The sequence below is a fragment of the Sorex araneus genome, chromosome 1 (genome assembly GCF_027595985.1).
Source record: "Sorex araneus isolate mSorAra2 chromosome 1, mSorAra2.pri, whole genome shotgun sequence".
Classification (NCBI taxonomy): Eukaryota; Metazoa; Chordata; class Mammalia; order Eulipotyphla; family Soricidae; genus Sorex; species Sorex araneus.
The window spans coordinates 19,853,850-19,925,938 of record NC_073302.1 but is presented as its reverse complement, the minus strand read 5'-3'; the positions used below and the strand labels follow the sequence as shown (position 1 = coordinate 19,925,938).

General features: G+C 42.2%; 1 protein-coding gene across 1 annotated transcript; it reads right to left on the bottom strand.

Moving 5' to 3' along the window:
* Positions 1-37,091: 37,091 nt before the first annotated feature.
* TNFSF15 (TNF superfamily member 15) lies at positions 37,092-55,174 on the bottom strand. Its single transcript, XM_012935602.2, has 4 exons — positions 54,959-55,174; positions 51,002-51,164; positions 40,135-40,170; positions 37,092-37,546 (listed from the first exon to the last, which is right to left on the bottom strand). Exons 1-4 carry the CDS (start codon positions 55,172-55,174, stop codon positions 37,092-37,094), a joined length of 870 nt encoding a protein of 289 aa, XP_012791056.2.
* Positions 55,175-72,089: the final 16,915 nt, after the last annotated feature.

Genomic DNA, 72,089 nt, shown 5'->3' with positions numbered 1-72,089 from the left:
ATTTATACCTCCCTGCTGGGAGGAGGTGGTATAGTATGCATGCCGGGATCCCCAATAGAAATGCAGGGTGGCATGAGCGTTAGCTAATGATAAACAAATGGTGATAGGATAAGATCATTAAGATCAGGAGTGGCAACTTTTGCTAGGTGTGGCATGGGCGTTAGCTAGTGATAAACAAATAGTGATAGGATAAGATCAGTAAGGTAAAATGGCTCCCTATATTTAAAAATTTTTAATGAATCACCATGAGGTACAGTTAAAGACTTACAAACTTTCGTGATTATGTTCTAGTCATACATGATCGAGTACCCCTCCCTCCACCAGTGCCCATTCTCCACCACCAATGTTCTCAGTATCCGTCCCGCCACCCCCCATCCCCCCTGCTTCTGTGGCAGGCACATTCTCTTTTACTCTCTCTCTCTCCTTTTGCAAACCCAACACTTTGGTTGGTCATTCAGATAGCACATTTCAGAAACTGGTTGTTAACTTCTATCTTTTCTTCAGCCTCCCTATCCAATGTGATATTAAATAACATTGGATCCATTTGAAAAATGTGTTCCAGAACTTTTCTTGAATCTATACCTATAGAATATAGTTCCATGTCCTTTTACTTTGGATCGTCCACATAGTCTCTGTCTCTGTTTTTGTCTCTTTTGATCTCTCTTCCCCTCCCTTTCTTTTGGGGCCTCACATATGCAAGGCAAGTGCTCTACTGCTGAGCTATATATCCTGGGCCAAACAATCTCTTGGTTGGTGTTCTTCTTTCCAATCTATAGGCTATTTTATTTTTTATTTTTATTTTTTTCTCTTTCAACCTTATTTATGAACAGTTAAAGTTTGAATTGCACACATACATTAGGAAGTAGCTGTTTTTTTAAAATCTATTTTATTTTTATTTTATTTTTTAATTAGTGAGTCACAGTGAGGGTACAGTTACAGATTCAAACACTTCGTGCTTAGTTTTCCCTCATGCTGTGTTTGGGAGTCCATCCCTCCACCACCAACGAACCCAGTATCCCTCCCACCCCCCATATCCATCCCCCCCACCCCACCCTGCCTCTGTGGCAGGGCATTCCAATTTGTTCTCTCTCTATAGGCTATTTTAAAAAATGCAGCAAATTGCTCTGAAAATACAACTGAGACTATGTTCTTACTGTTCTTACTTGTAGTAGAGTCTGGTTCTTTGTAGATTAAAATCCAGGTCTCCTGACACAGAGCTGGTCCTTGCCTTTTTCTCTGATCTCATCTTCTACTGCTTCCCCTACTTTCCCATCCTCTTGAGTTTCTTCACTGACTTTCTGTTGTTTTTTTGAGCAATTCAGGCTCATCATGCTTTAAAGCCTTTGCAGTTGCTACTCTCAATGCCTGAAATTGTCTCTCATTTGCTCAATTATACTTGATTCCTTTCTGCCCACCTTGATTCATTCAACCATTGTGTGTTAGTCTTCCATGTGGTGGCTGATTATCTTTTTTCCTACTAGAACATTATCTCCATGAGATCAGATTTCATCCTTCATGTTCACTCTGGTGTCTATAGTACTTCCTTCCAATAATGACTTTCCTATAGCAACTATTCAAAAAACACTTGTTATAATTCTTTTTACTTGTTTTTATCACTATTTTCTCCTTATAGCTCCATCCAAGTTGCAATATACTGTAAGACTTCATTTTTTTCTTACTGCTGTGTAGCATTTCATTGTGTATGTGGAAGTCGATGTGGAGGTCTCGTTCTGTTCAGCAGGGCGAACCCTTCGTAGGGCGCAGCAAAGAACAGACGCAGAGCCCGGAGGAGAGAGAAAAGGCATTTATTCTATGGCAGTTACAGTATTTTATACCTCCCTGTTGGGAGGAGGTGGTTCCAGGACCCCCAACAGAAATGCAGGGTGTGGCACGGGATTTAGCTAGTAATAAACAAATGCTGATAGGATAAGATCAGTAAGATTAGGAGTGGCAACCTTTGCTAGGTGTGACATGGGGTTAGCTAGTGATTAAACAAATAGTGACAGGATAAGATCAGTAAGGTAAAATGGCTCCCTACATCTCCCCCTGTTTTGTTTTAAATTAAATGTGGTCAGGGGAGGCATTGTCCGGTATCCCTTGTGACATAAAGACTCCATTTTTGCAGGGAGAGGAAGGAAAGGATGATCGGGTCTATGCAGGGGGCTCCTCATAGGCCCCATCAATCCTTGGTTTTGGAGTAACCTCTAAGCTATACCGGAATACCTCGCAGGGAGCCGGGCCAGGGTATCAGCCCTCCCTTGCAGTGCTTTGCCTGGCAACCTGATCCACAAGAATAAATCCTTGGGAGCCCGGCATCCTCAAGGTAAAGAACTGGGGGAAGATGAGGTCCTACAAATCAAGCCAAAGATCCTTAAACACTCGAAAATCTCATTTGTTACTCTAAGATATTAACCCAGCCCTGGACCCAAAGTAGCACTTGCTGTAGAGTGTCCAATTGTTGCTCAACATCATGGTTGACAGTAGCCTGCATTGTCCCAAGGTGGTAAGAGTCATTTTGTCATGTTTAGACGAAGTTGTGTGTCTGGACCGAGGCTTGAAGAACTATTCCTGCAACAGCATCAGTGGTGGTTACAGCAATGAGTCCAGGATAGCTGTGATCAGAGGCCCAAGGAATCATCAGGAGCGCCGGAGCAGTTGTGTCAGATCTTCAGTCAGGAGCCCTTTATCGGGGGAGCGTTGCCATTCTCTGGTCAGGTTCACTGGTAACCATATGCGATCCGGCCCTTAATAAAATTATACTGTGGGGAGAATCTTGGATTGAGAGGGAAGAATTGAGACAGGTAGATAATGCACAATCACCAGAAAAGAAAAATCTTTTTGTGAGTGATCAGAGGTAGTATGAATTTGGGACTTGGTATGAATCCAAGTCTGAAAGTGAAGAGGGAGACAGGGAGGCACTCCATTGCAGACAGGATCAAGTGAGTATCCTAGAGAAAAAATTAAAAGGTGTTTCTTCTTTATTCGGCAGCTGAAGCATCTGTGAATCCCATGGAGGGGGTAAAAGAAAGGAATTGTTAGCCCAGATACTGGGTCCTGGCATGGTCCAATCTACAACCTGTAAAAGTGGAGGGTGAGGAATGTAAGTCCAATAGATATGTTTAGCTTACTAGAATTCAAGAGGATTTCAACTGTTAATAACTATTAATGTTCTCCCAATATGAAATCTGGATTGAAAATTTCAATTTCTTTGTAGGCGCCACATTCTGATTAGAAATCTTTGTTTAGACCTGAATCTAGCAAGCTCCAAAGATACTTAGATCTTTTAAATTGCTGGGCTCCATATCACTCTGACCTCCCTTGATTTTGTTTGCCCAGATCTAAGAATTACTGACTTTAAACTAGCTCTAATACTCGAGTGTTCCACAGACAGAGACAGACAGTCAGACAATAAACATCACACATGTGCACAAATATATACTTGATCGATCAATCTGACCCTTCAAGAATGGCAGGAAAAAACTGATAGACTGAGAAAGGAAAGAGCAGTCCCCAGGGCAAAGTGAGCCCTGTCGGCCGATTGGGAACATTGCTCCCCGTTTCTCTGCCTGAGCAGCCAGTTTCCTGCTTGTTGAAAAAACTGGTCAAGAAATCACTTTTGTTGATATAAGCTGGCAAAACCTTCTCAAAAGTTGTTGAAAACTAAGCAGAATTAAGAAAGATAATGAGACAATTGCACACACACTAGGAGCACACGCACAAATCTTACTCCTGCACACGCTCGGACCGGTCCTTCTTTCACGCAGGTGCGCACCCCACTCACCACATTCACACTGAGACTCCCGATCCTGCCCTACGGGCATCATCTTCGGTCTTGAAGTAATGCTGGTTCCTGCTCCAGCCAGGCCAAGCCTGAATAACTATTCTGTGAGCGAGACCACTAGTTGGTCACTCCCGACGCGGCTGACTGAGCAGAAGCAAGTTCCTGGGCAGTGGCAGAAGGGACACTGTCCTCAGAGGATTCATTTATTCTCTGGGTGGAAGTCGGTTCAGCCTGAGCAGGTGTGTCGACCTGCCTTATCAGTCGTTCGGGGAGCCAGCGGGCTACACTATCAGCAGCATCAAATATGCAGGCTGATCCTCAGCCCCATATAAGGACTGGATCAGGGCCCTTCCATAGACCACTCAGAGGGTCTTTCCACCTTACTTTTGCATAAGTGTGGCTGGTGGAAGTATGCCAAAAACGGTCCGCTGCGCTGCGACCTTCTTTGTCCAGTATAAGAAAGTTCATGACAAACAAAGCGTGAGATAGTAACGTCTTAGGGGAAAGTGAGGCTGGGTACAGTTCCTTTTCTGTCTGGAGCTTTTGAATATATGTTTTAAGAGTGAGATGGGCTCGCTCCACTATCCCCTGCCCTTGAGGGTTATAGGGGATCCCTGTATGATGGGAAATCTGCAGCTTCTTACAAAAATGCTCAAACTTTTTTCCAGTGTATCCTGGGCCATTGTCTGTTTTTATTAGCTGCGGTTTGCCCAGTACAGAAAAGCAGTGCAAGACATGAGCAATGACATTTTTTGAGGCCTCTCCAGTCTGGGCTGAGGCGCAAATAAACCCACTAAAGGTATCAATAGTCACATGCACATATTTAAGCTGCCCAAAGGAAGGAATATGAGTGACATCCATTTGCCAGATGGCATTAGGGACTAGTCCTCGGGGATTGACCCCTAAGTGAGGCACGGGTAGAAGGGATACACAGGAAGGGCACTGGCGCACAATCTGCCGTGCCTGCTCACGCGTGATTTTAAACATAAGGCGGAGAGTTTGAGCATTCAGATGGTGGAGGGCATGTGCAGTTGTGGCCTCCTGCAGCGGATCTGCTTGTAGAGTTAGCGCTGTGAAAGATCGGGTGGCCAAATCTGCCAAGAGATTACCTGCCGCCAGTGGCCCAGGGAGGTTAGTGTGGGCACGAAGATGACCTATGAAAAATGGAGCTCTCCGGGAGCGAATATATTGTTGGATTTGCAAAAACAATGACGTTGCGGGGGAGGAGGGTTTTATGTAACTAATAGTCTCCAGTAATGGTATAGAAAGGCCACATAGGCACTATCCGTGTATAAATTGAAAGGAAGAAGGGAAAAATTTTTAAAAAAAACATTAGAACAGCTGTGAGTTCAACCAGCTGAGCAGAGGACTCCTTTGTGGAAAAAGAAACAGTCTCACCCTCACAGGCATAGGCGGCCTGGCCATTAGAGGATCCATCAGTGAAAATCACTTTAGCCCCAGGGATAGGGCTGGTCTTAGTGACAACAGGAAAAACCCATTGATGTAAAGCCATAAATTGTATCAACTTATTGGGGGGATAATGATTATCTAAAATTCCTGAAAAGGAAGCGCAGGCGATGGGCCAATCATCAGTATTTTGAAGAAGCCAATCTATCTGTTCCTTATTGTAGGGTTGAATAACAGAAGCCGGTTCAAGACCAAAGTGTCTGCGAGAGAAACTCCTTCCTTCAATAATTAAGGATGCCACTAAGAGATAGTAGGGTACAAGAACTTTCTTTGGTGTGGCAGGAAGGTGAATCCAAGAAACAGGGTTTTCCTGCCAAATTAAGCCTGTAGGAGAATGAGGAGTAGCGAAGATAAGGAGGTGAAAAGGGCGCTGATAATCTAGAGAGCAAACAAAGTGACCTTCAATCGCTTTTTCTATGAGAACTAGGGATTCTTGGGCTGCTGGTGTCAGACTCCGAGGGGAAGAAGGGTCAGCATCACCGCGCAAAAGGTCATACAGGGGCATAAGGTCTCCTTTGGTAAGTTTCAGATAGGGACTGAGTCATGTAATATGCCCAAGCAGTTGTTGAAAATCATGTAGTGTCTTTAATGAAGTAAGCTTCAGCTGCGTTTTTTGCAAAAGTACACGGGACCCCTGAAGACGAAATCCAAGAAAGGTATAAGGGTCAGCGATCTGAATTTTTTCGGGGGCAATTTGAAAGCCAGACTGAGTAAACGCACGGATCACCTGATTGCAACAGAGCATAGTGGCCTGTGGGTCAGATCCAGCAAGCAGTATATCATCCATATAATGGATCATATAGATGTCGGGCCATTGTGCCCTAATGGGAGCAAGAATTTGAGCCACAAATTTTTGACACAGTGTGGGGCTATTTGCCATTCCCTGGGGTAAAACCTTCCATTGAAAACGTTGCATGGGCTCTTTATAATTAATAGCTGGCAAACTAAAGGCAAAACGGGGGCGATCATCAGGATGCAAGGGAATTGAGAAGAAGCAGTCTTTTAAATCGAGTACTATCTTATACATTTCTGAAGGGATGGCTGCTGGGGATGGCAGTCCAGGTTGAAGCGCCCCGAAAATGACCATGGTTTTATTTACTGCTCGTAGATCCTGTAGCAGTCGCCAACTGCCGTTTTTCTTTTTTATAACAAAAATGGGTGTGTTCCAGGGGGAAGAAGTGGGTTCTATGTGTCCCACTGCGAGTTGTTCCTGCACTAACAACCTGGCGGCCTGTAATTTTTCAGTGGGAAGCGGCCACTGGTCCACCCATACAGGCTCATTGGACTTCCATATGATCTTATCCGTATGGGGTGCAGGAGGAGCAGTGGCAGTTACTGAGAATAAACCTAAGCCTGTGCGGTCATTTTTCACTGGGTCGAGGGCTAGCGGCGCAGGCGTGCCCTGGAGGTATTTTCCTAGAACCTTTCCGGGAGAATAACCTGCTGCAAGGAGCATGTCTAGGCCCTTGGCATCAATTAGTATAAGGTCCATTTGTGAAAGAATATCCCTGCCCCAGAGATTGAGTGGGAGCCCGGGCAGAACATAGGGGCGTACCATCCCGGATTTTCCCTCCTTGGTGCGCCAATCAAGCGTAAATGAGCTTAACATAGGGTTTTGGGATTGACCTATACCCTGAAGGTGAGTCAGTGAGGGGGTGAGGGGCCACCTTTTTGGCCAGTCTTTTTCAGCAATGACCGTTACATCCGCACCAGTGTCAATCAGACCTAAAAATTCCTTCCCGTTGATCTCTAAAGTCATCAAGCCCTTGTGATTAAGAATGCGTTGGGCAAAAAATGCAAAAGTCTCTGACATTGGGGGTGGTTTTTGTACTGTTGTTATTGGAATGAGTATTAGTTGTGCTAGACGCGCGCCAGCGTCCAAGACTGAAAATGGGGAGAGTGATTCAACTACTACTCCAATCTGCCCTTGAAAATCAGCATCTACAATCCCGGGGAGTACTTGCACGCCCTGAGGAAGCATATTGCCTCGCCCAATAATTAGGCCAAAAGTTCCAGATGGCAAAGGGCCACAGGCGTTGACATACACTATCTGGGGTCCCTGTTCTTTAACTAATATTGTGCGGGAGGTGGCACAGAGATCCAATCCGGCTGAGTATGGGATGGCTCTGCAGAGGGGTTGGGTGCCGATGGGTTGAACAGCCCATGATTTTGAGGTGCCCCGGTCATGGGAGAGGGAGCGAATTGGGGGCTGGACGCCGATGGGTTGAACGGCCCATGATTCTGAGGTGCCCCAGACACGGGAGAGGGAGCGGACTGGGGGCCCTGGGGCTGGCCCTGTGCCCAGTTTCCCGGCCTGGCCTTCTGGCGGCACTCTGACGCCCAGTGGAAACCCTGTTTGCACTTAGGGCAAGGACTTCTAGGTCTGGGCCGCGATTTTTTATTGGGACAGTTTCTTAAGAAATGTCCAGGCTGCCGACAGCCAAAGCACAGCTTGTTCTGACTGCTCGATGGTTGAATAGAGAACTGTTTGAAGGCAGCCCCTATAGCATGCCCTATTTTTTGGGTGGTGGGATCAACCTCGGAGCATAGCCGAATGTATTCTGAGAGGGTCTTCCCACGCTTATAGGGGCGGAGTGTGGCCTGGCAGATGGGATTAGCATTCTCATAGGCCAAATGGCGGATCAGCTCATTATCCGTCTCTTCGTTTCCCATGAGTTTTTCAGCCGCCTCCGTGAGGCGCCCTATGAAATCACTATAGGGCTCGTTAGCTCCCTGACGAACCTTGGCTAAGGATGTTACCACCGACCCTTTAGAGGGAAGTGCCTTCCAGGCCCGGAGGGCAGCCACATGTATTTGGGCAAGTAGCCCTGGGGGAAATTGAGCCTGCACCTCATTAGAATCAAAGGGTGCCTGACCCTGAAATTTAGCAAAGATCCAGGATGAGGAAGAACCTCCTGCCTCGACGTTGCGGCGCGCCATTTCTTGGCATCGTTCTAAATAATCTGCCTTCCACAAGAGATAGTCTCCCCTACTCAGGACAGCCTTAGCGACAGAACCAGTCGTTCGGCGTGAGCCATCCCTCACAAAAGGAGTCCAAAAGGCCAAGCGTAAAAGGAGCAGTGGGGCCGCAAGAAGAGACAGCAGCCTTTAAATCTTTCAGGTCTTCGAATTTCAATCTACAGTAGCTTTGGCGGATTGGTGCCTGCGGAGCTGCGTCCTGAGGGGAATTTTCCTCTTGGGAATGTGCCCCTTCCTCAGGCTGATCGGCCTCCTCAACTTCTCTGTCTGAGGGATCATCATCAGGTGGAGCCGTGGCAGAGGTGGGGTATTTGGGGGCCCGAGAATGGGACCTGGTAACTGGGAAGGCAGCCATAGGTTTTGAAGCTAGAGTGTGGCAGGGCGGAGGAGAGACCGAATTTGCACTAGATTCTTGGGAGAGGGTAGAAGGCTGCAGGGCACTCACTAGTTCCTGAACCACCTGCCTTATTAAGGCAGCGGTGTCCTGGGCAAGCTGGCGGGGTGCCTCACTGGCGTATGGGGGATTAAAAAAGGCAGTGTCATGGGACAGATAATGGAGTGGTGGAGCTGACGGCTGACACCTCTCCTCCTCATCTACCTGGGTAGCCTTGTCCTCCAGGGGCAAGGATTTAAGTTCCGGAGGGGAGGGATCGGGGATATCAGAAGTCACAGGATAAAGTCTCGGAGGTGCCTCTGCGCGGGAGGAGTCAGTCCCCTGCATGAGGGGTGCCTCATCCCCAAAGACTGAGGAAGCCTCTGAACTCTCATACTTTTTCCTCAAAAAAATCTCAATTTCGGAAACACGGTGCTGAATCTCTGAAAATGGCTGACTTTTTCTCCCCTTAAAAATCTCATTTAAGATCCAAATAAAATTAGCGAGACAAAGGATGCAAATAACACAAAGGATGCAAATAACTGGGGATTCCCAGGAGTAGGTAGGGATGGAGGAATCAGAGGGTAAGTAGGCCATTCCCACACCACGGTGTGTGCCAAGAGAAAGGCGACCCTCAGAAATACTCACTTTTTCCGTGAATTCGACAGCCACGTTGGGCGCCAGGTGTGGAAGTCGATGTGGAGGTCTCGTTCTGTTCAGCAGGGCGAACCCTTCGTAGGGCGCAGCAAAGAACAGACGCAGAGCCCGGAGGAGAGAGAAAAGGCATTTATTCTATGGCAGTTACAGTATTTTATACCTCCCTGTTGGGAGGAGGTGGTTCCAGGACCCCCAACAGAAATGCAGGGTGTGGCACGGGATTTAGCTAGTAATAAACAAATGCTGATAGGATAAGATCAGTAAGATTAGGAGTGGCAACCTTTGCTAGGTGTGGCATGGGGTTAGCTAGTGATTAAACAAATAGTGACAGGATAAGATCAGTAAGGTAAAATGGCTCCCTACAGTGTATATACATGCATATACATATTCATATATGTTACAACTTTTTTCTTTTTTCTTTTTGGGTCACACCCAGTGAGGCTCAGGGGTTACTCCTGGCTCTGCACTCAGGAATTACTCCTGGCAGTGCTTAGGGGACCCTATGGGATGCTGGGGTTGAACCCAGGTTGGCTGCATGCAAGGCAAATGCCCTACCCCCTGTACTATTGCTCTGACCCCCTACATTACAACTTCTAATCCATTCATTTGTTACTGCACATTTGAGCTGTTTCCATATTTTGCTACTATTCTTAGCGTTGAAATGAATATAAGTGTGTCACTTATTTATCTATTTAATTTTATTTTTATAAAGTTGTTCACAATAATTTATTACATTCCATATTCCAACACCACTCCCACCACCGTTACACCTTTCTACAACTTTTTTTTTTTAATTTTCCCACTACCACCCAAGCCTGCCCCAAAGGCAGATCCTACATAATTTATTTTACATTGCTTGTTAGAATAATCCATTAAAAATGATCCAAGAAGGTTTTCTTAGAGGAAACTGTGTGAAAATAATTTATATTACCCTGGAGACATTAAGCCCTTGTATAAGAGATTACTAACATGTTGTTATGGGTTGAACGTTATGTGCTAATATATATATATATATTCACACACACATATAAATTTGTGTGTATTTGTATAAAGATCAGTTGTCTTCTACTTTACACCCCATCAAATGTGGTGTGCTACTCTTGGTGCATCAGTGACATAAAGTATGAGATGTTGTGAGGCTGCAAACACAGCTGCACACTCCAGGAATACTAAAATTTTAAATAGGGTGATACATCTGGAGTTAAATTTTTAACTGGATGTGACTTTGGGGTCATGAGGTATCTCTGCAGTTTGTTGCTCTCTTCTGAGATTTATCTCTGAGTCTCTGGATCATGGCCATTAATGAGCTTATATGGTGCCTAGAGTCCATGGACGTGACTGCCAGGATCCCAGAAGAGCAGGGAGATGGGGGGAGGTCACCCATTCCAACTTCATGCCTGGAGATTTCAGTCACAGAACCCGCGTACCTGGATTTTTCAGCAGATGATTTTTGAATGAACATTTAGTGTTCCTAGGAGAGATACTGAGAAGTGGGTTTGTTGGGTCCCATAGAAGGCTCTCTCGAATCTGGGTTGGCTGCATGCAAAGCAAATGCCCTACCCACTGTGCTATTGCGCTGGCGCCCTCTTTCATTTTAAAGAAGTCTTCATGCTGTTTCTATGAGGTTGAACCAGACATCATTCCTACTGGCAGTGAGTGAGGACTAATTTTTCACATCTCAAATAAAACCCTTTCCCCCCAGTCTTTTAAATATATCTCATTCTCTTTGGTGTGAGATGACATTGCCATTTTGATTTGCATTTCCCTGATAACAAGTGACACTGAACACTATTTCATATGTCTGCTGCCTGACTGGAAGTTATGTTTTGGGAAGTATCTGCCCATTACCTACTCACAAGTTTTGATACCGTAATTGTTCTTTTTGTCAATTTCTGTGAGTTATTTATAATTTTTGGATATTGGTTCTTTATTTGACCTATGGTATGAAAATATTTAATCCCAACCAATAAGTAGAGTGTCTTTCAAATTTTTGCCCCAATTTTTTAAAAACCAACTGTTTTTTTCTTTTGGGGTCACACCTGGTGATGCACAGGGGTCACTCCTGACTCTGCACTCAGGAATCACCCCTGGCAGTGCTCAGGAGACCATATGGAATGCTGGGAGTTGAACCCAGGGCAGCCGTGTGCAAGGCAAACACCCTACCCGCTGTGCTATCGCTCCAGCCCCTTTTGTCCAAATTTCTTTGTAAAATCTTTTTAGCTTGATGGAGCCCCATTTTTAAATTTTGCTTTACTATCTATGCTAATGGAAATGAATCACTGAAAAAATTTCAGAGATCCATATTCTGAAGAGTTATGCCAATGTTTTTCTCAAAGTTTCCTATGGATTCTGGTCTAATCTTGAGGTCTTTTTTTCACCTTGAATGAGTTTCTTTTCTTTTCTTTTCTTTTCTTTTTTTCTTTTAGAGGAAAGTATGTGAAAGATCATTGTATTTCACCCTGGAGCCATTGAGCCCTTCTATAAGAGATTAGTAACATGTTGTTAAAGGTTGAGGCTTGTGTGCTTATAAATAAATATATATGTATATATATGTATATATATGTGTATGTGTGTATGTATGTATATATATATGTATAGTATAAGTATATTACCTCCTAAGGTTGGTTGCCTTCCCAATCAATGTGGTGTGCTACTCTTGTTATATTTATTGGTATTGTAAAGTATGAGGTGTCGTGTGGCTGCGAATGTGGCCCTGTAGTCCAGGAATAGATTCACTCGAGGGTGAGGCTCATCTGAGCATGTGGAAAGTGGCCCTGAGCATGGTGGCGATTGAATTCTGGAGATTTTCCACTGCCAGGACTGGTTCCACTGGGGCAGGGAGGTGCTTCCCCTCCCCCGCTCCAGGTTGCCCTAAATGAAACAGCCTGGCATGGGATTTGGAAGCATGGCTATCGTTCTGTGTTCTCTTCCAAGAGATTTATATTGGGTCTCTGGACTAAGGCCATTAATGAGATTATATGTCTTTTTGGAAAAAATCTCTTTCAAGATTTATTTATGAGTTTCTGAACAAGGCTAGTAAGTGAGCATACAAGGCCTCCACAGTGGGAGATGCGCATGGCTGCTGGTCTTCCATAAGTACAAGGAGGTGACAGGAGATCACCCATCCTGACTCCAAGAAGGCCTGTTGATTTCACCCTGGAGGGCTCAGCTGGGAAAGGGGTTCTGTGAATTTTTTGCCTCTAGTTTATCTCTTTTGAGATTTACTTATGAGTCTCTGGAATAAAGCTGGTAGGTCACCTTACATGGTGACGGTGGTGGGACGTGGGTCTGAATGAACTTTTCTTGAACTTTGATAAAAGAAAAAGATCTGCTAATAGTTTGTTGAAACCATGGTTCTACACCATGTCTTCTGCACTTCAACAAATATCTGAACTTGCAATTATGATATGCATATGTCTTAGGTCTCAGATCACGGTACAATTATTGCCTCGAAGTTGTAAAAGCAGTACATTCTTCCTCACGCCAGAAACACACCCATGAGAAATGTGGATTGTAGGACTGAATCAAGCAATTTTGGCTTTAAAAAAGGCTGTTCAGGTGCTTTTCTCCTTTCTTTTTAATTATAACTTCTCAGAGTTTAAGGATATTTTAACCAGAAAGGTTGATAGAAAAAAGGTTTATAATTGAATAAACTGAAAGCAACTTCATTAAATACCATGAACCAAGTAATTAGGATTTCCAACTATTTGTTAAAGTACCCTGGTGAATTTTAGGATGGGAATTTTCTGGCCATTCACAACATAGTGACAGAAAGATCTTGTGGGTTTGCCATTAGTTTAGTAAACCATTGCATTTATTCAGCTTATCCACTCAATTGATATTTACTGTGTCTTTGTATTTCTTTTTTGAGGAAACTTCTGTTCATTTCTTCTCCCCAGTTTTTGATGGGGTTGGAAGTTTTTTCTTATACAATTCTACTAGTGTCTTGTATATCCTGGATATTAATCTCTTCTCAGATGGGTATTGAGTAAATATTCTTTCCCATTCGGTGGGCTCTTTCTGTATTTTGGTCACTGTTCCTTTTGAAGTGCAGAAGCTTCTTAGTTTGATGTAGTCCCATTTGTTTATGTTTGCTTCCACTTGCATGATCAGTGCTGTTTCGTCCTTAAAGATGCTTTTAGCTTCAGTGTCATGGAGAGTTCTGCCTATATTTTCCTCTATGTACCTTATAGATTCATGTCTGATATGGTCTTTAATCCACTTTGATCTGACTTTGTGCTTGGCATTAGACAGAGGTCAGAGTTCAGTTTTTTTGCAGATAGCTATCCAGTTTTCCTAGCACCACTTGTTGAAGAGGCTTTCCTTGTCCCACTTTGCATTTCTTGCTCCTTTGTCAAAGATTAAGTGGCCATATATTTGGGGGTCTGTGACAGGATATTCAACTCTGTTCCATTGGTCTGCAGGTCTGTTTCTAGCCCAAGACTATGCTGTTTTAATTACTACTGCTTTGTAGTAGAGTTTGAAGTTGGGGAAGGTGATGCCACCATCTTCTTTTCCCCAAGGATTGCTTTAGCTATTCGTGGGGGTTTGTTGTTTCATGTGAATTTTAGGAATGTTTTTTCTATTTCTTTGAAAAATGCAGTGGGTATCCTCATAGGAACCGCATTAAATTTGTATATTGCTTTGGGCAGTATTGCCATTTTGATAATGTTAATTCTCCCTATCCATGAGCAGGGGATGTGTCTCCATTTCCTAGTGTCCTATTTTATTTCTTGGAGTAGTGTTTTGTAATTTTCCTTGTATAGGTCCTTCACCTTTTTGGTTAAGCTGACTTCAAGGTACTTGATTTTCTGAGGTACTATTGTGAATGGGATTGTTTTCTTAATGTCTTTTTCTTCTCTTTTATTATTTGTATATAAGAAATACATGGACTTTTGGGTGTTGATTTTGTATCCTGCCACTTTACTATATTGACCTATTGTTTCTAGTAGCTTTTCTGTAGAGTCTTTAGGAATTTCCAAGTATAGTATCATATTGTCTGCAAATAGTGATAACTTGATGTCTTCCTTCCCTGTCTGTATGCCCTTGATATCTTTTCCTTGTCTAACTTCTATGGCCAGAACTTCCAGTACTATATTGAATAGGAGTGTCAAAAGCAGGCAACCTTGCCTTGTGCCCAATCTTAGAGGGAAGGCTTTTAGTTTTTTCCCATTGAGAATGATACTTGCTGTGGTCTTGTGGTAGATGGCTTTGACTATATTGAGGAAAGTTCTTTCGATGCCCATTTTGCTAAGAGTTTTTATCATGAACGGGTGTTGGATCTTATTAAATGCTTTCTCTGCATCTATTGATATGATCATATGGTTTTTATTATTTCTTTTATTGATATGATGAATTATGTTGATTGACTTGCTAATGTTAAACCATCCTTGCATCCCTGGGATGAATCCTACTTGGTCATGGTGTATGATCTTTTTGATGAGTCGTTGGATTCTATTTGCTAATATTTTGATGAGGATCTTTGAATCTGTGTTCATCAGGGATATTGGTTGACCCCTTTAATTTGGTTCTCTTACTTGCCTTCCTGCCATTATTGTCAATTAATCCAAAGAATATGAGATTTGTTTTTGCCTGGTTTTATTTATTTTCTTTCTTTCTTTGTATTTCAGGACTTAAAGAAGTCGTATGGCATTTCTCTTTTTCTGTCAGACTTATTTCACTTAGCCTAATACCTTTAAATTCAATTCATGTTGTTGCAAATGCAGGGCTTCATCTTCTATTATAGCAGTTATATATCATTGTGTATGTGTGCCACACTTTTTATCCACATATTTGTTGATGGGTACTTAAGCTGTTTCTAAATCTTAGATATTAAAGATAATGTTATAATGAAAAGAAGAGTATGTATATATCTTTTTGAATTCATATTTTCTTCGCTCTCTTTCTCTCTTTAAACCATTCTTGCTGAGTGCCAAATGTAGACTAGAGACTGAACACAATGGCCACTCAACACCTTTATTGCAAACCACAACACCTAATTAGAGAGAGAAAGCAAAAGGGAATACCCTGCCACAGTGGCAGGGTGGGGTGGGAGGAGATGGGATTGGGGAGGGTGGGAGGGATGCTGGGTTTACTGGTGGTGGAGAATGGGCACTGGTGAAGGGATGGGTTCTCGAATTTTGTATGAGGGAAACATGAGCACGAAAATGTATAAATCTGTAACTGTACCCTCACGGTGATTCACTAATTAAAAATAAATAAATTAATAAAAAATAAAAATAAAAAAATTTAAAACAGGAAAAATATGAAACAAAACAAAGCAAAACAAAACAAAACAACCCCCCAAAAAACATTCTTGCTGAGGGCAGGAGGTATAGTAAAGTGGGTAGTACATTTGCCTTGCATGCGCAGACCTGGGCTTGATCCCTGGCATTCCATATAGTCCCGCAACATCACCAAGAGCAATTGCTGGGTGTGACCCCAAAAGCACCCCCCAACCCTAAATTATTCTTATTGAATTATCAGGCTTTTCAATACTGCTAATTATACTTTTCAGGCATACATAATTCCAACACCACACTCATCATTAGAGTCCCTGCTTTCCCCCACCCGTGTCCCCAGGGCACTCCCAGCCACCTTCTCCCACCTCCCCCACGCCCCGAGCTAAGTTCTATTCTGTAGACAAAATCTCCAGTTCCCATGTCTTTGACCATTTGCTGTTCCAATACTAGGTTTCTTTATATCCCACATCTGTGAGAGATTAAAAAAATAATTTGGAGATGGAGATATCAAAACATATAGATGAATAAAACTAAATTCCTGAAATTAATTGGAATTGCAAATTAATAGTAAGTCTATATTTTTTAAAAAAGTATTGCTGGTGGGAGGACAGGGCTGGGGATGAGGTAGAACTGTAATACCACTGGTGGGCAACTACTGTGTGATTAACAAAACAGAAAAAGTGGAAATCTTTCGAGACATGGCAGAATATTATTTGAAGTAGAAACCCTGCTTAATCTAAAGAATGAATGAGCATTTGGCTTGTCACTCAGTCTAACACTTGCCTTTCTGTCAGATTGACAGGAAGCAGCCCGACCTGCTTCTTTTAGCTTACCAGCAGTTGTGCTGGAAGCAGGGCTCCGTGCTACAGGAACAGCACAGTGGGGAAGGAAAAGCCACTCTTGTCCTCCAGCACTGCTCTGTAGCCCTGCCAGGACATAGGGACACACGGATTTCTGAGCACTGGGCAGGAGAGGCCTGAGCAGAGAACTGCTATTCACCCTTCCATCTCGTTCTCAAAGGAATAGACAGACCTTTATTTCATTTCCCCAGGATTTTGGAAGGCAGTATTTACTCCTGTAAGGATTCTAATTTTCATTTGACTCATTTTCTTGACCACCTTGAGTATAATGGGGAAACGATACATGAACATAAATGACATTCAAATAGTTCCATAAATAATATGGCATAGGTGCCTAACTTTGCAATCAATACTAGTCTCCCTCTCGAGAGTATCCTGCCCACACAGCAGAGCCTGGCAAGCTTCCCGTGGCATATTTGATATGCTGAAAATAGTCACAATGATGACTGTTCAGAGTCATTCCCCTGACTCTGAGAGAGCCTCCAATGCGGCACCATTGGGAAGGACGAGTAAAGAGAGGCTGCTAAGCGATAATGTCCAAAAGTAGAGAGAGAGTATGGGGAATATTGTCTGCCATAGAGGCAGGGGGAGGGTGGAAAAGGGGGTTTATACCCAGGATATTGGTGGTGGGAAATGTGCACTGGTGGAGGAATGGGTGTTTGATCATTGTGAGATTGTAACCCAAACATGAAAGCTTGTAACTATCTCACAGTGATTCAATAAAATTTTAAAAATTTTAAAAAAATAAAAGAGAGGCTGCTAAAATCTCAGGGCTAGGACGAATGGAGACGTTATAACTGGCGCCTGCTCGAGCAAATTGATGAACAGCAGGATGATAGTGATACAGTGGGAGTGATAGTGATATAACTTTCACTTACAGGTATGCAAATAAAAATTAATAGTATAAATAATTCCATGCTAACACATTTAAACATTTACATGAAATAGATAAATCCTATGACTATACAGCTTAGTAAATGTGAAGAGAGGAGAATTAAGAAAGTTTTAAGGGAAAATATGAATAGGGCTATGGAAGTATAAAGGTGTGTTTTATCATAGAAAGGGACTACGGTTTATTTTTCAGAAAATATAATACAGATAATGCTTAAGTGTCTGCATTAATAAATAAAAATTTGTAATAGAAATCTTTATAGATGTAAGAAAATCAGCAGAATAGATAGACTAGAACATAGAATATAGAATAGAATATTTGATAAAACTGAAATGTTAATTCATTATTGAAAAAAATATAAAGTCCCTTAACCAGCTAGGAATAGGCCTTTATTTAATTTTTTTTAAAAAAATAAAGCACAGTGATTTGCAAAGTTATTTATGGTTGGGTTTTAGACGTCAAGTATTGCAGCACTGATCCCACCGTAGTGTCAACGTCCCTCCACCCGTGTTTCCAGGTTCCCTTCCAGACCTTCTATCACCCAGTCTGACCTCCTGACAGGCACCTTTTTAAAGTTTGTTTTTTAAAGTTTGGGTCCATGATTTCAGTGTTCTTGGCTCTTTGGTTTGTATATTTAGCTCTAACATTCCTTATCCCCATTGATGTATCTGAATCCCCTTTATGAATATATAGCAGGGGCCCCCTCACTGCTTGTCATTGTTTTTTATCTGTCTCATCCCCTCTACCCCTGCCCCCCACTCTATTTCTCTCCTCCGCCCTATACTCTAGGGCTGGGGTGAGCTAGGCAGCTCCCCTTTAAGCCATTGCAGTCCCTCATCCAGTTATTCTAACTACCACATGTAATTGTTATCACTCTGTGTTTGTCCCTTTTCTTTTGGCTCACTTCATTTGACATATCATACAGTCCCATCCATGTTGCTGAATATTGCATGTTTATATACATGTATATATATGCATATATATATCTCCTTATCACATCTCCATGATCCATTGATTGGACATATAGGTTGAATCCAGATCTTAGGTATTGTATTGAGTGCTTCAATGAATAATGGTGTGCATATGTCCTTTTGAATGAACATTTTTATGTCTTCTGGGAAGATATCCAAAAATGGAATTTCTGGGTCATATGGCAGTTCAATTTCAACATTACTGAGAGCCCTCCATACTGTTTTCCTTTGGGGTTAAACCATACATCATTCCCACCATCAGTGGATGAGTTTCTTTCTCACTATATCCCTGCCAACACAGATTGTTCCCAGTATTTTTGATATGTAGCATTCTCATTGGTGTGAGATGATATCTTATATTTTTTTTATTCTAGTAGAGGGTAACCATAAGAACCATGAGTGAGTACCACACTCAATGGCAAAATGCTGAGAAGTTTATTTTTTCTTTTAAAGACGTTCCTTTAATGCTTCTTGCAAAACTGGTTTTAAGGTTATGAATTTTTTAAGCTATTGATTGCCTGTCCCCGATGGACCCATTGTTCCTCAAATATGAATGGTAATCTAGTTGGATAGAATATTTTATAAGATGTTTTCATTTCACTGAGTTTTTGTTTTGCTTTTACTATAGTGTGTGTGTTCCAAAACTATGTGTATGGACTCTCTCCACATGCATTCAGTGGCCATGAGCTGCTTCTCCACCCCAGCTGCGGCCACCACCAAGAGACACATGAAGGGTGGGGGCTGGAGTGATAGCACAGCGGGTAGGGCGTTTGCCTTGCACGCGGCCGACCCGGGTTCAAATCCCAGCATCCCGTATGGTCCCCTGAGCACCGCCAGGGGTGATTCCTGAGTGCATAAGCCAGGAGTGACCCCTGTGCATTGCTGGGTGTGACCCCAAAAAAAGCAAAAAAAAAAAAAGAGACACATGAAGGAGGGAATAAGCTCTGCCATCACAATCTAGCTGGTGATCAGTCACTGTTTATTCCAATCTCCGTCCCACCGTTTATTCTATTCTCCCCATGCGCCTATTCCAATCTCACTGAGCACCCCATTCCAGTCTCACACTGCCCTGCATTCCCGTCTCCTATTTTCTCTCATGCTAGTCTCCCCGCACCCGTACCCAGTCTCTGCCTTAGTCAAGAGCTCGACCTCTTGAGTAAGAGGTTGCGGGTAGCAACTACACGAAGGTCAGATTGCACAATCAGCATCTGTAAAGCCTTTTCTTCAGGAGGAAGCTCGTCTAAGACAAACATCTCCTACTGCTTGGAGATCCACTCAAGAGCGAAATTTCATCCAAGGCCATACTTCTCCTTTCCTTAGTTCATAAACAATCATCTTATGTTTACTGCTTAATAATCTTTCTAGTCATTTGGTATGGACACAGTAAGAGATGTATTAAGCTTTTAGGGTGGCTCTCCTGGGGACATCTTGCTATAGATCCTAGACTATGGTTCTCAGGCCAGATTAGTCCTTCCTAATCCCTGCAAGGTCCTTGCCCAGTCACTTCTCTTTGGGTCACAACAGAATTTGGCGGTGATTGTACTCTTCTTTTATTATAAGGTTTATGGCACTTTGCCTGTCCCTTTTCGATGCCAGGATAACTTACTACTTGCCCTGGGTCCACCTAGTTCCTTCACTGGGACACTGTTTTTGGGGTACTAGGAACTAAGAGCAACTGAAGCTTAAGTCAAGTAAATACGACAGATGCTCAGGAGTAAATATTATCTGGAGTCAACTAACTCCCAAGTTATAACAGCATAGCATTAATTCTTTTGCTCTCTCTATACAAAAAGAACATTGCTTTAAAGTAAACTGCAAAGGACATAAGGGAAAGAGAAAAAGCAGTGTTTCACTTACAAATACAAATCCAGAGATCTCTGAACAATTTGACTTTACAAGTCACAGGTTCTGGTTAGGGGAAATGAATGATTAACAGACAGGAGAAGCAGAGCACAAAGGAGAAGTCAAAAATGAATATCGAGGACATGGGATTGCTTCGGGAGCACTGTGGTGGGTGTTACTCAGTAAACCTAAGCTTCTTGCAGGCAGAAGAGAAAGAGAAGAAGAGAAATGACATGTTATCTTACAATATCACACCATTCTCCTTTTTTGTAGATCATTTGATAGATCTGCTGTGAATGTTATAGGCTCTCTTGGATGTAAATTCCTTTTCAGTCTTGCTATGTCTCTTTTTGGCCTTTATTATTCTGATTATAATTTATCTTGGAGTTTTTCCTATTTGGGTTTATTTTCTCTGGGACCATTTTGGCCTCTTAGACCTCTGGACCTGTATTTCACAACTCTGTGAAATTTTTATCTATGATTTCATTAACTAGTCGTTCTTCATTGTATTTGGAGTTAGGAGTTACCCTTGGTTCTGCAATCAGGTATCACTCTTGGTGGGTCTGGGGGGACCATGTTGGGTGATGGCAATTGAACCTAGGTCAGCTGCATGCAAGGCAAGTGCCCTACCCACTGTACTATCTCTCCAGCACCCCCATGTTAATTTATTTTCAAACTCCCTCACTTCATGCCATCTTTTGTTATTTTCTAGAGGTTTCCTGCATCTCATCTTGGAGCTCATAGATCTTTTCTTTAGTTGCATTTTTTTGGTACTGCTCAGATCTTTATAGAGTTTCTAATTTAATTTTTAACTAAAGCACTGATTTACAAAGTCTTTCATAATGCAGTTTTTTCAGGCATTCAAAGTCCCAACACCAATCCCACTACCAGTGTGACCTTCCCTCCAATGATGTCCTCAGTTTCCCACCAACCCCCCAAGTCTGACCCCTTCGCAGGAACAAAAAATTTACTTCATATTGCTTGTTACAACAAAATGAGCAAATGAAATTATAAAAAAATAGCACGGTAGCAGCACCATCTTCCCGTTGTTCATCAATTTGCTCGAGCGGGCTCCAGTAACATCTCCATCGTGAGACTCGTTATTACAGTTTTTGACATATTGAATACGCCACGGGTAGCTTGCCAGGCTCTGCCATGCGGGCGGGATACTCTTGGTAGCTTGTTGGGCTCTCCGAGAGGGACAGAGGAATTGAATCCAGGTCAGCTGCATGCAAGGCAAATGCCGTACCCACTGTGCTATCACTCCAGCCCATAAAATAAAATAAAATAAAATAAAATAAAATAAAATAAAAAGATGAATAAAAGCCAACTTATGAAAATTGTTATATCCCACAGTGATGTTACTAAAGTAATTGTCTGAAAGTTTACTGAGCTAGTTGGTGCTAGATGATCCTTCTGTGTTATTGTTTTCACCCACTGAGCTTGGTGGGCTTCTACACAACTTTCCCATGCTGTGCTCTTATTAAGCCCCCAGTGCTGTGAAATTTGCAGGTGTCTCCAGGAGCTGTGACCTTTTGGGCAGCTTGGTGCTTGGCGACTTTTGAAGATAAGTTGTGGAGCTGGGTCTGTTGGGGCGCAGATCGAGATTTCCCTATAACGACATAGAGACTCCAGAGACCGCAAACAGCAAGCAGGCTTTATTGTAAGACTGGCTAGCCAGGGTCGAGTTGCCTACTCGGTCCAGCAGGTTGGGCAAGACCCCGAGCTTCTCCAAAGGAGATCTTATATAGGCCTTCACCGGCCATTACAGCAGAGCCCGCGCATTTCATAGCCAATAGATTTGTAATAATACACACCTTCCTATCCAATCCATTTAAAAGGACATCACTCCTTAGCCTATAGTTTTAGAGATCAGCATTTGCGTCAGTGCTTAGGAATGTCCTGGGTTTAAGGGCAGTCATGGGTCATGTGACATGGGTCTTGTGAGAGGCATCTGGTTACCTGGTCTGACCACCACCCTTTTTGTGACTTGCAACTCGGGGTGCCTGTATCCGAGTTCCTTGCTCACGGGCAGAAAAACCAGTTATTTTACGATGTGGGTTCCTGTAAAAAGAGTCTTGAGAAAGCGAAATCAATTCCTCCGGTCTATTTTGGGCCTGTTCCACACAGGTCATGTGTATGCCCAAGGACTATTAAGTTTTTTAATATCAGATACCATGCTCTTCATTTCTGTCAGTTCCTACTATATTTTTCTCATTTTAGCTCTCATACTTTCTTGTCCTTTGCCATCTACTGTGCCAATATTTATTTGCATTCATGAAACATCCTCAAGATGGTGTCATTAAAGTTATTCTCTAGGGGCTATACAAAACTGATTGCATTATTACTTTCACTCATTGAGCTTGGCAGGGTTCTACTAATCTTCTCCATTGTGTTTTCTGTGCTCCTGCTGTGCTGGAAGGTTTGGGGAAAAACCTTCTGAGGGTTTGAGACGTGAAGGTGGGCCTGCTAAGACAGTAGAATATGGTATGAAGGCTGTAGGGACCCAGCTAGAAGCAAGGGCACTCTGCTTCTGGTTTTAAGACAAGATCCAGAATGATGTGCTGTCTCGTCCCACGAAACTGGGTAACAGGGTTCACGAGGAGATAGTGCGAGAGTGATAAGAAGAGGGGAGACAAACACACACACAAATACAGAGAGAGGTGAGCAAAAGCAAAAGAATACTTTATTGTAACTCCACAGCGCTTATGTATGCTTAGATTTCAATCTACTTGCGTCATGGCCTTTAAGGTAAAACTAGAAGTAACCAATGGCACCTGGGGTAGCTAGGGGAGATAACAGTAGATATCCAGCAGTCTGTTCCTGTTGGCTAGCCATCCTGTTCTTGTAAAAATGTCCCAGTCCTCTGGTTCTTGTAAAATGGCTTTCTCAACCTGTTTATGTGAATGTTTGACCGCAAGCTATGTGCTGAAGGCCCGCTCACCACAATGTGCTTCCATTCTGGATCTTCATTTTACTATTTCAGAATAATGTGTTGGAGGATAAAGGTCCTTAGGTCCAACTTCCAAGTTAGTTTTACCCCTACTCTCAATTGGCATCAGTTCATAGGATTCACGGAACCTCCCAAGCAAGGGCAAAGCAACAGGCCTACCAGGATGGAGCCCTTCTGCTCCCTCCTACGTGGACAGTAAATCCACAAGGGGAACACTTCCCTGAGAAGAAGGGCAGAAGGATTCTCAGTCTGGTGTGTGTGTGTGTGTGTATATGTGTGTGTTTGTGTCCACGTGTGTTTCTGCAAGTACATCGGGACTGAATGTGTATATACTTGAGGGTTTCAATGTGTGTGAATGTGTGTTCAAAGGGCAAATATGTGTGTATAGTGTCATGTGTGTACACAGGAATGCTCATACTTGAAGGTGAATGTGTGTAAAAATGCGAATGCACACATGGGGTGAATTGAATATATATGTATGCATGGGGGTTAAAAGTGAGTAAATACGTACATATTCTCATACGTAGAGGGTTAATGTGTGTGAATATACATTTGGAATGGAGCCAATGAGAGTGTGGAAATGAACGCAAGGAAACAATATGGAATGCTCCTTTGGAGGTCCTTCTTTGGTTGTGTGTGTGTGTGTGTGTGTGTGTGTGTGTGTGGTGTGTATGCATGCGCACGTCACATCTCGCTGTGCTCAGGGCTCACTCCTGGCAAGCTTGGAGAACCCTATGGGGTGCTGGGGATCAAATCAAATCAGGTTGACCACATAAGAGGCAAATGTCCTACTCACTGTACTATCATTCCACTTCGATGAGGTCCCACTTTGTTACAAGAGCTGAAGGGTTAATGCTTATTTCACAAAATTAGAATCTTTGACTAGAGAAGCACATGAGAGCTTATATCATTTCCGCCCACCCCATTATGCAACGTTTAAATGAGCTTGCTTCTTGGATCTGAGTCCATATGCCAGAATGCTGAGGACAGAAATGTGCTCACCTTAGCATAAAAGGAAAAACACGATGCAAGCTTGCCCACAAAAGCTGACGCTAACCATCTGTGAACTGATCTTCACCAAGAGAATTATGACTTTCCTTCTTAGATATTTTGAATTAATTGAGAGAAGGACAATGAAAATAGTGTTCAGTCCATGGAAGTAGATTCTGTGGTAATGATAAGAATCCTTGATGACACATATGGAGAACTTGTTCTGAGCAATTCATATGTGGGTCTCATTTAATCCTCTCCATAACCAAATCAGAAGGAATACTGATTCTTATCCTCATTTTGTTAATGAAGGGAATGAGATTCTGAGCAGTTGGCTGCTCATGGTCCTACAGTTTGTGGATCTTAAGCCACTTAAGGGCTTGTGTACCGGCACACCTAACAATGGTGATCATGAACTCCAAGGTTGATTTGACTTTTATAAGATTTGGAATCACAGTGGAATTTTATTTGGAAATATGTTTAGTTTGTTGTTCTAAATAATTTTTAACTTTTATTGAGGTGACTTGGCTTACAATAGTATCAATATTTATGCTTTAGACATACATTGTTACTCACCACACCCACAACCAAAGGGCCAATGTACTTCCACCATTCTCCTTAGTTCCCTTATTTATATATTTTGTGTGCTTTGTATATTTTGAATATTAGACCTTTATATATTTGACTGAAAATATTATCTTCTGCTCAGGCTGGTGTCCTTCAGTTTTAGCATGTGTTTCTTTTGTCATGCAGAAAGTTTTTATTTTTATATTTTTAATTTTTTTTTCTTTTTGGGTCACACCCGGCGATGCACAGGGGTTACTCCTGGCTCTACACTCAGAAATCACCCCTCAGGGGACCATATGGGATGCTGGGAATCGAACCTGGGTCGGCTGTGTGAAAGGCAAACACCACACCTTACCTGCTGTGCTATTGCTCCAGCCCCCAGAAAGTTTTTATTTTGATATAGTCCTGTTTGCTTATTTTTGCTTCTGTTACCTTTGCCAATAAAGTATTATCATTGAAAGCACCTCTGAGGGTCAAATCTTGGAGCAAACTACTGATATTTTCCTCAGCGCATTTATGGATTCTGGTCAGATCTCAAGGTCTTTTGAGTTGATTTCTATGTGCAGTGCGATATGTGGATCCAGCTTTATTTTATGACGTGATATTATCGTTTTATTTTTTTTCAATGGGCCAAAGTATAATTTTTGCTTTATAGATAACCTCTCAAAACACTACATTTTCTTAAGGCTTTGGTTTTGGAATGGTCTGTGAAACCTCACACTTAGAATGGTTATGGAATTTGTGGATACTGAGTCTATAGTCTGTTTTCTTTTTCTTTTTGGGTCACACCCGATGATGCACAGGGGCCCAGGGGTCACTCCAGGCTCTGCACTCAGGAATTACCCCTGGTGGTGCTCAGGGGACCATATGGGATGCTGGGAGTCAAACCTGAGTCGGCCGCGTGCAAGGCAAACGCCTTACCCGCTGCACTATCGTTCTAGCCCCCTGAGTCTATAGTCTGATTGGAGAACATCACCAGCTGTTTTGGGGAACATACCTCCAGACTTATGTGTTGGGCAGTTGTGTAAAGGTAATATGGTAGAGAGATTTTGGGATGAAGAAAAAGGGAGGGAGGGAAAGAGAGCAAGGGAAAGAGTGAGTAGAGAGAGGGAGAGAGACAGAGAGAGATAAAGTGAGAGAGAGAGAGAGAGAGAATTTCAACTGTATGGGCAGTTCCAATGTGGAGTGATCATGCCTCAGGAAGACTTACTATATATATATGTGTGTGTGTATATATATATGTATATATATATGTATATATAAATATGTATTCCTTTTCCTCTATTGACTCCAGATTCTCTCCTTGGACTGAGAGTTGCAAAGAGGACTTTTGGTTTTGGTGGGCTCTCCCAGATGTTGTCTGGTTGTCTTCCTGAGATGGCAATATGCTATTCCTTTTTCAGAATTTGTCTTGTCTCTTAAAACAATGACTAATTTTAAGACTTTTTTTTCTTTTTGGGTCACACCTGGCAATGCTCAGGGGTTCCTCCTGGCTCTGCACTCAGGAATTACCCCTGGCAGTGCTCGGGGGACCATATGGGATGCTGGGAATCGAACCCTGGGGCAAACGCCCTACCCACTGTGTTATCACTCCAGCCCCATTTTAAGACTTTTTATCTTTCCAAGTTTTCTGTTTTTTTTTTTTAATGACTCTTTGAAGTCTAATGCCAACTCCTTGAAGTTTAATTCCAGACTGCGGACCACGGCATCCTTCCTGTACCCTTTCCCCATGTAGCCTAGTTGTTCTGGAGTGGCCGGAGAGGGGACACCTGCTTCATCTGAGGTGTCATGATGACATCTTTTTATTTTAAATGAGTCATTGTGAGATACAGTTACAGACTTACAAAATTTCATGATTACGTTTCAGTCATACAAGGATCAAGCACCCATCCTTCCACCAGTGCCCATTCTCTACCACCAATGTTCCCAGTTCCCTCCTGCCACCCCCACCCCCTTCCATCCCCTGGCTCTGTGGCGGGAACATTCCCTCTTACTCGCTCTCTCTCTCTCTCTCTCTCTCTCTCTCTCCTTTTGGGTGTTATGGTTTGGAATACAGGTACTAAGAGGCCATCATCTTTGGTCCATAGTCTACTTTCAGCATGCATCTCCCATCCCACGCTAGCCCTCCAACCATCATTTACTTAGTGGTCCCTTCTCTGTCCCAGCTTCCTTTTCCCCCAGCACGCGAGGCCAGCTTCCAAGCCATGGTGCGATCCTCCTGGCCCTTATCTCAACTGTCTTTAGGTGTTAGTCTCCTATTATGTTACTTTATATTCCACAAATGAGTATAGTCATTCTATGTCTGTCCCTCTCTTTCTAACTTAGCATGATACTCTCCATGTCCATCCACTTACATGCAAATTTCATTATTTCATCTTTTCTAGCAGTTTCATAGTATTCCATTGTGTAGATATACCAAAAAGTTTCTTCAACCAGTTCTTTGTTCTCGGGCATTTGGTTTTTTTCCAGATTCTGGCTATTGTAAACAGCGCTGCAATAAACATACAAGTGCAGATGCATTTCTACTGTATATTTTTTTCTTTTTTGGGTCATACCCGGCGATGCACAGGGGTCACTCCTGGCTCTGCACTCAGGAATTACCCCTAGCGGTGCTCAGGGGACCATATAGGATGCTGGGAATTGAACGCCCTACCCGCTGTGCTAGCGCTCCAGTCCCTCTACTGTATTTTTTTTGCATCTCCGGCATATATTCCCAGAAGTGGTATTGTTGCGTCATATGGGATCTCAATTTCTAATTTTTTTGGTTTGTCCATATTGTTTTCCAAAAAGACTGGACCAGTCAGCATTCCCACCAACAATGAATGTGAGTCCCTTTCTCTCCACATCTGCACCAGCACTGATTTTTTTTTTTTTTGTTCTTTTTGGTGGGTGCTAGTCTCTGTAGTGTGAGATGATATCTCATTGTTTCTTTGATTTGCATCTCCCTGATGATTAGTGATGTAGAACATTTTTTCATGTGCCTTTTGGCCATTTGAATTTCCTTTTTTGAGGAAGTTTCTGTTCATTTCTTGTAAGTGTGTTCTTTAGTCCTGAATCAGCTATGTCTAGACCCGCAATTTCCAATGTTGTCTGTGGCTGTTTCCTTGGAGCTTAGAGCCACACTTGGGACAAGAGGTTGATGTTGATGAAATTCATAACAATTTTGTCAAAGTGTGAGGTAGAGCAAAGTGCAGATCCTATGTCTTTGGTTTATAGGCTTTTCTGGGAAAGTCTAGGCTTTTTCTAAACTAGATTCCATCTTCTTTCTGTGGTTCTTAGTGGGGGCTGAGAGTCCACACAACATATCTTCATGACAGGCGGGTTTAAGTTTCCCATTAAAGACTCATTCCCTTCCTTATAAAATGCATACCCATGCTAGTGGCGAAACCACATTTAGCTTCCAGAATTCCCTTTGAGGAAGGGGGGAGGCACAAGGAGATGTCCATATGCTCATCTAGCTTCCTTCTTCACTTCACAACAGCACCGGAGGTTGCTTTGAGAGTTGATTGCTGCAATCAGGGGCCGCCGTCCTATTTTCTTGAATAATGATAATCATTAGCTTGTCTCTTTAATGATTAATTGGACTTTCTGGAGCAGCAATTTATTATGCTATTTCAAGTTCTTGCGGAGACATCGATTTCTACTTAAGCCATTTTCTGGGGGTGACTTCAGTGGGGAAATGGGATTAGAAAACTGTGGTATTGATTTTGAAAGCACAAGGCAAGTGTGGGGTCCTGTGCTTACTTCCCACTTTGCACACATGACAATTCTGACTATCTTCCCCCTATAGTTTGGGAGCTCTGGACAGGAAATTGAAAAAAAAAAGATTAGGTGAGAAATAGGCTGGAGCGATAGCTCAGCTGGTAGGGCATTTACCTTGCACGCAGCTGACCCAGGTTTGATTCCTCTGTCCCCTCTCGGAGAGCCTGGCATGCTACTGAGAGTATCCTGGCCGCACGGCAGAGCCTGGCAAGCTACCTGTGGCATATTCAATATGCCAAAAACAGTAACAACAAGCCTCACAGTGGAGACGTTACTGGTGCCCACTCGAGCAAATTGATGAACAATGGGAGGACAGTGACAGTGACAGGTGAGAAATGTAATGCGTCTGAAAGCTTTTATTGCTTATGAGATGCAGCAATGGGTAAATTTTTCTTAAGCTCTCTAAAGCTTAGTTTCTTCCCATACAAAATGGGGGTAAATAAGCCCTGTTTCTAGGTAAGGTCAAAGTTAATAGGGGCAAAACACTTTGCAAGGGGAACCTAGCCAAGAATAAATTCTCAATAGCAAGTGTTCTTCCCGTCTTCCTTTTTTTTGTTACTGTCTTCTCTTTCTCTCTCTAGTTAATCAAGAATAAGTAAGACTTGGCTGTGCAAACTGTAAATGTTTATTTGAGATTTTATTGGAACTGCAGCTAGAAACATTTAAGAAGTCCTTCATCAGCACCTCACAATTTACAGGAGAATTTGGACACTACCTGAAGCAGAGAGAAGGATGGGGTGAATCTGATAGAAGCTGGGGCACTAAGTTCAGGAACTAGGATTCCTTCCTCCTCTGAGCTCATCTAGAAGGGAAACTACTTGAGTAGTTGAAAACAGTAAAGATCTTCGACCCAGTTTGTTATAGAAAGACTCTTCTGGCTGCTGTTTGGTAGACAGAGCAATGTGGCGTCACTGGGTCTGGTGGCACCAGTGAGGAGGATTCTGAAGTCAAGAGGAAAATGCGGGGTTGGCTTCCGGGAATGATGCAATGTAGTCGCAATGGAAAGAAGCCAATCTAAGAGGACCTGGGTTTTGCCTTAGGCATTTGGTGGAGGAGTGAGAACTTATTCTTCTATTCTCCCTTACATCAGATCTAGAAGCACTCCTAAGGATTTACTTCTGCCGCCTAGACTCCCTACGTTGGTCTGACCTGATTCTGAACTCCTCTCCAGGGAAGGTATCATGGTGCTGGTGACATAGTACTGATATTGATTAGACATGGCTGCTTTCATTTCTCCAAACCTTTAGGTGTAATGACTTTCTACCAGAGCCTCAGTTTATTTCTTTGTGAAATGGGTATTATCATCCAGATGCTATTCTCTCCACACAAACCAGTGGGCAGAATAGATAGATGCTAGCACTTTTACTCCAAGTATTGGGTTTTATTTCCTAGTGAAAAGGCAAAACCTGAGTGGGATCCCTAGGACAAAAGGAAGCAAAACAAATTGGGCTTAATTGATAAAAAAAAAAAAACAGAAGGGCATGCTAAGAGGGATTCTGATGCTCTAGCAGCGGTTCATGGAGAAACATTTCCCACATGAAACCATGAAGTGAAGATCTAGAAACTGGTGGCGGTGGTTGTTGTCAGTCATGTTAAGAGAGTCCAAGGTACAGGCTCATTAACTTTTGGCTCAGGAACAGGTGGCTGCTAGCCAGTGCTCAGTCATCCTGTTCTTTGCCCCCAAAGGTCTTGGGGATTAATAGAACCCACCAAGTGAATGATATTTGTTGCCAGTTAGTACCTGTTGCAATCACAAGTCCAAATATTCCCTAACTCAAACCCATTGAGTCACCTTACGGAATGGGGGTTTTCCTCGTTCTCTACCTTCATGCTGTGTTTGTTTTCTTTAGATTGCATGCCATTCCGTCTTAGTATTCATCCATTCCTTTATTATAACCCCTCACAGTTTCAAGCTGATGGTGCAAAAGCCTGGTGAAACGAACAGCCAGGAACATAGGTCTGTTGATCCAGCATTTCCTGTGTGTTCTATTAATGTACCTTCGGTCATTATTATTATTATTATTACTTAATTACTTAATTTTTATTATTTTGATCTGTATTTGAAGGTGGGAGCAACGTAAACAGGAATAGTCAGCATATAGAACAGACCAAAGTAGCTTGAGCGTCTGTGAGGATGATGTCCAACACAGGCCTCCTTAGAGATCGTGACAGAATGTTAGAGGGGCTCTGACTGGGCACTGGACATCCAGCATAGACAACAGGAAAGACAGCAGGAGAGACCATGGATTAGTTTGATCAGCCTGCTCTGAAATTCCAATAGACAGAGGCTTCTTCTGGGAACTGATTGAAACACTTGCCTTTGATGACCTAGATTAGAAAATGCATATTTTTCATCTAGAGAACTGGCATTAGGACGATTGCACCTAAGTGACTTTGAACAAATATAAAGCAAAAATTAATTTCTCTCTGCAAATGTGAAAAGGGTTTTGTTCTTATTCCTTTCAGGAGCAAGTATAAATCGGTGATAAATATGTGAATTTAGTCGAGTAGGTTATTAATACATTCTTAGGTTTCCCACCGAGAGATTGTTGACACTGGTAGTTTGTAGCCTCTCCCCCTTCTCTCTTAATCTATATCTGCTTTTACCTGTAAATATATGGTGGAAGCAAATGAAATTTTTATGTCACCAGTTCTTTTTCCTTTTTTTCTTTTTGGATCACACCCCGTGATGCACAGAGGTTACTCCTGGCTCTGTACTCAGGATTATTCCTAACGGTGCTCGGGGGACCATATAGGATACTGGGAATTGAACCCAGGTTGGTCACATGCAAGGTAAGCGCCCTATCCACTGTACTATTGCTTCAGCCTCAGTTATTTTTCTTTATCTGGGGTAGGCCTTAAACCGTGCTCAGGGTACCCAGGATCCTCTCCTAGTGAATCTCAGTCAACTGAATCAGTGGTCTAATGTTTGCACCCTATGGTGCTGAGGAACACCAGGATCACTCCAGCCATGCTCAGGTGCCCTCTGATTGCATTTTATGATTTCCAGGGCCTCCAGGATTACACTTGGTGATGCTTCTGAGGTCATGTGGTGCCAGGGATTGAACCTGGTCAGGCATGCTAAGCATGGACCCTAACCACGGTTTCAGTCCCTTAGCGACCTTTTCTGACCTACATAAATGGCCACTTATTATGGTGCCAGCAATTATAACAATTATTACTGGTGACTCTTCAAGTATTCTGGAATGCAGGAAGAGAAATATTGGTCCGACACATTGTGATTCCAGCTGATTGTGTTTTTACAAGAGGTACAGTGTCAGAGACCTATCTGCATCTCAGTTCTGCCCAATCCATACTATTTCTCTTTTTATTTCACGATTGCTTAACATAAAAGAACATAATAATTCCCTTCCTCTCTTTCTTTCATGATGATCAGAGGTATCCAATTTAAGAGGTTTAATAGTCAATTTGTTATATGCTTTATTGTGACCTGTGAAAAATATTGCCATTTTGCATTATATGCATGAAGAATTAGGATGAGTTGTTAAAACCCTAGAGGTTGTTCTGAGATCTTCTCAAAAAAGAAAAATAAATAAACATATTATCAAGGAAATTAACCCATAGAGGCATTTGTGTGGTTTTCAATGTCAATTTATTAAGTTACACCTATTAAATATATTAATGAGTACAATAGTTTTGATGACAGGGATCGGAGTTCATACAGTAGTGATGGGAGACATAGGTTTCATAGAAGTTAAGTATTTCTCAAAAATACCTTATGCAGTCGTAACGTTTTAACATAAAACAAAATCAATGCAAGCACATAGGGCTTATCATTAAAACTACATTTGCTCAATCAGGGTACCTCTCAAAGAAAAGAGAGGGAGTTTCATGCTTTAATGACTTTATAATAAAATCATTTCATTCATTTCAATCTATTTTCTTGATATCATGTATCTCATTTCTGTCATGTTCCTTTAGGTTTAGCTCTCAACAGTTAGGTAAGGAAAATCATGTGACAAATACTCAGGAAATAACAACACCATTAAAATCCAAAAACAAATCCCCAAAGGCCTCAACTTATTCTCAGGTAAATGGAAAGATCGCTGGACTTTGAGACAAGAAGTAAAATTTATAATCTTACCACTGCTACTGTCTGGCATTAAGCCATTTATGTCATCTTCCTGCGTTTGGGTTTCTTTGCACTCAGAATGATGCAACCTGAGGTGTGGATTAAAGCTCGGTGGCAGCCCAGGCCTCACATAATGTATGAGACCCTGGGCTTGTTCTCTGAACCCCTCCTCAAAGTAAAGACATACTGTCATGTAAGTGACAGCAGGCGAATTCTTCAGATACTATTAGCTCTAAAATTCTAGGGCAGCCTCTGCCGGTCAAGATATCAGAGTCATTTTATGACTCTCTGAACAAGTGGACTTGACAGCTACTTTTAAACTGGAAGACATCAAACTCTTAATTTTTGATATTTTTCAATGTTTTCACTGAGTTGACAAAAAAAATGGGGTATCAGGATTTCTAATGGTATTAATGTTAATGCTTCAGACAGTATTACAGCATGGCAGCCACCTTGAATACTAATATCCCTCTGGAAGCTACTGCACTCTTGATAAGAGATCTTAATGATCAAATGCAATCCGAGAAAGTCAATTAAAAAAGTCCTCAGAATTCCTCTGACTTCATCCCTGTTACCCAAATCAGTGAAGAGATGACTTCTATGATAGCCTTAAGATAAACTCTTTGCTGGAATAATCTCCAGGGACTGCAAAAATCACTTTCTGGAGGCATTCTATTTTGGGGAGTAATCTTTTTCTTTTGATATATAGCTCGACACCGTAACCCTGTGACAATAGCTCTTTAGCTTATACTTTCCTCTGAGGACAAATGAAAGAAATTTCCTCCCAACTTTGATATCATCCTATATGCATTTGATGACTCTACTCTGATCTTCTTCTGGAAGTTATTATAATTAATACTGTTTGCTAAGAACAGAAAGTAATTGGGTAAGCTTGAAATTATGGAAGATAGTAGCTTAGTTCCTGATCTACCACTAATGTCTTGTGGATCTCTGAACAAGTAATTTCTGTTGGGTTGTTATGGTATTCTCTTCTTAAAACTGAGTAATTGAAGAGGTCAGTGGCGGTGGCAGGCATGTGTCTGAGTTTTGGAAATTGGAAATAAAAGTGTCAGAGGACAGTAGGGTGCAGAGGGGCCTGATCTGACTCTCACTTCCTCAGCAAAGGAGTGTAAAAGGATCCAGGGGTTAACAGTTTCCTTCATTCTCCTAAGACCTAGCTACCAACACATTGCAAGATCTGTTAGCATTCAAGATAGTAATGTAAACTTTAAAAATTGTGATAGCCATGGCAAAACGCTTCCAGGACTCAGGGTATAGGAGAGCAGGAGACTTCTGTGTATTTTGAGGCAAGAGACTCCTGTGTATTTTGCAAGATGCTGTATGTAAACAGTTTTGTCCTGAAGAATTAATCCCCAATGTTACAGTGATGGAAACAAGACTGGGGGAGTTCTTGGGAAAATACCTCGGAAGCAAACGTTGGTAATGGATGTTGCTCATGCATAGCGAGCTATTTAAACTTTGATAACCCAGAAGAGTTATTGACAGACAGAGGTGGAATTTCCTCTGGGATGACGTAGCCTAGCTTGAAAAGGAGCAAAGGGCTGTGGCATGGTCTTACTGAACTGAGACAGGCATTTCTCAAGATATAAATAAAGAAAAACATGCTACTGTACTTTAGTCAAACTATTTAGGCATTTTAGTAGCTTAAGCAATTCCACTCTGCCAAATAAATCTAAATAAACCACACTGTTGTCAAAATGCTTGCAAACAATATGAGCAAGCTGCCTGCATTTGCTGAGGAAAAAGGCTTTTAAAACATCTCTCAAGGGTCCATAAAATTCTGATGATTTCAAAGGTGTTGATAATAATCTATCTTCACATGTGGTTTAAAGAATGAATTCTTTAAATGGCCGTTAAAAAAAGGTCATCCTTATTTTCCCCCTTTTATTTATAGAAATCCGTCTTTGTGTAGCTATCTGAAAGACCACTTAAACACAAATCATTTTGTTAATGATCATCTGTCATTAAATGATACTCTTATAATGAGAAAATATCCATATGCCTAAAGTTAGCTAATTAATTAGCTAAGACAGCTGAAATAAAGGATGGGCAGATAAAGGCAATGCTGGGCGGTTAAAATGAACAGCTTGGAGACTAACATAATTTATCTTTGTATCCTCAGGGGTGAATAAGCACTCTGGAAATGTTTGTGGAATTGATTTGAATTTAACCTTTTGAGAGACATTGAACCAGAAAATTCTTATCCCTCCAAATGAGCTATTTTTAAAGTAAACTCCTCTTCCTAATACCTTGAATGCATCTCATTTATTCCTTTCAAGAACCCTTCATAGCTCTTCACAAAAGAATTACCCACCTTATTTTTTAAACGGATGACCCATTTTTGCAATTGCAATAACACAAAGTTTGTGATGAAGAATGCCTAGAAACAGAAAGTTCTGAATTGAGTGCTAACTGGGATACTGTGATGAATAGAAAAAGATCACAGAAAACTAACTAAATTCGGCAGTACCATCTGAAGTTAAATACACTCTTCAAGAAACAAGTTTGTGACAAGAGCAAAATAAGTACGGTCTAGGGATTTTTACAAAGTCTCAAGTTAAGGATATCAGGACATTGCTGCTTTGTGATAAACATTCGTATCCACCTATGGGCAGGTTTGAAGGCTTTTTGATTCAAGGGTTCTGTTAATGGAGGGAGAGGATGAGCAGGAAGCTCTGGCCTCTTCCTTACCTGATCCTCAAGTGTCTGATGCTTTCCATGCTTTCCATCTAAATGCAGAGATGGAGTATTTCATTTTCTTAATCGGTATTAGTTCTGGTCCTAGAGTCAGACTAGAGTCATTGATGAAACAATCTTGAACTGCCAATAAATATTGTTTGAGGAATTGACTGAGCTGAGATTTTCTCAAGCATGTTTACTGGTTCATTAGAAAATTTCCCTTTCTTCTCTGGGGAAAGAGTCATCCTGCTGAGAATCCCTTTCTTCAAAGCCACTCTTCTCCTATGTCCTGTTAGGACTTAGTCTCCACTTCCTCTATGAAGATGCTACTGAAGAAGAATTTATAATTGAGCGCATCATACTGGAGGTGACCATGCCTTTCTGTGCCCATCTGAACCCTGTACTATATTGAGACACTAAAGTCCTGAGAATCTTCTGAGAATTCAGAAATTAATTTTTATTTCATTATAACTCAGCAAACATGGATCAAGCACAGCTATAATACTGTAATCAATGGGCAGCAAGGGTCAGAGTAATTTCAGTGCCTGATTGCCTTCAGACCTACCCATGTTGTTTTCCACTGAAATAGAGAGTATATATATTAGAGACCAACATGCTGGAGGTCGTTCCCCAGACCAAACTGTCTTGCTCCTTAGGCTTCACAGAAAGTTCCAGATAATCGTGTTTTATCATCAGGAGCTTATTTGGTCTGGGGAAAGAACCGGTAGATTCTTGCTTTAGAGACTAGTCAATAGATGCCAATCTGCTTTCACCATCCTTGCTATGGCACTGCAGGAAAATCCCGTGGATGAGAGGACAGGAACCTGTGGGAGTGTAGGGTGGGACATCTTGACATCCACTGTTTCCTCCAGGGGAGAAAAGTTGACTAGGTGGATTACATACTTCTATTTTAAAGTCCACTTGAATATTTAAAAATAAAAATATTTACACAATCCTCTGCATAGAATCCACAAGCAAATCAACACTAACTTCTCCAGTTTTGGTCACTGATTTATCTTCCTCTCAGTATAAGTTCATTGAATCCTCGTGTCAATCAGGTTTGCTGTCTAGTTGGTTAGAAAGTTGTCTTCAGGTTTCTTGAATGAGCAACTCAGTTGGACGTCTTATAGAGTAGAACTCCACAAATCTTACATGAAAGTATGAGAGGATATATTTTAGGACCTGGAGTTAGATGGAGGAGTATGTTGAAGTTAGATAGAGGAGTATGTTGACCTGTTGTTCATCTGGAACTATTCAGTGGTGCACACCAAGTTTTGTAGAGTCTATCTTGTTCATCATAGTGTCTTCTGGGTTAAGGTAGGTACTCAAGAAACGGGGCTAGAAATACTATTATTATATGTATGTGGGACTCATCCTTGCTGTGTACAAATTAAAAAATGTGAAAATTTTTCTGATAGATGACAAGAAGATTAATTTCTTTTATTCGGTAACATTCATGAGAGATGCAAATGTCTTTCAGGTTTTAGGCATGGCAGTAAAGTGCGTGTTTGAGTAAACTAAGACAGGACTTTTTTCCTGAAGAGTTTATGTTGTTCTGTGCCGTGTTGGACTGTTTTCAAGGCTTCTTAGTGGAAGCGATTGCTTCATGGTCAAATTGAACAAGTGCTGGGTCCAATTTGGAGATTAACATCACGGTATGAAGGCCTGAAAATGTTCCTTTTTAAATTTTCATGCAGGAAGTCAGACACCCTTATTGGCGTCTGAATTTTAATATTTACCAATTCACAACTCTTCTGAGAAACCATGATCATATGTCTGCGCTCTCTGTAATCTCATTAGTAAGAAAAATAGGGTGGGAATTTTTGGCTCCTACATGTCAGAGTTAAAGCATTGTCTCTGAGGAATGCTCCAGGAAAATTCTGGGTGACAGTTATTCTTGAAAAAAATAAACACAGGAACTTGGAGGCCTTACACCTTAATGCAATGATGTCCTATTTTCTCCTAGAGCAGGAAGGCTCCAAAGAATGTTCTCTCTTCTTTTGTGTAATCCACCAAAGTGATGTCACTGACGTTCACCATCAGCATGTCCCCTTTATGCAGGGAGAACATGGCCCCTAAGTAAATGGGTTGGAACCAGTTGCTACTAATCTCACACACAGACTTGGTTCCCCTTAGGAGCTGAATTGGCCCGGGTTCTCTCTTAGATACCTTGGTAATGACCACAACGATGGCCTTAGGCTTGTTTACTTGGTTAGCCTTGTCAATCTTACCACAATCAGGCCTGTTCCCTCGGAATGTGATCTGGGAGTACACAAAGTATTCCCCTGGCTCTGGGACCATCAGGAATTTATTAGTATAGTTCATCTGGTTCTTGGTGAAGGCCAAGCCGGCATTATCTTGCCAACGCAGAACTGGGAACGCATTTTCCAAGGCTTGGGTGGGAATTTGTTTCTCAACTGCAAAGACAAGAGGGAGATTTCATTGGCTCATGTTGGAAACTCTGGGTCTCGCTAAAAGGTGTCAGCTACCACACTTGAAGAGTAAAGTGAAGGAATCCAAATAGCAGGCAGTAAGAGCCTTGTGGGGAAACAGGCAGGAAAGGGTGTGGACACACACTTGTTTACAGAACAGCAGCACAGGTGCCCTGGGACTCCTTGAGGCTGTGTTCTTATCTGAAAGTTTTGAAAATTTTCCAAGTTCTGTGAACCTGGAAAACAGGAGCAGGAAGAAAGCCACAATTTTGTGTTTAAGAACAGACCACATTGCTAAGAGCTGTTCTTCCCTCTGACTTGGATAGATGGGCTGATGCCCCTCTGGGCGGTGACAAGGCTAGATATGAACGAACCTTTCCACATTACCATCCTTGGCCTTGTAAATGATTAGTTGAACTGTTGTAGCCCCATTGATTCATCAGAATGAAATGCTTGTGAAACTCTTCTCCTTCCTCTGAACTTTGCCTTAACTTGGTTTTCCCTCCCTGACCCCCTCTGGTCAAATATTTCTTGATGCAATCAATCAACATTTCACCTAGATTCCATATACCTGTTTCTAGCGTTGCATTTCCCCCCACCCCAACTCCATGTCATAGCTTCTCCCGGTTGCATAAATTTCTTCACTCCTTCTCATCTTAGGTGCAATAATTCCTTTGCATAAAATATCTTTTTATAAAGCCAGAATTTAATTTTTATTAACCCAAATTTCCCTGGACAATCTCTCAAAGGAGGTAACGCCCCTGGAAAGGATCAAAAGTGATGATGTCGATTCTCAGTGGACCCAACTCAATGTATCCTGAAACTCTGCTTGCTGCCTCACCCTTCCAAGTGAAATTAATTTTCCCATTAGCAATTTTGCGGTCTTTTTCATAACAGGAGGCAAATTCTGCTCCTTTCCTGGTAAGCCCTGACAGCCTCCACACCCAACCTTTGCCATTTCAATGGGCCCAGCTACATATTTCCTAATTGTGTAGTTGGATGTGTGACTGCACAACAGTTACTCATCAAATTTCATTGGGCAAAGTCAGCCAATGAAAGAAAAGAGCAATTCTCACCCCAATTCTTCAGAGAGTCCCAATGGGGCTAACTACAAAGATTTACCCTCAGCATGGAGTGGGCAGAACGAACCCAATGGGGAAGGCAAGTAGAAGCTCACCCCATTTGATGAACAAGAAAAACAGTAGAGGGCTTTGTCAGCACCAACCAGCTCAGTAAAAATTCTAGAGAATGACCAGTGACACTGTTATGAAATGTTTAATGAGCTTAAGGAAATGATGGTATAAATCCCCAGCAAAGAACCAAGAAATTATGAGAGCCTAAATGATAAAACTACAAGCAGAAATGAGTGTTGTAGGTGATATTAAAAAAATACCTTGATAGAAGGCCTGAAAAACAGAATAATAAGCCACTGAGAAAAAGATTGGGGTACTCCAAGATGAAATGGAGGAAGCTTCTAGAAAACTACACAATGTGGGAAAAAGTCCGAAAAGAAATGAACAGCACACCAGACAACTATGGGATGAATCCAAGAGGAACAAGATAAAAATAATCAGAATCACTGAAGGCAGATTTGATGATAAACTAATAGTTTAAGAGAATCATAAATAAGGAGTCAGAGAAATAGTACAGAGTGTCGGGCACTTGTATTACAGGAGATCAACCCAAGTTCAATTGCTCGTATGGTCCCCTGGGCCTGCCAGGAGTGATAATTGAGCACAGATCCAGGAGTAATCCTTGAACACTGGCAAGTGTGCCTTCCCCACCCTCACACAAGAAATGATAGTTAAAATTTTTCTAGAGTTGAGGCATAAATACAGGCATTGAGATCCAAGAGACCTGAAGAGTTCAAGGGAAAATAGAGTCAAATAGTAAAACTCCAAGACACATTGTACTCAAAATGACATATTTCAAAGATAGAGACTATACTGAAATAAAAAAGATCAAAAAGATCAAGACAAGAACTTACAAAGGATAGCCCATAAGATTGAGTGAACTATTCATTCAAAAAAAGGATTTTTTTCAGCGGGGCTGGGGGTGTGTTGCTCACACCCGGTGATGTTCAGAGTTTGCTCTTGACTCTGCACTCAGGAATCACTCCTGGCCAGGCTTGCGGGACCATATGGGATGCCAGGGATCAAACTCCCATAGGTTGCATGCAAGGCAAGCATCCTACTTGCTGTAGGCCCGCAAATCAGGATCTTTTTGTCTTCGAGGAGATTTAGAATGATGTAAATTCTGAGGGAAGTGGTTCTTCAATAGCTGAAAGAGCCAAACAGTAGAGAGTGGAAAAGAACTGATAGAACATGAAAGAAAATCCCCAAGAGACATGCATTATTGGCACACTCCAGGAATGAAACCAACAGAAAACCCCTAACAAAAAGAAGTCTGCTCCCCAAGGCTATAGTTTCCAGTCTGAATGATGGCTACTGTCCGCCAACAAGTAAGCTTCATAGTGAGCTATCGCTAGGCTATACCATGAATTTTGGCAGACACTTTGAAAGGGATCTGAGTTCCTTGGGTCCATGGTCCTTAAACACATGTCAGAGGATTACCTGTGAGATGTGCCCTTGGTTTTTCTCTAGATGAATCTGTAAGGAAAAGAGAAAATTGCTTTGTAGGGGTTGTGCAGCGATTGGAAGGGTACAGTATTTGGGGGAGTTGCATGGTACCTGCAACTGGAGAGAAACAGTGCTCTCCTGTCCCCTTGATCCACTTGCCCCCCACTCCCCAGGACAGAACCACCTCAGGAGACTTGCTCATCTCTTAGGCGGCCATATTAGTTCCTAGTGTGGTTGAGAACATTCAGAATAATAATTATTATTCTGGCATATAGGTGATGCTTGTTTTGCCTCTCCATCCTTTATGCTGCTTTTGTGGAAATCAAATGACTTCTTCCTGGTGTCCTTCTCTATCCACTGAGGCATCTGGGTGGCGTAATGGAACTGGATGCTGGTGGGAACTCATATAAAGCTATATAACCTTGGCAGGTCCCTGTCACTCTCTGGGCCATCATTAGAATTTACTTTTGTTTGTTTTTTGCTTTTTGGGTCACACCCGGTGTTGCACAGGGGTTACTCCTGGCTCATGCACTCAGGAATTACTCCTGGCGGTGCTTGGGGGACCATATGAGATGCTGGGAATTGAACCCAGGTCGGCTGCATGCAAGGCCCTACCCGCTGTGCTATCACTCCAGCCTCTAGAATTTACTTTTGAGTTTCAGAAATAGATAATATTGGTTAAGTGTGTTCTAATTGCTGGGATAATGATGATGTTGATGATAAAAAGAAAAAAATTATTTCCTTATTTCTATGTGATAGCTGTTGCTCTAATCCCTTTGTCAAAAATAACTAATCCACATTACCCTGAGATGTAGATACTGTTATAACTATTTTTATTGGCTTATAGAAGAGATAAGTGTCATGATATATGGGGTTGACATCCTTTGGGCAAATAATTTGCTCAAAAGTCATCAACCCCAGAGACCATACACAATGGTACACCTGGTACCATTCTGCCTTTTCAGTAACTGGAGAGAAGTCTCACTTCTGTTCTGGATTTGCATCTCTCTGGACTTCCTACATATTAGAACTAGTGGGAATATTCTTGCTTCTAAAGAAAAGGCATCAGATATGAATATACTCACAAAGTGGTGCAGGTAAAGGTGCAAGCTCAGGTCCGTTTTCAATCTGTTGGGAAAGAAGTGGTTCAGATCACTGCTGGATCTTTTGACCCCAACACACACACCTTGCTCACTGCAAGGGCATGATTAAGATGCTATTGCTATCCAGCCTGGGTACATCTAATTCCTGTTCCCCTTCTCTCTCTCTCTGAGAATTCTTTTTCTTTTTTTTTCTTTTATTATTATTTTTTATTTTATGGAATCACCATGTGGAAAGCTACAAAGTTCTCAGGCTTATGTCTCAGTTATACAATACTCAAACACCCATCCCTTCACCAGTGCCCATATTCCACCACCAAAACCCCAGTATACCTCCCACCCCCCACCCCCCACCCCCGCCTGCGTAACTGATAAATTTCATTTCATTTTCTCTTTACCTTGATTACATTCCATATTTCAACACAAAACTCACTATTGTTGTTGGAGTCCCCCCCCCCAAAAAAAAAAAACAGCCCTACGAGAAGGAAGCATTTGATAATTAGATTTCCATTCCTGAGAATGAAGAGATATGCAGTAGGTAGAGATATGCGGTTTAGGATTTCTGTATTTTAGTATTTTAGTAATTAAGTCCAGTGAGATTTATGTTAGAAATTGCATCATTTCCCTTCCTGGGGCAGCATGGGGCAATGGCTTAGTTCACAGTCTAGAGACATGGCCGCAAGCACTTGCTGGGACCAAAAGTCTCCCTTTGAGAATTCTGAGAGACTTTTTTGAGAATTCTTTGAGAGAGAGAAGGGGAACAGGACTTAGAATGGTTTGGCTGCTGTGACTCTTGTACTCAAGTTTCCCCTTTCATCCTCTAGCACCTCCAACTATTTCTCTTTTTTATGTCTGCCTCTGAAGTTCTGTACTTAGATGTATCCTGCTCTAGTCTTGCACTCTGCCATCTTGTTATTTCTTCTGTTATCTGAACAAGTAATGACACTTCTCTTTTCTTTTCTGAACTACAACTTAAAAAAGGGAGCTATTCTTTAAAATATCATGCATAAAGAAACAATGGCCTTTTTCTCCATTTCATCAGGTTCAGCATTTTTTTCTTGTATCCAGTGTTACACAAAGACTTCTTTATCCTTGAAATCTGAGTTTATGAGCCGTATCAAGGACCCAGTGGCAGTGAAAGACAGAGTCAGGGATGCATCGGTACTGGAGGGAAGATTTTTTTTTTTCTCTTTGGGTCACACCTGGCAATGCTCAGGGATTCCTCCTGGCCCTGCACTCAGGAAATACTCCTGCCAGTGCTTGGGGAACCATATAAGATGCTGGGGTTTGGACCCTGGTCGGCTGCGTGCAAGGCAAACACTCTATCCGCTGTGTTATCACTCTGGCACCGGCAGATTTCTATTTTTATCACTTGTGAGTAGGCTCTTGAGCAAGGCACTTTCCTCTCTGAGCTTTGAGGTTCTTCTTTATGAAATGGTAATAATAACATCACAAGTACTAGCTACCTCCTAGTTTGAGATAAAGACTTAATTGGGAAAATATGACCGAGTGGAAAGAGTGAAGGAAAAAAAAATCAAAGGCACACAGGCCTGAATGTAAAGCTCAGGAGAAAAATTAAACTTTAAATTTAGGAATATTATCCCACTTTACATCTGTGCTTCCCAAATATCTTCTTTGATATGATTTTGACTTTATTCTGAGTCTTTTGGTTTAGATCTTGCAATCTTACACCATTCCTGTGATTAGTGACCATCATGTCACCATTAACACTTGATCAGTTTTACATTTTAAAATGGTGTGAGTGTGTGCAATTATATGAGTAAAAGAGGACAACTCCATCATATCAGCAGAGTAGAGCATGAAGCAACGTGTTTTTGCATCTGTTTTCAATTGTCGGTGTGTGGTGTGGTGTCCCTGTAGGTCTCTACCATGTTAGTATGTGTGTGGTCATGTGCACATAGCCGTGTCATTGTCATGTCTCTAGATTTTGTGTTTTATGTGATATTGTTGGAAGTTCTCTTTCACTCCTGAGCTGCACTCCCTTTGCTCTCCTGGAGCCCTTCTGGGGTGCCCCACTGGCATCATTATCTCGCCCACCCCCTTTTCTCTGCTTCCCACCTCTGCTAATGGCACCTCCACTGCTGGTCGGTTCTGGGATTTGCTTCCTTTGCCTATTTCAAGGGAACTTGTCCATTCTGTTTCTCAGTGTTTCTCATTTACGCCCATGCTCCAGGCCCCGGCATGCAGCTGTCCCTCTCATCCATCCAACAGCCTCCTGACCAGTGTCTCCTGAATTTGTGTTCTTGTTTCTCTACTCCGTTTACTATCTTCCTTCGGAGGACTTTTATAGGACATTTATTTATTGCAGTATAACTGCTCTGTAAACTTCAGTGGCCCACGATGGCTTTTACAACATAGACCCATAAACTTACATTGGTAGTCAAAGTTGCAGTTTACTACCCTAGACTTTTAACTCACTCCAGTTCCATTCAGGTCCTCTGGGATCCAATCTCAAGAGACAACCATAGTCAATGACTGAACAAACCTGAAAAGTGTAGTCAATGCAGCTGCTATATATTGAGATAATCCTCTGTAAGCCCTTCCTTAGTGTTCCCTCCTATAGCATTGCAATGGCCCTCTATTAATAGTCTATTAATATCCCCAGATTGAGAATGGGCATTAGGGAAAATAATTAGTAAGATTAATTCACCCTGTTTCTCACATATGGGAAGTATATGAGTATGATTTTCATCTCGTCCAATTGGCTCCCAAATCCCAAACCTGTAACCATTTTTTTTTCACCTTTCTGGTCACACCCATCGATGCACAGGCTCCTGCACTCAGGAATTACTCCTGGCAGTGCTCAGGGGACCATATGGGATTCTGGTAATCTAACCCAGGTCGGCTGCATGCAAGGCAACACCCTACCCACTGTGCTATCGCTCCAGCCCCACCATTGTTTCTTATAGTATCTGGATATGTGTTGAGCAGATGGATAAGATACAGCTAATCTATGCACTGGGACAGAGAGGGAAGAGAGTCTAGAAAATAAGAATCTACCGAAGAAATATGGGAATTATGGACACCACCCCTGAACTGTATCTTCTATGGTCTGTTGGGATTTACCATGGATGAAAGATAACGGTTATTCCAGACAGAGCTAAGAGCTTATGTAAAGTAAGGAAGTCCAACAGAGCTCATAAAAAGCTGGAAAACAGGATTTTCCATTGCCAAAGGAATGCTATGTATACACTTATCGCTGGGCTATGAGTCAAATAGTCTTTGGAAACCTAAACATCATCAATACAACTTATACATATATCGTATACAACATATATGTATCTCATCAACACAGTTATATAGTCCAGCATCTATAACTTTGATGTCTTTGTGGGATGGAGAAAGATCCTAGAAATAAATTTATTTTGTAGTATGTTTAAGGGCTGGAGAGATAGCACGGCGGTAGGGCATTTGCCTTGCACGCGGCCATTGTGGGTTCGATTCCTTCGCCCCTCTTGGAGAACCCGGCAAGCTACCGAGAGTATCTCGCCTGCATGTCAGAGCCTGGCAAGCTCCCTGTGGTGTATCCAATATACCAAAAACAGTAACAACAAATCTCAAGATGGAGACATTACTGGTGCCTGTTCGAGCAAATCAATGAGCAACGGGATGACAGTGACAGTATGTTTAACTCTCAACTGATAAAGAAATGAATGAAGTGCAAGGTAGAAAACTGGAGGTGGGTTTCTGAAAGAAAATTGAGTAGAATTTTGTTGCACCCCCTTGGGTAGAAAATTGTATCTGTTCTGGTTGGTCTTCTGCATTATTTCCTTGTTGAAAACGTTTCTTGAATTCGCTGCTTGTTTCGTTGAGGCAGATGTTCAGAATTTGGAAAAGTCTTTTCATAGTTCTGTTATTATCATGTATTTGGGAGCGTAAACACATTTTCATATTTTCTTTGCTGATTTTTATGAGCTGGCCCTGCATTTTATTATTATGGCACAATAGATTCTAGTGGCCCAGAATGCCACTCCACATCATGCTGATTGTCACGGAAGAGCACAGCATTCCTCCAGTTTCCAAGAACGCCAGCTGGAATCCTCTCCCTATGAGCAGTATTAAAGGCCTTGAATTTCTGCATCCTTTCATACTGACTATCATAGGAGAAAGATGAATGTTATGGGAAGCAGAGATCAATGAAGAGGATATTTGGGAGGATACCTAGTTGCTTATTTGAGGATGGGTTTATGCATTTGAGCTGGTTCCATGCCTACTCTCAAGATGGTCATTGAGCACCATCAGACCAAGAAAATATCTTTTGAAAAAAGAAAATAAATAGTCTGCACACCCCGACTCATCACCATTTCCAGGTTGCTCTGGGGGCTTCAAGGAAATGCCTGAAGAGTGCTGGTCACTGCAATATTAGCTTCCAGATGAGAGCAGACTCAGACCCCACACTCTTGCCTTCTCTACACCTACAAGGATGTGATTTATTTACTTATAAATGTCTTCCCAAATTATTCCCCTCTGAGCATTTGCCACTCTTTGAAGTGATCTTCCTTATTCGGGTGATTGCAGTCTCCCCCCCCCCCTCTCTCTTTCTCTAATGCAGCTGGTCCTGGTTTGATCCTCAGATCTATATGATCTGTTTAGATTTAGTTCCCTGGTTTACTAGTCACTCTCTAGCATATTCATTGCAGGAAGAGATATTCATCTTGTAATCATAAAGACTATAGTTGCAATGGTATAAGTGGTTTATGACCCAAACATCCTCTGGGAATGCCACAGAGAAATACACATTGCTTACTTGGCTTCTTCTTTTAACTTCTGGTCTGTAAATGTTTTCTTCTGTGACCATATCATGACCTCATCCTGCAAGGTTTGCCAGACACAACTCATGTGACTATCCCAGTGGTGCCAAGAATGTGGTGCTGGCAGCTGAGCCAAAATGGAAATCCCAGTCCTGCTATTTCCTAGTGGCTGGACTTAGGCATGCCACCTTACCTTTCCCCACCAATCGGAGCAGACGCTGAGTCTTTTATCTTGAGGTTCCTGTATGACTCAGGAAGATTGTTTACATGAATAGCTATCTGATTCCTTCTGTTGGCTCAATAAATGCTTGTAGTGGGTGGGGTTGACTCTAAATATCTTCTTTTTGGTCTTTCCATGTTCATGGTAAACAGGGGCCACCCTGGAGCCCTGGATTAGCATGAACTCTGGACCACCGAATGATGGCTTTCTCATTCTTTAAGGGAGCTTTCTTTTCCCCTGTGCTTTGCTTCTGAACATCTGTGCTTTCAGAATGCAGCAGTTCATGGGCCTAGAATATATGTCCTTGGTAAGGACACCAGCTGGAGGCTGATCTCTTGCAGCTACTCTGCTCCTGTCTGCAGTCAGCAGTGTCTGGTCTGGAGGGTGAGGTCGTGGATGCGCATGGAGCTAGGCATGAAGTCACATGCATGCTCCTTCAACAGATGAACTAATGACAGACATACTGCAATTCCCTGCTGTGGTAGAAGTTTGTAGCCAGTACTCACTCGCACCTTCCCTACCATCAGCTTTTATGCTTTTTGCCCACAGCTCAAGCTGGATTTCTCTTTCTGCTATACTGTGCCCTTAATGCTCATGGTTGGACATTTTACCAAGCCCTTCTCCTCCCCCGCCACACAATATTTAAAATCTCAGTGGTTCCTCTTGACAATACTAAAGTGGGGAATATCATGAATGTCTTCATTCAACTAAAAGGAGATACAAGGGTTGGGTCAAGAAGCAGCGAGTAGGAGAAACTTCTCTTGAACCCTTGAACCTCCCAGTTTCAGATTTTCGAGCAAATTCTCAGCATGGTATGAGGACAAGTGTGCTTGTAGACTCTACACTTTGTAGACGGTGCCTGGACCTAAAGATGTCAGGTACTTTGCACTTTCCTCCACCCCTTTCTTCAGCCAACTCACTTTTCATAGACCCGGTGCTCTCAGGGGGAAAAAGGGAACTTCACTCACTGAGTCCTTCTTATGTGCCTTCACTTTTTCACACTATCATTGTTCAATCCTGATTCATCCCAGAGGTAAATGAATTGCTGCCATCATACCCCAGAGACTGACTAAGTCTGCAATAACTTAGAATGATCGTGAGTTGTTCTGAGATCTCTTCTTTGATATGGTGGAGTGAGAACCTTCTGGAAGTTTGAACCTTAGTGTGTGTCTCTAAGGTATCCTATTGGTTTTTATGAAGACCAGGGAGTTCTTAGGAACTTGGGAGATGAGAGAAGAGAGGGGAGCAGCGAAAAAGGGTGAGGGTTCTTGCAGGGACTTTCAAGGATGGAAATAGGAGCGAAGGGAACTCAGGAGAAATTAGGTAGATAATTTTAGCAGTGTACCTGGACAGGAAAAACAGGAGCAGAGAGAGGGTAGGAGCAAGGGCTCCTGAGCAGCTCTAGTAATTCATTGTTTGGTACTGAGTGCCCACACTGCATGGACATGGGGTTGAATCGGCCTGGTATGGGCTGGTGTTGCTGGGTATGTGCACCAAGGCAGAGCTTGGGAGAGAGGGTGGTGGGCTCAAGGATCCTGGAAACCAGAATTAAAGCCTTAGGACTGGCCAGAGGACAGGAGGAACCATGGAGAACCCAAAGAAGATCCAGGTTGCTCAGCAGCTGGGTGAAGGCTGGATGAGAGGTGGATTAGGGGATGTGAGGCAGGGTCAGGTAGAGAACGAAGCATGGGGGTAGCCCATACGTTTGGGAACTAAAGCAAGTCCTCTAACTTGAAAACTTGCTCTCCAGCCTGATGAGAGCAGATTTCAGAGATAGGGAAATTGTCTTCTGTGATGGAATTTCCACCAGCAGAAAAGTTCACTAATCATAATAGTAATAAATACTACCTTTTTCTAACCCCCCTAGTCAGACGAGATGCTTCCTAGGTTCTGTTTTGTACCTACATGCTGAAACCCAGGGAGGTTAAGGGAATGTGGCAAAGAAGAGATCAGGTCAGAATTCAAACTGGGATTAAAGTTTGCTATCTGATTTTTTCCATGCTGCAAACCTTCCTAGCACTGTAGCACTGTTATCTCGTTGTTCATTGATTTGCTTGATTGGGCACCAGTAGTGTCTCCATTGTGAGACTTGTTACTGTTTTCGGCATATCGAATATGCCATGGGAGCTTGCCAGGCTCTGCTGTGTGGGTGGGATACTCTCGGTAGCTTGCTGGGCTCTCCGAGAGGGATGGAGGAATTGAACCCGGGTCATCTGCATGAAAGGCAAAAGCCCTACCCACTGTGCTATCGCTCCAGCCTAAAACTTTAGAGAAAATGGATTTGTTTGTAGACCACACCCAGTGGAACTCAGGGCTTACTCCTGGTTCTGTGACATAATAGCAGTGCTCATTGGACCACTTACAGTGCTGGAATGAAGGAAGTACATTAATCCTTATAATATATCAATGAAATGTTATTTTGTAGTACCTTTCACATGTGAAAAACACCCTATAATTATAACTATATCACAGTTCAATTTGAGGGGGGTTTCCAAGCAGTGTTCAGAGTATTTGGGGCCTAGCCAGGGTCATACTTGAAAACTAGACCAGAAGATTCAGTGCTTGTTCTGCAATTTGAACCCAGGGTTATTGGTGCCATGAATACCCTGAAGTTATTTGGAGGAAGCCATCATGCAGTGGTGGGGATCAAACTCAAGTCATTGAACAATTAAGCTTCATACCTCTAGGACTTAATGTTTCCCTGTTGTTCCTAGGAGTCTGTCTCTTTTAACTCTTGTTCCCTGTGTGAAGTTTTTGGGTTCTTTATGCCCAACTCTCTGAGTAAGTAGTCAAATGTCATTTTCATGAAACCACACATTTTATTTAAAAGATAATTGTGTTTGGACACTTTTTCCTAATGAGCCAAATCCAAGAAAGTGTGTTCTCACAATTTCTAGCTGATAGACAGAGCTACTTAGTAATGTGCATCTATTGCACTATTATAAATGACTTCCCAGAGAAAGTTAAAAGGGTGTTCTTGCAAACTAGGTTCCATTAAGCAATGACAGGTATCACAGTTCAAAACTTTTAGCTCTTTTAGAAAGTGTGAGTTAGATGTTGATTTGATTTGATCTGATAGTTCTTAATAGATTGACTTGCAGGTGTGTCTTATTAACCAATCCTGGAAACAGATCCAAATATGTTATTTAGTACATACAAAAATGTTCACTATGTACTCAGTAGAGTGCATTAGGTGAAATTCTGACGGAGTTAAGATTAATATAATGGAGCTAGAGGAATATGGGTGCAAAAGGGAACCATACTGTATCCATTACATACTCATTTAAAAGCTCAGTATAGAAACGGTCTCTTGACAGACACTTCTGCCAGACAACTTTCCTAGAATGTCACAATAGCCTAAAGATTCTAAAATAGTTTGCAATCTTCATGCCTTTTTGCACAGGTGACATGCACATTTTGTGCATGTTTGGGAATAGAGGGCAGGGATGGGGTGTCGAGAAAGAGCAGGTAGCATTTCAAAAATTTTATTAGTTTTCATGAAGCAAAGTAGTTTCTACTGAATGAAACTTGTTTAGAAAAATGTGAGAGGAGAGGAAAAGGAGGAAATTCATGTCCCAGAGAGAACACAGGTTTCTCCAGCTTGGAAAAACAAGCAAGCAAGCAAGCAAGCAAAGAAACATAGTAAGTGAGATACATGTTTAGGGGGAATATGAGTTTGAAGAACAAGCTGGTGTGAGCATTTAGAACAAGTCACTGAGGCAGAACTGGAACACAAATGTGTGAAAGTTGTCAGGACTTCCTTGTACAGAGTCAACTGATCTTTGGGGAATTAATTTCACCAAATACTCCCATTCTCTTGTCTCTTTCTTATACAAGCTAGTATGTAAAACGGTTCCCGAGATCAGATCTCAAATCTTCTCTGAGGGTGCAGAGCTGCAGCAGGAGAGGAACTGGGTTGACCCATTCTGAGACAAAGCTATCCCCCCCCACCCCAGTCTAGGCGGGCTCACAAAGATCCCTCTGGGGAATTCCTCATGCTGCTCACAGGTGCTGAACTCAGTGTCAATTCTGCTGTGCCACTTGACTCCCTGGAGCCATGCCAGAGGGTGTGATCTTGGGTGCATAGTCGGGATATGCAAGCACCACAGTTGAAGATGTGGGAGCACCATGACCAGCAGTGTGACTCCTGCTGAGGTTCTGTGCAAACTCTGTAACTCAAAAGGTGTGCAACCACTGGGGAGGAGCGTGGCCAAGTTTGGGAGCATGCCATGCTGATGCGTGACCCTGGGAGGCAATCACTCTAGCCAAGCATGTGCACAACCTGCAATAACTATCTGATGGGTTTTTGACTGTATGGGGCTGGTTGTGAGACTTCGCTCACAGCATTTCAGCCGCAGGTCCCTTCCTTCCCTCCTCTGTGTAGCATTCCTTGAGTCACCCACGCCAAGGTGGGGCTAGGAGAAGATATAGAATGCCACTGCTCCTCTTATTGAAATATCCTGACTTCTTCACTGGCTCACACATTAGATATAAGCTCCCCGAGGCCAAGGTCAAATTTTCTTGGCAGCCACCTGGAGTCTGGTGTTGCATGACATTCATACCATTCCAATAACCTCGTGCCTGTGGCTTTCCTCACATTCCCCAGTGTAAACTGCTCATGCAATGGCCATCCGCATGCTGTTAGAATATTGATATAATATCCTATTTTAGTAGAAAAAGAAACAAGCTCCATGTGCTTATTTTCAACACTGACAGGCATAGCTGAGCTGGAATTCTGGCTCAGTTTTTTAAGCATCTTAGCGTTTTGCTGTGATGTCTTCTCAAGATCTGCGTGGTGACCTGGATTTCCCCTTTGAAAGTCCCATCTTCTACTTCTTTCTCCTTTGGCTTGTTTGGTGGCAGGATCCATTCCCAGCTATTCTGGGCATGAGGAAGCTGAGCTTGCTCCCTGGCTTCTTGGAATCTTGGATTCTAGTTGAGCAGGACAACCGGTCAGATTTGGATCTGAGATCAAAGTTTTCACTCTTCCTTCCTGCTCCTTCCTCAATCTTTTAGGTACAGGTGCTCCACTGGGCATTTAGCTTGCTCTACCTCAGCTCGTAGCTTATCCGGAAAAGTCCTCTTCTTGTCTCATTCCCCTAAACCTTTCCTCCATCTGGCTTCCAGGCCATGAATTGTGACTTGTTTTCTCTCACTATAATTCATCCCAGGATTCTTCTAGCCCTGAATTTATCATTTTATCTGTCTATCTCTAGGCAAGGAGATCCTTCTTGAAATCCCTTAGAACTTCAAGGTTTCCTTTGTTTTAAATTTTCATATGGTGAAAGGGTTGAGGAGACATTATGGATGCTCTTTGATAAGGTCTGACGGGTCCACTATCAAATTCCAAACCAACTCCCAAAGGGGTTAATGGCTAATATCATCATCTTTGGCAGGGATGTGTGTTAGAATTTGTACACACACAAAGGGAGAACTTAGCAAACTCATGTCTCATTCTGAGCATTTAATATAAATATAAACCCAAAGAAGCCACATCAGGATCGGGTTAGGGTGGAACAAAATCTAGTCTCCACTTTGAAGTAAGTATCCTGGTTATCTCTAGATACGTATATCCTAATGTAAGTTTCCTAGAATGAGGAAGAATGTCTTTTCATAGAAAATAAAATTGAGATTCCACTGTGATGTAATGAAAAATAAATAAAAATAAAATAGAAAATATTCTGGGGGATGTGTTTATTATTGAGTCGAGTCGATTATTTTAAAAGCTGTGTTTTCCCTCTTGAACAAAAACCTCATAATGGTTTGAGAATATTTGTATTTTAGAAATAAGAAGCTATCAAGTGCTTGAAAGTTTTTAAGTATTTTATTCCTTTTGCTCTTGGCATGTTTGGAAAAGAAATTATCCCATGTTCGTTACCATGTTCATTCAGGGCAAGGAAATCAGCTGGAATATATAACCCAAGTGAAATACTCTTAAATTCTTTTCTCTGCATGTGCTTGCTATTTCCTTTCCCTTTTTGGGTTTCCCATTTTGGGTGGGGAAAGTGTTGGGCTGGGCCATACCTGAGGTACTCAGGGGCTCTTACTAGCTCTGGCTCACGAGTGACTCCTGGCAGTGCTCTGGGGGCCAGATGTAGCGTCCAGGATTCAAACCCAGATCCACCACATGCAAGGCAAGCCCCTTCCCCCCTGTACTCTCACTCTCCAGTCTCTGTTTTATCTTCTCAGCATCATGATTGCTCTACGTGCACCAGGCCTTTATCTTCCCTTGGTGGTGCCAAGAGGATACCTACCCTGACTGCACCAAGCTCCCAGCGTTCCCATCTGCTTATATCCGGGAACACTAGTGTAACAGAACACGGCTAAGCCTTCCCATCTCTGCAGATCTTTAGCACCTCCCCTGCAGAAGTTGATTCCAACTCACTTTCTGAGCGGGCTAGTCATACACCTTGGTTTTCCATGCTCTCTAGTTAGCAATCTTCTAGGACAAGAGAATCAGCCTCTGGCTTCTTAGGCAGGGATTTCAAGGCAGGGTTTGCGGGGAAGACAGAGGTTTTGCACGTGAGCCCAAGAGAACAGAGGTCTCTGCAGGTCACCTTAGAGTAGTCCTCTCCTTCTGGCTGAAGACGGACAGAAGGACAGAGCCCCAGAGCATCCCAGCAGGACACCATGGTTTGGTTTCATAGGAACCAGCTTCAGGGTGGTTTGAGGGCCACAGGCTCACCTCTAGTGCCCTGTAATTCTCCTTTGGCAAGGACTTGTCTGGTTGCTTATGTCCACATGTCTTGGATGATAGTATGCAGCCAGAGACACACCAGATGCCTGAACCCTACCTGCTAGTCAACACACACGGGGCGGGTGAGAATGATGCATTAGCCGGAACTCATTCCCAATGGCTCTTCTTTGAAGTTGGCCAGATTGCTTACAAGCCAGGCTTCCGTGAGCCATGGTAAAGGCCAGTTGACTCCTCTAGACTGTAGTACTTTGGACTGAAATAAAAGCTGCCGTCACAGACTATGTAATCGTGGTTTTTATAATGTGCATTGCTTGGGATGGGTGAGAGCGTACAGAAAGTGTTTACCTCGTGTGCCACCAACCCGGGTTCAATTGCCAGCAGCCCACTTGATCCCTCTCCCTTCCTGAGCACCACTAAGAGTAATCCCTGAGCACAGGACCAGGAGTAAGTGCTGAGCACCTCCAGGTGTTTTCTCCATCCCCCCTCCCACCAAAAAGAGGTGCGTTACTTGAGCGATACATTCTTCAGGAGTTAAGATGCATTTCAGAATTTTAGAATGAGAAATTTGCTCCTCATCACCTATACCCACCCCACCTCTTCTTCTCCCTAGGAGCTATGTTCTTTTCCTTTTTTTTTTTAAATTTAGATTTTGGCCTTTATTCTAAGTACCAGCAACAAAACAAAAAATAAATCAACCTCAGGGATTTCTATTAACTGTGTTGGCAGGATTAATCAGTTTAACAATAAGCGATAGCACAGTGGGTAAGGCGTTTGCCTTGCATGCGGCTGACCTGGGTTCGATTCCTCTGCCCCTCTCAGAGAGCCCAGCAAGCTACCGAGAGTATCCCGCCCGCACGGCAGAGTCTGGCAAGCTACCTGTGGCATATTTGATATGCCGAAAACAGTAACAGCAAGTTTCACAATGGAGACGTTACTGGTGCCCGCTTGAGCAAATCGATGAACAACGGGGACAACAGTGCTAATACAGTGTTGGCAGGGTATGTTGGAATTTTTTTTTTACTTTTTTATTGAATCACTGTTAGATAGACCCTTACAAAGCTGTTCATGATTGGATTATAGTCATACAGAATTCCAACACCCATCCCCCCACCAGTGTACATTTCCCAGTGTCCCCAGGCTCCCTTCCATAATCCCCCACCCCCAGCCCCCTGCCTCCCTCTATGGTCTATGACAGATGTTTCCCTTCTCTCTCTTTCTCTCTCTCTCTCTCTCTCTCTCTCTCTCTCTCTGTCTCTCTGTCTCTGTCTCTGTCTCTCTCCCCTTTGGGCATTTGTATATTCTTAATAACCTTTCAGTATCAACATTGCAAACTAGAGCCTATATTTTTTGCTTACCAAGCTCCTCCCCCTGTATCCCCTCCCCCACCCCAGCGAAATTTAAGAGTTAGACAAACGATTTTTTTGAGTTCTTTCTAGAGCTCTGAAAAAGAATGCTTCTAACCCTAAGAAAAGGGGCTGATTCAATAAATTATAGCACATACATCTACAAGGATGTAATACAACCATTTAAAAGTCTCATATTGCCATGAATTTATTTATTCAAAACTACGGAATTCTATGCTCCTGTATGTTAGCTGTGGTCATGCTCTAGGGTTATGGATGATGAGAATGATCTTTTTCTCTCTTCTCTGTGCTTTCTAATATTTTTCAATGACTGTGTTCATTATGCAATATAGAAGAGATTTTTTTTTTTTTTTTGGTAAAGAAAGTACGTTCCCAAGTGATCAGTCCGGTATGATTATACTCATCTAAAGAGAAGTGCCTTGAGTTTGTTCCCATATATACATGAAAAGGAATGAGTGATTCCTTGGAGATATTAAGAATAAAATCTAAATTAGACCCGCCCACCTCTCATTTGATACTCCGCTTTTGCACGTTGAAGCCCACCCTGAGATGGTTGGAGTCATTCCATCTGCAGCTGCCATGAATCCCAGGCAGTGGCAGTGGGTCTACGGACCCCCCCACCCCACCCCCCGCGCCCGCCCTGGCCAGTCTAGAATCTTGCTTACCTTGAACACACAGCCCTCCGCAGGGGTCTGGGTCTGGCAGATGAACAGGTAGGCGACGAGCATTACTAGGATGGGGATCGACAGCAGGCAGCAGGTGAGAGACCCGTTTCTGCAGCTGTCCCTTCTGGCCGCTCTCCCAGCACTGGCCTGGGGCCCATAGCTGTGGTCCTCCTGCAGCATCTCCACGCGGACGGCTTCCCCGACATCCTCAGCCATGATCCTGCTGCTGTCAGAGGTGTCTCTGATGCCTCCTGGCCAGAGAGACCCTCCATTAAATAGAAGCCCAGTGCTCACAGTGGATGAATTAATCACTGCTTACTCCTCCCTCTGGCCTCCCTCCCTCTGTCCCTCCCTCCCTCCCCCCTACACAACAGGCTGCACACCCCGCCCCGTTAGGGAATGCACCGCCTACAACAGAAACCAAGTTTGGTTTAAGAAAAAAAAAAGAGAAGAAGAAGAAGGAGAAAGCTTTCCCAAGCATATTTATGGACAGTGTGATCATGCCTTCATTTACAGAAGGAAGTCAGGAAAGTCCCTGGAGTTGGAGAACAAGAATTCATCGAGTCAGCGGGCGGCGCCAATGAGCAGATACCTGGCCCTAGCGCTGGAGGCCAGCCAGCTGGACCAGACTGGGGAGTACGCGGCTCCTGGAAGTGAAAGTGAGGGATGAAAAAGGTATATGATGTGGCTTGCAGACTGGGAGGCAGAAACCATGTTTCTTGCATCACCGTTCTGCAAAGATGTGCCAAACCCGCTGGCATCCAGAGCCCCCTTCGGCAGGGCAGATGGTAAGATTGCAGAAGGTGAAGGGCTGGGCCCTCGCTCACCCAAGGATCCAGCCAGAGGGCCTAGGAAGGGGAATCTCAGGTTTTTTCCCAAAGCCTGGTTTGGAATTCTTGCCTCAACAACCTCAAGCACCTGCAAAAGTCCTTCCAACCTCTGATGATTAATTCCCCAAGCAATGAGGATGAGGTCTTGGAGTTGACTGAGGGGAGGACATTGACTTCTACACTCAAGTTAGTTCAACGTTAACTGAGGCTCTCCGTAGTAGTAGGCCTCGCCCACAGCTGGGTGTGTGTGTGTGCGGAGGACCATAACATGCCATTAAGATAAACATTTCTTCAGCACTTCCTTTGTGTCAGTACGGAGTGAAACAGATCCATGAACTTATTCAGTCCTGAGATAACCTTTGGAAGTCTCAAGGCTTTTATTTCCACTGGTAGCAGATAAGGAAATAGAAGCATGGAAAGAAAGTGGTGAACCCAGGATGAGTTCCAGTAGGGCACACCCATGGGTCCCCACACCCTTTCTATCCCTGCTGGTAAAAAACCTGGGAAGTCTTTGTGGACAAAGAGGTGATGTTGGGATAAGTTCATGAAGCTCAAGGGCCCCCACAGAAAGGCAGTTTACAGAGAGAGGGAAGCTAGAGGGTATCCTATGATACCGATAAATTAGACCTGCCAATTGAATAAGACTTTTGCTCCTAGCGTAGTGGCAGTCGTTCAAGATACTTGAAAAATCCTTTCATGGCCTGATCTCTGTGTACCAGCCCTCTCCAGTACCCAATCTCAACTTTCATTGTAGATTGAATTTTCCTATTGTAGTTCTCCCCAATGCACAGGGGACTAACTGCTCTGGCTGCTATTCCCATCATGGCAGATCTACTAGCCCTCCTCCAAATCACCACATTTTCTTAGTTTTTTCTTTTTTAAAAAACTGAACTGTGCAGAAAGCTCCCCCACATTGCTCTGCCACCAAGACTTGTGAGATGTTCATATATTTTAAGAATAGTTTAATTATTATTATCTAATAATAATAATAATTAGAAGGACTTGGAGTAATAATAATAATATAATTAGGGACTGCATGCCAGCCTGTTTTCACTAGGAGTGCCCCAGAGGGGGGAGGTGGGTGAGAACCCTCCCCACCCCAAGGGACCCAACCCCCGGCAGCCAACCTACACTACCCAACTGCCGCCACGCTCCAGGCCACTTTTCAGACTGTGCAGCTGTGAAGCGGCCGCGTGACACATTATAAAACACTTCCTACCCATTTCTAAAATTACCACACCATATTTGATGGAGTTCAGACAGTAGGCAACAAATCAAAAGAATTTTATGTATATTTATATATAGTGCATGTATATATATGTATATATATACATATATATATAGTATCCCGCCTGTATGGGCAGAGCCTGGCAAGCTACCTGTGGCATATTCGATATGCCCAAAACAGTAAGGATAGATTTCATTCCCCTTACCCTGAAAGAGCCTCCAATAATTGGGAGAGATGAGTTAGGAGAGGCTGCTAAAATCTCAGGGCTGTGAGGAATGAGACATTACTGGTGCCCGCTTAAGTAAATTGACAATTAACAGGATGACAGTGATACAGTGATACAGTGAATAATAATTAAAATATTACTTAATTATTGTAATTAAGTAATGGGGGAAGGTTTTGGGCCATACCTGGCAGTGCTCAGGGCTTGCTCCTGGTTTTGCACTCAGGGATCACTTCTAGCAGGCTCTGGGGACCATTATGTAGTTCTGGGGATTGATCCCATGTCAACCTTGAGCAAGGCAAGGGACTCGCCTGCTGTACTCTCTTTGGCCTATAACTTTTAAAGATATCTTTCCATTTTCACTTTTTTTTCCAGTGAATACCTCATAAGGTTCTGTGATTACTTTTTTCATCATCATCTTTAATTTATCATCAGGTCTAGGAGAGTGAGCTCTAGATTATGACCCTCTGTGGATATAGCTCCAAAGTCAGCTGTAATTAAGGCAACTCCATAATTAGATTTTTAATCAATAGCCATTGAAATAAGCATTTGGCACATTTTCAAAGAATCCCAGCAAAGGCTGTTTTTTTTTTTATATCCTTGGGTTTTGTTTATCCCTTATGGTTTGACAAACTTTATGAGAAACTTTTCCTACCAAATCTTCACTGCTGTAAATTTTGAGTGAATAATCATACTTGGATTCAGATGATCTCAAAGGAGTTTATACAGAAGTACTGATTCTTATATAACAGGCCCTCAGTTAACATTGTTTTGTTCAATGCTATTTCTTTCTAATGTTGAAGCAAAAAAAATTCATCCATATCAAGAAATAAAGAAAAGGAATAGACAATGTGCAATGAAAGCAAAGTCTTAGGCTGTCAAGTTCAAGGGCATGAGGTGGACTCAGGGCACAATGAACTCTGACAGAGGGATATTGACACCTTGAGGTGGTTGTGGTGAAATAATATTATCCTCTAAAGCACATACATAAACATTTTCACTCTTCTAAATCAGTGTGAACACAATAAAAATGCATGAAAATTTCCTGGATGTTATTGACTAAATTGATGTTATTCAAGTACCCTATTTTCTTAGAGGTTGTTTTGCTTAAAGTCACAGTTTCCAAGAACTTATTGGTGATGGTTAAGTGAGAACTTCCTGTCTTTTCTCTTTAGAAAGTTGGAGTGCTTAGTGAAACAAGATTTTGAAAAGTGGTAAGTGTATGGGCTCAAAGGAACAGCTACATATGATGGAACACTGTACAAAGATCTCAGAAGATGGGGAATAAATTTTGCAAATTACCTCCTGTGTACATTTGTGTGGCTCTCGCCACTTTCAAGATACAGGAAAGCTCTGTTTTAAGGATCTCTTTAGTACAGGATGCTTTGCACTGAATCCTATAGTCACAGCTACACTCTCCTTTCCCACCTCCCTTAACCCACGGTCACCACTCATTTATTCTCCCAACAGAAATGTGCTTTATTCCACTGTCACTGTCACTGTCATCCCATTGCTCATCGATTTGCTTGAGTGGGCAACAGTAACATCTCCATTGTGAGGCTAGTTGTTCCTGTTTTTGGCATATCAAATATGCCACGGGTAGCTTGCCAGGTTCTGCCGTTCGGGCGAGATACTCTTGGTAGTTTGTCAGGCTCTCCGAGAAGGGGCGGAGGAATTGAACCTGGGTCGGCTGAGTGCAAGGCAAATGCCCTACCTGATGTGCTATCGCTCTAGCCCTTGCATTATTTCACAAGTCTTATATAAATGGGAACATGAAGTCAATATTCTTTTGAGATTGACGTTTTTCACTCAGCATAATTTCCATGAGCTTCTTCCAAATTTTTGTATAACTAAAGAATCATTCCTTTCAATTGCTGCAGAATATCCTACATTATGGGTGTCACATCATTTGTTTAAGTAGCAGTCCATTAGGACTCGGGTTATTTCTAATTTAGGTTTAGTATGAACAAAACTGCTATGAATATTTCTATGTCTCTTGGTGTGAGTGAGTTTTAATTTTTTCTGGTGTAAATTCTCAGGATGGAACTTTTTGACTCATATAGTGAAGCACATGGTTTAATTTTGTCACACCTTTTGTTTTTTTCTAGAGTGTTGTATCATTTTACACATAGCAGGGTGTGAAAGACACAATATGTGCTCTCCATCCTCTTTCCAGCATTTGATGTTCTCACCTCTCCTCCAAGAGCATTTCTGGCAGATATCTAGTGATATCTCACAGTGATTTCATTTACATTTCCATAAGGGTTAATAACGTTGGTCATATTTTATTTATTTTTGCCATCTTATTCCATCTTATTTACCACCTCCATACTTTTTCCAGTGATGCAGGCATATATTTTGGCTTCTATGGGTACTTCTCGCTTCATTCTGATTCTCATTGGATTTTAATGAAGAAGGTAAGTAGCTTAAAGATAAATAATAAATTATTTTTATGTGAATTCCTAATATCTGCAAGACAGGAGTGGGGAAATGGTTTTCTCCTTTTTGGGTCCTTACAATGGGATAATAATTAATTGACCCAAAGTATATGAGCAGATGAATTTAATTTGATGTACATGGGGGTATTGTGTGAATATGGAACATGGGAACTGAACAGAGCATGATGCATGTGTTTCTTTTAAACAAGGGAAAATGTGAAGTTCTTGGTTTGAATATAAATTTAATGAGCCAAACAGAACTGATTGGCAAGGAAAAAGAGTGGCTAAAACTTTCTAGCAATGTTTGTACAATAATATATTATGCCCTTTTCAGAGGTGTGAGCTCTGTATTTCAAGAGTCCATATGGGATCTGAACAACCACATCACTTGTATCACTTGTCATCCTGTTGCTCATCGATTTGCTTGAACCAGTAACATCTCCATTCGCCCCTGTCGAATGCTTAGTGTAGCCCAATAGCATCTGCTCATTCCAGGAAGAGGAAGAGCCTCAAACCTCTCATTCAGGGTCTTGATGAAGAGTCTGATCATCTCGTAGGTGGGTGGCCAGGCACTCTTTTGACGTCCCGTGGAATCCAGCTGGTAATGGCTCTAGTCCAGCGGTCATCTCCAAATCGCATTACGTGTCTGACCCATCTGATTTTTGACCCTTGGCAAACGAGTGTGCAGAACAACCATATATTGGGACCAATTTTTATTATTTAATCAATGAATTTTTGTGGTCTAGGATCAACCTAGGGTCTCATCCACCAGATGTACTCTATTGCTGAGAGTACATCCTTGGCAATGTATTGGGACCATGTTAGAAAAAATTCAATGATGGAATTTCTTTTCTTTTTTCCCTCAAATTCATAAACTAGTTTATTTAAACAGAGGGAAAAGCATACAGGGTCATTCCCAGATTATGGCAGGGGGTTAACCATGAGGGACTCTGAATTTAGAAGCCTTTCTACTTTTATACCTCTTTAACAAAGGTGGGTGAATGAGATTTCATTATTATTTTCAAGTGTGTGAGCCATTGGATGGAGGAAAGGATAATGAAAGAGTTGTCTTCTGCATCCAGCCTGCAAAGCCTAGGTCTTTCTCACTAGGATTTCTTTATGTATACTATTTTGATTTTTTCATATATCACTTAATTGCAGCATTTCATGAAAACTTTGCTAAGAATGCTGTAATATATCTCTCAGGTGGAAACGCTGTAGTTCACTTAAAGAAAACAGGCTTAGGGTACATTTGAATTGTTTCTTATTAGCCTAGAAGTAAAAATTTTTTTTGTGTATGTGTGTAGTGTGTGTGCATGTGTATGTGTGTGTGTGTACTTTAGGTCTCGCATGAAGTCTCTGGGGTGGTATTTCTAGGAATTGAATCTAACCATGGTGAAAACTCCTTCTAAGTCGGATAGTTACGACGCCATTTTTGTTGGATTGGGTATCTTCTAGAAACCACAAAATTCTCCTGGCGGGGTGATAATGCCCTTAATGTGGGCTTTTAGGATCATCTTCTTCCCCCTCTTAATTTCTTTCAATCATGTTCTCCCTTTCTGCTTTGCTTAGATGTAGCTGCCCTTTAAATTTAGCAAAGTCCTTGAGTAATTTAGAATAAACAAGTCCTGGGCACATGTCCAAGAAGAATTCGTATTTGTGTCCTAGAACCTTTGAGCAGTTTTGTGTGGTTGAAAACCCAGGGAGCAGCCCAGTGGATGCTGGCCTTCAAGAAAGGTGGTGGGGAAACTTCACAAAGCCCCACACTAACACATCATGTCATGCTTTCCCGGAGGAGGAAGCAACAGAAACATACCTCCTAGGGGTGAATCTCTGATAAAGGATAGAAAATGAAAGACAAAGTCCTGTTGTATGCAACAGGATGACAAAGAGTTAAAAATAATGCAAGCACACATCCACACACATGTACATAAGTACATATGTCAATTTTTTTTTAAGTAAAAAGGACAGCTAAGAAAATGAGGAACCCAGGAATCAGGATCCTGGTGTGGTGGCAGTTTGGGAGGTGTAGTAAAGTATTTCATGTGGTGTCCTATAATTTTCCCCAAGGGCTCTCATTTTATGTTGCAAGTTAATAAGTATTTAAAATATGACAACTAATAACTTTACTGGCTAAATTAAAAATAAAAGCGTCATCAGATCACGAACACTGTGTGACATGACTTGGGGATGATACAATCCCATTTCTGACTCCGAAATCCAAAGCTTGCAAAAAAAAAAAAAGAAAGAAAGATTCAGTGGGCATTGGTGTGTGGTCCTGATTGGCTTTCCATTGAATTGCCTGTGCCCACATGAGCACATACGTTCACAATTTTTCTTGACTCTGGGCCAGCTGATGTTGCCAGATCACAGGGATCTTGCCAAACTGGCCCCCATGATTGTAACTTTTCATTGTTATGAGCCTCCTTTTAAAAAGTCCTTGAGTTGTGGTTGTGTGACTCTAGATAATTGGGTGATGGTAAGAATGTTGGAGGAGTCCTGTTTCTGGAAAGATGACAGGGTCTGGTTGGGAGGGGAGAGTCCCAGTGGGACAGAGGGTTGACTGAGCTCCAGGAAGAAGGAAGAACACATGGAAATACAAGTGTTTCATGTAGCAGCAGCTGTTGCAGTGGAGTATCTACAGGTTTGGAGCAATCAGGATAGATCCTGAGCAATTTTGGCCAAACAACTGAAGCAGACTCAGCTCCTTTGTGGGTCTTTTTTCAGCTGTTTAGTTTCAACTAAGAGCGCTGCTAAGTGGTTTGTGTGTGTAGGAGCATTCCCTCATTCTTCAGATACTTGCCCTATGGCCTTAACTCAACTAGGAAGTGGAGAACTAGATGAGACTAAGGTTAGGGATTATTATTATTTTGAGCATGGTTATATTTCCCCTTGTAGAATGAATAGTCCTACTTTTCCGGTTGGCAAATTCTTTAGAACTTGTACGAAAGAAGCAGAGTGATGAACTGCGGATGCCTTTACCCCAGGCAAAGTTAGAACTCCCTCCTTGGCCAAGAATGTCCAACCCACACCTTAATTACTGGAGTCTTATCACCTTGCATTGTCATAATTTATTTACACGGCCCTCCTGCCTGCTGGCCTGAGAATATCTAAAGGTAAGCGTCTTTGTCTTTTTTGTTTTGTTTCGTTTTGCTTATTTATCTATTTATTTGTCTACTCCCTTATTTATTTTCATATGCAGCAAGAGGAAAAAACAAGCATTTCTTGTCGGAATTGGATTTTTAAAAATTGAATCACGAATGCAATACACAGTTACAAAGTTGTTCGTGATTTTTGGTAGAATAATGTTCCAAAACCCCTTCACCAGTGTACATTTTCCACCACTGATGTCCCCAGTTTTCTGCCCCTGACCCCCAGCCTGTCTCTATGACAGACACTTTTCTTCTCTCTTTGTCTCTCTCTCACTCTCTCTCTCTTTTTCTCTCTCTCTCTCTTTCCTTTTTAGGTTCTGTGGGTTGCTATACTATTTCTGAAGGGGCATCATCCAAATGTTGCCTCCTTTGAACATTTAGTTCTTGTCCACAGTGATCATTTCCAAATATGTGTTAACTTTTCTATCATAACTGCACCCCCCTCCCCCAGGGCACACTTACTACCATAGACCAGTCCTTCTAGCCCTTATTTTATTGTCTTTGGGTATTATTCTTATACTATATTTTTCTATTCCCCAAATGAGTATGATTGTTTTATGTCCTTCTTCCTCTGACTCATTTCACCCAGCATGATACTCTCCATATCCACCTATCAATAAGAAAATTTCATGACTTCACTTTTCCTAAAGTAGCATGTCATTCCATTTTGTAGATATATCATAGTTTCTTTATCCACGTATATGTTCTTGGGTGCTGGGGTTATTTCCAGACTATGGGTATTGTAAATAGTGCTGCAATGCATATAGAAGTACAAATGGCTTTTCTGCATTGTGCTTTTGGGACCGTAGGGCATATTTCCAGGAATGGTATTGCTGTGTCACATGGAAGCTCAATTTCTTGGTTATTTTTTTTGGGGGGTGTAAGGTCCATATTGTTCTCTGAAAAACATCGAATCAGCCAGCATTCCTACTAGCAGTGAATGAGAGTCCCTTTCTCTCTGCATCTAGGCCAGCACAGTTGTTCTTGTTTTTGTTTTATTTTATTTCATTTTTTGATATGTGCCAGTCTCTGTGGTGTGAGATGAAATGTATTTTTTGTGACTAACACTCCCAAGTCAAGGCATAGTGCAGATCCGAAATAAAAGGGGAACGCTTAGCACTAAACCTCTATGTCAGTGCCAAGTAAGTGGGACCTCACCGAGGGACAGCTCTTCAGTTGGGTGTTTCTGTCATCTCTTCATCTCTTTGTCTTTTTTCCATCTCTCCAACCCTCTGATGATCTCTCACTGTCTTGCCTTTCACAGGTCCCTGAATCACTAGAGTGTTATGTCTCAGTTCTTCTCCTGATCATTCTTTTTTATATTTGAGTGTTTATGCTTCCATTTTAGCCTGTATTAGTTTTTGGCTGTGAAGCTGTATCCAGAAGTGCTCAGGGCTTACTATTAGCTCTGTGTTCAGGCATCACTTCAGACAGGGCTTTGTGGTGCCAGAAATTGAACAACGGTCAGTTCTGTGCAAGGGAAGCACTTAAAACCCTTCACCATATTTCTGGCTTTGTGTCTCTATGTTTTGTGCACTTCTTCCTCTTTTTTTCCCTTGTACTTCCTATTCTCTTCATAGACACTCAGTTATTTTTTGATTCCTCTACAGTACCACCCTCTTGCAGGAATACAGTCCTTGTTTTATTTCTCTCACCATAGCTGATATTAAAATGATTTATATGTTCAGCTACATATTAAGTCTCTGATACTTGAAAAATTCAGTCACCTCCTTTTTCATCTCTTGGCAGAGAATAGAGCTTCTCTGCCAAGCTTATCTGTACCTGCAACAACTGAAACCTTGTATTTGGCCTCTCCTTTATTAATTCCAAATCAGCCCTGCTCCTCTTGCCTCCACACCCTAGCCTTCCAACCACTTACCCTTCTTACATTCCCTCTGTCTCACCATATCCAGCTCAAACTGTCTGGCTCCCTGCAGGCCTTCCCGCAATCTGCATTCCTATGGACAGATGCACAGCCACCTGCAGCCACCACCATGCTGACTTACCCACTGGCCCTACTCTACTGATTCTTTTTTAAAATATTTTTTATTACAGGATCACTGTGAGGTACAGTTACAAACTTATGACTGGTTAAAGAAACTTTGGTACATCTACACAATGGAATACTATGCAGCTGTTAGAAAAGATGAAGTCATGAAATTTGTATATAAGTGGGTCTACATGGAAAGTATCATGTTAAGTGAAATGAGTCAGAAAGAGAGGGACAGACATAGAAAGATTGCTCTACTGATTCTTGATGAAATTTCCCAGGAGATGCATGCCAAGCAGCTAAAATTCATGGAAACATCAGTCCTCGCTCCCTTGGGAGGTAGAGATGCCAAACTGTGAATAATTTCAGATATCTGGTGCTCAGGCTGAGATCTCCGGTGTTTTTTCAGAGTTGAGGTAGGTAAACTCTTCATGCTACTAGCCCCCCCAACCCTCTGTGAGGCTTCTTCCCTCCCCACTTCTTGCAGAAACACTGGCAGTCATGCCCACCTCCCAAAACCACCACCATGCCAACTAATTGGCTGAGGCCATGGATCCTGAAATCTCTGGACCGACTTACTGACTCCTTCTAATTCATCAATACTGAAATTCCAGTAGGAGTACACCAAATTCCATAGGAAATTTAGATAAAAGCCAACTAAACTCTACGAACAAAAAGTATAACACAGATGGCTCAATAAGCCACAAACAGCTTAATAAAATCTTAGATGAGGACTTAACATCCCCATAATCAGATATAGCAATTTACACATAAATTATTTTTTAATGCTTATTGATTTTTAATATTGGAGTTTGTTATCCAATCAGTCTTAATTATGAATTTGTTTTAACAGTTGTGAATTTTTTCTGTACAAAAAAATTTTATAAAACAATTTCAAAATCATTAGCTCTGGCCTTAGTTCCAAGGCAGCGTCTTATCCTCATGCCATGCCCGAACTCTGTCTAGTTTTAGAATCATTTCTAAGAAAGACCATGACTGAAGGGTGGCCTCTAGCTACTGTTGAGTTTGACGGGTGTACAAAGAGAATGTCATTGACCAGAGCACCCTGCCTTATGAGCTGTTTAATATCCCGCTGTGACTTCAGTTCCTGCTGTGCCGTCTGACAGGCTTCTGGGTATGGCTTATGGCCTCCTCTCATGCCCTGACTCTCACCTTAACCGCTACAAGTCAGTGGGTTATCTCTTCTTCAGAACAGTTGTCTGCAGTCCTTCACTGTTGGTGTCAGTAAGCTCGGGCCAAGTGATGCTGCAGTATTCAACCATCCACAGATCTCAGCAGCTTTCAGGAATTGAGGTCTACTTCTTGTGTTAAAAATAACATTCCTTAGTAGAAATAAGTACCAGGAGGTTGACTCCATGGCTTGGAAGCTGGCCTCACATTCTGGGGAGAGGGCAACTCAGATAGAGAAGGGAACACCAAGTAAAATGTGGTTGGAGGCCATGCGGGGGAAGGGTGATGCGTGCTGAGGTAGACTAGAGACTGAACACAATGGCCACTCAACACCTTTATTGCAAACCACAACACCTAATTAGAGAGAGAGAACAAAAGGGAATACCCTGCCACAGTGGCAGGGTGGGGTGGGGGGAGATAGGATTGGGGAGGGTGAGAGGGATGCTGGGTTTATTTGTGGTAGAGAATGGGCACTGGTGAAGGGATGGGTTCTCGAACTTTGTATGAGGGAAACATGAGCACAAAAATGTATAAATCTGTAACTGTACCCTCACCGTGATTCACTAATTTAAAAATAAATAAACTAAAAAAATTTTTTTGTAAAAAAAAATAACATTCTTCGTGCTCCCTGTATTAAAGAGAACAGGGAGACTTTATTCAAGGTAGAGCTCTTGTGAGAAGTGTTGGGAGGATGAAAAAAGAGATGGGATCAACTCCAAGTGCATTAGGAGCAGGTAAAAAGTGATAGTTGAGAAGCAAGGTGGGATTCAGTGGATAGAAAACTGATAAGTTAAAACCTCACAAATAAGGAGGATTCTGGCTAGACTAACCAGACCGGATTCTTACTGAAGATAGACTAGAGTGATCAGACATCACCTGATGGATGGAGGAGGATAAAGAACCTGATTAGATATGGAGGTTGAAGGACTCTGGCTAAACTGACTTGGCAGGATTCTTGCTCAAACTGGACAAGGCAGAGATGAACAGAGAAGTTCAAAATTCAGAACCTTGTTGAGAAAAGCACTCATAGAAGCCTGAATGGCATTTGGCCAAGGATAGAATCTTTGTCATTTGTTCATACTGCAGCAAGAATTCTGCAGAGTCCATGAGTATTATAGGTTGAGGCTGCTAGGTCATATTCTGGCAGCCTCGGTCTGTAATATTGTTGATCATGGGCTTTGAAGTAAGAGATAACTTGAGTCTTTTTACCCTAGTCTTGAACATTCCTACTAGAGGTTATGTACTTTATTACTTTCAGTCATTCTGCCATTGGTCAGAGTCTGACATCACTGAGATGGGGATGAGCATCCACATATAGCAAGAGGTTATGTACCACAGTGAGTCATACACTTGCATGCTTCCGACAGAATTACATTTCCAGTTATCTGATGAAGCTAGCCTCTTGTTTATGGATATTCATCTTGATTTTGGGTACCAGGACAAACAAGAGACTTGCAGGGAGGTGATGCTGAAAGGGCACAAGGTGACATTACCCCTGAATGGTCCTTCGAAATAGAGACTACATGTTCACTGAGTTTTCCAAGGGCATTAAGGTGGGAGAAGTAACACAAAGCTTTAAATTGATCTTTCTGGGTTTTACTGGACCTTCATGCCTCATGTGTTTTAAAGATATCTTTTATTGTTTGGGATCTAGAAATTATTGGCTCTTCCAAGATATAAATGGGCAATTTAGCTTCGCTGAATTTTGATGAATACGAAACACACCTTTATTGTGTCAATCTACCAAGAACTCAACAGCTCCTGTTAATTATTTTGAAATTGGTGGGCTACATTCCCCAAACATAAAAAGTATAATGTGAGTTAAGTAAGCAAGAAACAGGTAATGGGAAACCCAGTTGGGGAAGATAGTATATTGTAATGGTATATTTGTAAAATTTACAAAACAATTATGAAGCAAAAATTACAAAACAATTTGTAAACTTGTTTCCTGCGATGACACGAAGAAGAGTAAGAAAATGAAATGATGGTCATAAGACTGTGCTTGACACGGTATTACAACTCAGATACGAGCCAGGAATTTACTAAGTGGACTGCAGACAGAAATGAAGATGAACGGAGAATTCAGAGATGGGAGACTATAAAGTTAGACCCTACACAATAAAGGATGGCATTCACAAGGCAGTTAAGTGGCAAAGGCCCCCATCAAACTCACAACTGGAGAAATGACTCAGGGCATAGATCAAATGAAAAGAGGAGACTTACCATTGATTTTTTTTCATATAGCCTCAAGGTATCTGCCATTAGCTTAAAAGAGAGAGAAGCCAGGCAGCAAAAAAGCAAGAACAAGGACACATTTGAGAACTTTGTTTTCAAGAACCTTGTCCCTGGTCATGAAAATTGATGAGAACAATGACATTTTTGAGTGAAACAAAATGCCAAAGACTTAATGAACTGGGTCGAGAAAATACTTGAAGTTTAAAACAATTCTATGAATGCCAAGCTCCCACCAACAGAAACTAAAGTAAGAAAATAAGATAACTTCCAAGTAGGACATGATTCGATCATTCCCTTGGAAGAGCGTGGTTCCTGCTGGACTCACCCAGGGGCTGTGAGAATAATAGACAAGCAGGAGTTTCTTGGTGGTGGTATTGTAGCCCATCGTCTAGAACAGGAACATTTGCTTCTAGCTGGATTATGGAACTGCAATGGCTCTTCCTCTTGCCTGTTTTCATGCTTTCCTATGAGGTACATTGATTGTGGTTATCCCGCCCCCTTCCCTCTGTGTGCGTTGGATATGGTGTGTGTATATGTGTGTGCAGGTGTAGGAACTGCTGGAAAAGGGAGATTTAGCTTGAATATTCAGTATGATTTCTTTTGGTCACACCTGGTTACTCAGGAGTTATTTGTGGCTCTGTACTTAGGAGTAACCTCTGGCAGTGCTCAGGGGACCTGACCATATGTGGTGCAGGGGAACAAAGTGGGGTTGGTCACGTACAAGCAATTGCTTTGACCTTTGTATTATCTTTCTGGCCTTATAGCTTGTATCATAGATTGACATTAGAGATTCTCTACTGGGAAATAGTTGGCAGCAGCTGGAGGCAGTTTGAAGAGTCATAGCTGGGGATGGTGGTACTACTGGCATCCAGTGGGTAGACTCTACCACACCCAGGAAGTTTCCTATGATATGAATGTTGCAGTTTAACGAGTGAACATTACCAAGGTTGAGAAACTGTTGTTTAGGGAATAATAGGTATGCTATCCCAACTCAGTAGTAAGATTTTCAGCAAGACATCATACAGAAGTCAAACTGCTTGACTGATATTTGTTGCTAAGTTCTGCATTTAGCATTTAACTGAGTATCTTCAAAGGAGGGAGGGTGGCAGGGCATGGCAGTAGAGGGATGGGGATTTTTCAAGGCTAATTAATGCTACACTGATGACATGGACAACAGCCTTAAGAACTGAGCCTGCTAAGGGTAGGTGGTGAAATGAGAAGGGACCTAAAGACAGTGGTATGGGATACTGCACACTGGTGGCAAATGTGGTAGAGTGACATTTTATCCCTAAAACTTTCACTCATGAAAGCAAATCATGATTCAGTGAAAATAATAATAGGACTGGAGAGATTGACTACAGGGGTTACTTTTGAGACTTATTCCACTTTAGTCCCTTGTACCATGAGGTCCCTAGCACTACTGGGAGCGACCCTTGAGAACAAAGCCAGGAGTAGCCACCAAGCAATGCCTGATGTGGTCCAACATTCCTCCCAAAATAACAAAAAAAGATAAATTTCGGTGTCCTTAAATAGTTAAAGTTTATTTCCTATATCATATAAAGGGAACAGTTCTTTTCTTCCAGCCATCAATAGGTTGTATTTTTTTCTTATAGATAAATACTATGCCTAGCAATAGATTGCTGATCTTCGTTGACCTGGCTGTCTAATCAGTGAAATTCCCCACTTTAAATTTCATTCATTGGTGTTTACTGATGTTCTCTTGCTCACCTTCCTATAGGACTCTCATTTACCCATTTCTTTGATTTCCTCCATTTTTACCCCCCTCCATACTGTTTTGCTTCTTTTTAGCTAATGGAAGACTCAGAGCAGGTTTGCTCAGAGATGGTTCCTAATTAAGAGGAAATCAAGGAACCCAACTCTTCTTTCAAAATGGAAAGTGGAACTTTGTGTCTTGACTTTAAAATGTACAGAATTGAAACTTATTTGGGCTTGGGATCTGCAAATAGCTTCCCCCTCTGTTCTGGAGTTTTCCTTGCCCTTTTGAAATTGCTGTTTTAACAACCAGGGGTCCCATTTGCTTTAGTGGGTAGAAGCAAGAGTCTAGAAAGTTTTTTCTGCAAGGATCGTTGGGGAATCACAGAATGCAAATGTCTTTGTTTCAGAAGGAAATTGCTCAGAGATTGGCACCTGCCCACTCAGAACTGCCATATTCAGTTTTTTTCCTTTTGTCTTTCTATTTCCAAACATGAAACTGATAGTCAGGAGACAATCAGAAACTGGTGATATGACCCCAGATATGTTGCAGCCTCTTTCTGGTCCCTAGAATAGCAACTGGGATAGAACCCACCCAGATGGATGATTCTTCCTCTTTTTTTTAAAATTTTATTGATTCACTGTGAGATATAGTTACAAGCTTTCATGTCTGAGTTACAATCACACAATGATCAAACACTCATTCCTCCACCAGTGCACATTCCCCACCGCCAATATCCCCAGTATACGCCCCCATTCCCACCCTCCCCCTGCCTCCATGGCAGACAATATTCCCCATACTCTCTCTCTACTTTTGGGCTTTATGGTTTGAAATGCAGATACTGACAGGTTATTATGTTTGGTCCTTTATCTACTTTCAGCACACATCTTCCATCCTGACCAATTTCTTCAACTATCATTTTCTTAGTTATCCCTTCTCTATTCCAGCTGTCCTCTCCCCGCCTGCTCTTGAGGCAGGCTTCCAACTATGGAGCAATCTTCCTGACCCTTCTATCTACTGTCCTTGGGTGTCAGTTTCCTGTTAAGTTATTTTATACTCCATAAAAATGAGTGCAGTCCTTCTATGTCTGTCCCTCTCTTTCTGACTCATTTCACATAGCATGATACTCTCCATGTCTATCCACTTATAAGCAAATTTCATGACTTCACAGATGGATAATTCTTACCTGTACCCTAAGGTGGGTCAATTCAGGAAAACATGCTTTCTGATTATTTTTTTGACAAATCCAAATCATGTGTTTGGTAAACACTCACTCTCTTTTTAATAAAATCAGAGGATACAATGTTTTGGAAGAGTCAGGTTTTGTTTTTTCTGATTGTCTTCAGAGGTGGGTCAGTGTGAACCCTGGAACCCCCTACCTGGCTGCCAGTTAAGACTCTTCTATTGTGTAAATCTGGGCAAGCCATGGCTGCCTCTTTTAACCTTAGGGTCCTTATTCACGCTAGGTGACAGCAATGGAGTCATGCGTCTGAAGAGTGAATGACACAATACTGACTTCATACAGAATTTGTATTTGTGAAATGCAGATTCCTAGTTGTACCCTGCGATGCTGTTCAGGTTGGGTACAAACAATTGCCTGGGCCTCCCAGGTGGTATCTAGAGACTTTCATAGTCACACCCAGTAATGTTGGAGGAACCCATGTTGTCTGGGATCAAACCCTAATCAGCTGCAAGCAGAGCAAGTGCCTTCACCCCTATACTGTATCCCTGGCTCCTGTGCCAAACAATCCTATGTTGTCCTGAGAGATGGAGAATTTTAGAAGTAAGCCTAAAGTATATTTGTGAAGTTCTTTAAGCCCCTTACCCACCACCATAAGTTGTGATACTCAAAAATACCTCAGATATTGCCAGATGTTCCCTCTCCCTCTGGGGTCATGGGGAGCAAGATAAGTATCAGGGAGATAACTCAATGGACTGGAACATATCTTTGCATGGGGGAGTCGGGGGATCTATCCCAGCAACCCCAGGGTCCCCTGAATTCCACCCAGAGTAATCCATAAATAACGAGCCAGGAATGACCCTGAAGTACTACTGGGTATGGCCACCAAACCAAAACTTAACCCAAACCAAGCCAACCAACCAACCAACCAACCAACCAACCAACCAACC

Bases quoted from the DNA above. Each gene is read 5' to 3' on its own strand.
- TNFSF15 (XM_012935602.2), bottom strand. From the start codon at position 55,174: ATGGCTGAGGATGTCGGGGAAGCCGTCCGCGTGGAGATGCTGCAGGAG. The intron at 51,165-54,958 runs GTAAGCAAGATT...CTGCTCAACTAG, and splicing joins CGGAGGGCTGTGTGTTCAAG to AATCCAAGATTCCAAGAAGC. The intron at 37,547-40,134 runs GTAATCCTCTGA...TTGTCTTTGCAG, and splicing joins ACCAAGGGCACATCTCACAG to TTGAGAAACAAATTCCCACC.